General features: G+C 47.5%; 5 protein-coding genes and 1 pseudogene across 5 annotated transcripts; 3 read left to right on the top strand and 3 right to left on the bottom strand.

Moving 5' to 3' along the window:
* Positions 1-3,692: 3,692 nt before the first annotated feature.
* LOC141126796 (heat shock 70 kDa protein-like) lies at positions 3,693-6,169 on the bottom strand. The gene has a single exon (XM_073612783.1). The coding sequence runs from the start codon at positions 5,950-5,952 to the stop codon at positions 4,021-4,023; it is 1,932 nt and encodes a 643-aa protein (XP_073468884.1). The 5' UTR covers positions 5,953-6,169; the 3' UTR covers positions 3,693-4,020.
* Positions 6,170-9,192: 3,023 nt separating this feature from the next.
* On the top strand, positions 9,193-12,171 carry LOC141126516 (heat shock 70 kDa protein-like; annotated as a pseudogene).
* A 22,052-nt stretch (positions 12,172-34,223) lies between these two features.
* On the bottom strand, positions 34,224-36,831 carry LOC141126795 (heat shock 70 kDa protein-like). The gene has a single exon (XM_073612782.1). It carries the CDS (start codon positions 36,465-36,467, stop codon positions 34,536-34,538), a length of 1,932 nt encoding a protein of 643 aa, XP_073468883.1. The 5' UTR covers positions 36,468-36,831; the 3' UTR covers positions 34,224-34,535.
* Positions 36,832-45,829: 8,998 nt separating this feature from the next.
* On the top strand, positions 45,830-48,433 carry LOC141126794 (heat shock 70 kDa protein-like). Its single transcript, XM_073612781.1, has one exon. It carries the CDS (start codon positions 46,281-46,283, stop codon positions 48,210-48,212), a length of 1,932 nt encoding a protein of 643 aa, XP_073468882.1. The 5' UTR covers positions 45,830-46,280; the 3' UTR covers positions 48,213-48,433.
* Positions 48,434-57,586: 9,153 nt separating this feature from the next.
* On the bottom strand, positions 57,587-60,092 carry LOC141126793 (heat shock 70 kDa protein-like). The gene has a single exon (XM_073612780.1). The coding sequence runs from the start codon at positions 59,832-59,834 to the stop codon at positions 57,903-57,905; it is 1,932 nt and encodes a 643-aa protein (XP_073468881.1). The 5' UTR covers positions 59,835-60,092; the 3' UTR covers positions 57,587-57,902.
* A 3,513-nt stretch (positions 60,093-63,605) lies between these two features.
* On the top strand, positions 63,606-65,403 carry LOC141126515 (heat shock 70 kDa protein-like). Its single transcript, XM_073612453.1, has 2 exons — positions 63,606-64,238; positions 65,305-65,403. Exons 1-2 carry the CDS (start codon positions 63,606-63,608, stop codon positions 65,401-65,403), a joined length of 732 nt encoding a protein of 243 aa, XP_073468554.1.
* Positions 65,404-71,490: the final 6,087 nt, after the last annotated feature.

Here is a 71,490-nt window from a genome sequence, read left to right as displayed (position 1 = left end):
GATTCCCATCATAGATGTGCAGCCAACAAATCTGCAGCAACTGCGTGATGCTATCATGTCACTATGGAATGTTTCCAACACCTTGTTGTATCTATGCCACCAAGAAAGAAGGTGAAAGGGGGTCCAACCCAGGACTAGCGAGGTGTACCTAATAAAGTGGCCGGTGAGTGTATATGGTATATATAATGTATGAAAGAACAATATAAACAAAGGTTTCTGTAAAGTGTATGCAAAACTGGATTTATAAGTAGACTCTAATAAATAATGTATATATATATATATATATATATAGTATATCCGCTTCAACTCCATAATCTGATGAATATATAATGTATGAATCCATTGAAGTTGCCGGTCGGGGAAAAATTTTAGGGGTTTTGAACAGATTTGAACTTGGGAGTCCACTGAGCTCATCTCTAACCCAAACTATGTTTTTTATCTTTTTGTACTCAAATCACCTGAAGACCGGGTCATTATCGTGATCTGCAGTGTGGGGAATGACCCGTTCCTCTCTAGTCTTAAATGATATTAGTGGACTCAACGGTTTTTCAGAATTGTGTGCAAACATCTAAACGTAAATCTAACCATGTATGGCTAACTTAAGGGTCGGTGCACACTGGGGCGACTTGGGATCCGACTTGTACGCCCTCAAGTCGCCCCAAGTCGCCCCAGAAATAGATTCAATGGGAGTGAACGCTAGCGTCTTTATAGACACTACTGAAGTCGCTCCGACTTCAGAGCGTACTCTCTGTACTACTTTGATCCGACTTGGTAGGCGACCTGTACCATATAAATCAATGGAAATCGCCTCCAAGTCGGATCTCTCTGTAAAGTCAAGCGACTTTGCAGGGAAAACCCCTCCCTCCCCCCCTCCCTCCCAGAGAGCTGATTGCCCTGTGATTGGCCACAGCCGAAGTCGCCTGTCATGGAGGCGACTTCAAGTCACCTTGTAATTTGCTGAAGTCGCGCTGAAGTCGCGCTGAAGTCGCGCTGAAGCCGCGGTACAAAGTCGCGCTGAAGTCGTGTTGCCCCTGTGTGAATCGAGCCTAAAGAAGAACTGCAATCTGCTCACATAACTTATAATAAAAACATTGTTGCCATTCTGAAGCTTCCCTCCAACCACTTTGTATATTATTTTATATATACTGTGATTCTGTACTTGCCAAATATGCTGCAGAAATCTCCCTCCACTGAGTCTGGCTGCAACCATTTTAACTGTGGGCAGCTGAAGCTGCTGGCTGTTCACTTCCTGGATTTATACAGACACACAGACACACGCCTCCAGCTCTGCAGCTCTCATTGGCCTTTTATGACTCATCCCCCTCCCCTCCCTTCCTGGCAAACTCACACGAGAGTGAGAGACAGAGCTGTGCATGATGTCATAAGCCTAGGCTTTTTACCAGAAAAGAAAGAGGAAGTGGGCTGTATAAGGTATTTACTGGAAGAAAAAAAAAATTACTATCCAAAGGTAAAACAACAACAAGGGCTGAAGATTTGATAGATGGAAAGATGAAAAAAATGACTGAAGTTCCGCTTTAAGGAAACTTTCAAAACCAATTTTATGACAGCTTTGTCGCCCTTTTTCCTCCGCCCACTGAGCTCATCTAACTCCACCTCCCCAAGTCTACTAAAGGTGGCCATGGATGGATCAAAATTTGGCCGGTTCAGTAGGGACCGGCTGAATTTGATCCATGTGTGAGTAGACTGGTTGTACAGAAGTCCATCTACCAATCAACCTCTGAACAACCAGCCTGTCAGGTTTTTCTGAACAGTCGGTGCTGCCGGCTCTAGCCTGCAATACTGATCGATGTATTCTGACAGTGGGAGACTCTGCCATCAGAACACAATAACACCGAGGGAGAGATTCCTCCATCCACCATGAGTGTGTGGATGGGGGAATTGGGTCATTTTTTTTTGTTCAACCCAGGGGCATACCTACAGGGGTCACAATTACCCCCCCCCCCATGCTCCAGGGGGCCTGTATGGATAGGAGGGGCGGTGACATATAGAGCAACCAGAGCTTCAGACGTTAAATATCCGCGTCTGCTCCTCTCCCTCCTGCAGGCAGTTAGCAGCTACAGGAGGGAGGGCCTCAGTTCCTCTATATGCTGCCACCCCTGTCGCTTCTCCTATCTAGTTTGTTAATGCCCCCCAGGCCTATGTCCTCTCTCCCGGCCACCCCCCCCCCCATCCCCCACAGCTCTGCCAGGTTTCCCCCTCCCATATGCCGCCGGCTGTGGCGGGGGATGCTGTCAGGATGGAGAGCAGGGAGGGAGACAGTAAATGATCATTTTACTGGCCCCCTCCTTCTCTGAATAATTAGTTAGTAATCGGTACCGATCTCTGACTCTGTCCATTCATAACTGAAACATAGAAACATGTGTTTATTATGTTTCAGATTGTGAATCATTTTTTACAGCTGAGGCTGGAGATTGAGGGCTGTGTCCTCAACCTCCTTTCTCTGTCTCAAAGGTGAAACATCAGAGGTATGTTTAGACCCCTGATATCTGACCAAAGCCCTCCAACTGGGCGATAAAAAAATTGTAAAAAAAAAAATAAGATTGCAAAAAAAAAAATAAATAAATAAAATAAAAAATAACAAAAATAAAAAAAACTACTGACACCAGTGGTGGAACTACCAGGGTCATAAAGGTCGCACTTGCAACCGGGCCCTGGCGCCTGGCGTTCCACCACCGGGCTCGGAGGGAAGGGCCCCGGCCGAGAGTCAGCGGGAGCCCTTCATGGTTTCTTGAACTGGGGCCCTGAAGGTTTTAGTTACCCCCTGGTTGAACAAAAAATAAACAATGGTAGGCAAAAAGGATAACAAAACTTTCACAGAACTTTGCTGTGAATTGTGTGAAATGCATATTTCTGCACAGACACCTTGAGACATGTTGGCTAGAGCTTGTTATTTTGTGAACAGGATTTTCATTTTAGTGTGGACGCCTTTCTCTGTACCCATCAATCTGGTCTTATCAGGACATAAAACAGCCAGAATCAGTAAAGATGTAGATGATGTTTAGCACAGATGCCGCAAACTATCTGCACAGAAAGACCTACTCCTTGCATAGCCTAATAGTACAAAATGTGTTCTTAATTCAGTTGGCCGTTCTTATAATGCCCCATGCTATTAGGATTCTAATGCAATTTCCATGAATAATGCCGCGTACACACGAGCGGACTTTACGGCAGACTTTGCCCGGCGGACGAGATTTGGTCGGACAATTCGATCGTGTGTGGGCTCCAGCGGACTTTGTTTTCTCAAAAGTTGGACGGACTTAGATTTGAAACATGTTTTAAATTAATCCGTTGAAATCGAGTCCGGTCGAAAAGTCCGGCGTCTGTATGCTAGTTCGACGGACAAAAAGCCACGCTAGGGCAGCTATTGGCTACTGGCTATGAACTTCCTTGTTTTAGTCCGGTCGTACGTCATCACGTACGAATTCGACGGACTTTGGTGGATTGTGTGTAGGCAAGTCCGTTCATTCAGAAAGTCCGTCGTAAAGTACGTCGAAAAGTCCGCCGGGCAAAGTCTGCCGTAAAGTCCGCTCGTGTGTACGCGGCATAATAAAAAAAATGGAAGAAGTTTTTTTTTTTATCTCCTATGAAGATAATAACTAATATTATACTGAAGACATTGTAAAATATATTTAGATTTAACATTAAAACAAAAAAACAAATAAATTAAAAAAGAAAATTATTTATTAGAAAAAATATCAATTGCCATATGTACAACAAACATCAAAAGTAGAAAAAACTTTTTCCTAAAATAGTAAAATGTAGTTTTCTTGACGTGTTTGATGACCTGCAAAAAACACTGTACACTCTCCCTCATTATTCACTGTTTATGTCTTTTTAAAGTACTGTATTTAGTCCTTTTCTTCAGTGCTGCTCAGTCCAATATGATCACATGCAAGTCCTTATATTTTTAATGTTATACTGTCCTTACCCTAACTTTGCAATGATGACCATTCTGAAAATTCACATACAAGTCCCTCTGTAGTTAACACTGTGCAGTCTTTAATCCACTTCTTCAATGGTAGGTCCGGGGTTGCAGCCCTGTCTAGCCTGAGTACTGCAGCTGGCTCCTGGCATCCCTCCTCCTGCTGCCCCTTGGTACAATCTGGAGATGATAGGGTTACATACCCGCTCCAGCTCCTTCTGCTGGTGGACATACTCCTCTTTCTCACCCAGCTGGTTCTTGTCCAGCCATGACAGGACCTCATTACACTTATCCATAATGACCTTCTTATCTGATGCACTCATTTTGTCCTTGATATTGTCATTCTCCACTGTGCTCTTCAGATTGAAGACATAGGCCTCCAGAGAGTTCTTAGCAGCAACCCTCTCCCTCTGGACATCATCATCCGCCTTGTACCTTTCTGCCTCCTGCACCATGTTCTCTATTTCCTCTTTGCTCAGCCTGCCCTTGTCATTGGTGATGGTGATTTTGTTCTGCTTTCCTGAGCTTTTGTCCACAGCAGACACATTGAGGATTCCGTTGGCATCAATGTCAAAGGTGACTTCAATTTGTGGTACTCCGCGTGGAGCTGGAGGAATGCCACTCAGTTCAAACTTGCCCAGGAGGTTGTTGTCCTTTGTCATTGCTCTCTCACCCTCAAAGACCTGGATGAGTACACCTGGCTGGTTGTCGGAGTAGGTGCTGAAGATCTGTGTCTGTTTGGTGGGGATGGTGGTGTTACGTTTGATGAGTACAGTCATAACTCCTCCTGCTGTTTCTAGACCAAGAGAGAGCGGGGCCACATCCAGCAGGAGCAGATCTTGGACCTTCTCAGACTTATCACCTGTCAGGATGGCAGCTTGTACAGCAGCTCCATAGGCGACAGCTTCATCAGGGTTAATGCTCTTGTTTAGCTCCTTCCCATTGAAGAAGTCTTGAAGGAGTTTCTGCACCTTGGGAATACGTGTAGAGCCTCCGACCAGAACAATGTCATGAATCTGAGACTTATCCAACTTGGCATCTCTCAGGGCCTTTTCAACAGGGTCAAGGGTTCCCCTGAAGAGGTCTGAACAGAGTTCCTCAAAACGAGCCCTGGTGATGGAAGTGTAGAAGTCAATGCCCTCATACAGAGAGTCAATCTCAATGCTGGCCTGAGTGCTGGAGGACAGGGTGCGCTTGGCTCTCTCACAGGCTGTTCTGAGCCTCCTCAGAGCTCTCTTATTCTGGCTGATGTCTTTCTTGTGCTTGCGCTTGAATTCCTCCACAAAGTGGTTCACCATCCGGTTGTCAAAGTCTTCTCCACCCAGATGTGTGTCACCTGCTGTAGCCTTCACCTCAAAGACCCCATCATCAATTGTGAGGATGGAGATGTCAAATGTGCCACCTCCCAGGTCAAAAATCAGGATGTTGCGTTCACCTCGGCTTCCTTTATCCAAGCCATAAGCAATGGCAGCAGCTGTGGGCTCATTAATGATTCTCAGTACATTTAAACCAGCGATGACCCCGGCATCTTTAGTGGCTTGGCGCTGGGAGTCATTGAAATAGGCTGGCACAGTGACCACAGCATTTCTCACAGGATGACCCAGGTACGCCTCAGCTGTTTCCTTCATCTTCAACAAGACCATGGAAGAAATTTCCTCAGGTGCAAAGGTCTTCTCTTCTCCTTTGTATTCCACCTTTACTTTGGGCTTCCCACAGTCACTCACCACCTGGAATGGCCAGTGCTTCATGTCAGACTGCACCACGGGGTCATCAAACTTCCTGCCAATCAGTCTCTTGGCATCAAAGACCGTGTTCTGCGGGTTCATGGCCACCTGGTTCTTGGCAGCATCTCCGATCAGTCTCTCTGTGTCGGTGAAGGCCACATAGCTCGGGGTGGTGCGGTTGCCCTGGTCATTGGCGATGATCTCCACCTTGCCATGCTGAAAGACGCCAACGCAGGAATAGGTTGTGCCTAGATCAATGCCAATTGCAACGTTTTTGAGAGCCATCTTCTTGCTGGTGGATGTGTAGATCTCTATAGAATGTCTTCTCGGGGGTCAGTAGATGAAGTTGGTTCTCCTCTGCTGTGTCAGAAGATACGTCTCCTCTGTGCTGTATCAGGAACGGAGTTGTGATCTCCTCTATGAGCTGAGCTCTGTCTTCTCTCTGGGAGTTTTACTATCTGCCTCTCTCTGTGCAGCTCAGCTCTATTTATACTCGCTGGCTGAGCTGTGAGAAAGTTCCTGACCAATCACGCACAGTCCTTAGGAAGCAGCTGGAACCTTCCAGACACTTCCTGGAAGCATTAGCCAATCAGCACTGACCTGAGACAAACGTCATCAACTTTAGATGATTTCTGAATGTACAGGAATGTTGGGGGCAGATCTCTGCTGTCTGAGCTGAGTTAACCCTTTCATGACTTGCAGGTCCCCGGTGGTTGGGATTAACCCTTTCCATTTATAACTGCTGCCTAGTGGCTGAATACAATTAACCATTTCTTGGCTAATTGCTCCCTGGTGGCCAGATAACATTAACACTCACATGACCAGCAGCTCTATTAAACATAATACAGTTAACCTTTTCATGACTTGTGGTTATCTGGTGGCTAGACAAGATTAACCTGACTAACAGCTCTATGGTGGCTGCATATGATTAACCCTTTATAATCAGCATCTCCTTAGTGGCTGAACACGGGTCCACCAATTTATGACAAATGTCTCCTCAGTGGCTGGATAAGATTAACCCTTCCATGACTATCAACTCCCTAGAGGCTGAAAACCATTAACCCTTTTATGTCTGATGTCCTTCCAGGTGGATTTTATTAACCCTTTCATGACTAACCGCTCCCTAATGGCTGGATGTGATTAACCCTTTCATTTCCTGTGGGTCTGTGTTGGCTGGATAGGACTTACCTATTTATATGGAGATGTTTCCTGATGGCTGGGAACTATTAACCCTATAATGACTGATGGCTTCCAATGTCTGTATATGTTTGACCCTTTCACGGCTAGCAGCAGCTCATTGCTGGATGTTCGTATTATCCTTGTCCACCCTGGTGGCAGCATTCAGGCACCCAGATATATTACCCCTTTCCTCACTATTGGCTTCCTCCCAATGTCTGTGTTTTTAACCATTTTATAAAGACAGTTTCTTCTACCCTTCCTAAGAGCCAGCTGCAATGGCTCCCAATGGGCTGCAAAGTACCGTTTGCAAACCCACCAACATTCCAGCTGCTTTCCCCCACTAAGGGAGTCAATTTCCCATAGTGGTTACTAATTGTGAGGCCAGATTTAAAGTTCCTACAACCCTTCCAAACTATGTGCCACCCCCAAACATTCAAAAAATACATGCAATGCTGCCTACAATCCCTCCTTCTCATATATCTTTACAGCCCTGTATGCAGATATCTATAAGCCCTGGTAAGAGCCTTTCTACAAGACAGCCCAGTATAGCATTTTATAAGTGCCTCCTGCTCTCCCAAACTAAGTGCAGGCTCCCAGGCACCCAGCGGTAATGTCTATAATGTCCATCAGTTGTACATGTATAAAACAAGTTTTTGGCCTTCAGTTTGGATGTTTTTTAGTCTTCAATTTGGATTTGGTTTCTTCTATGGGAAAGGATTCTTATTGGATGTGGGATGTCTGGCTAAACTGTAATGACATGATGGGATTGGGGGGTTGTAGGTAGCACTGTGGTATGCAGGGATGTCTAGATGATGACACATAATTTGTCAGGGCAGCAGTCACTTTTAAAGCACTAATCCTGGACATGAAAGTCAGCATAGGGCAGTACAGTGGACAGTGGTCTAGTGGTTAGCACTTTCACCTAGCAGCAAAAAAAAGTTTGCTGATTCGAATCCCGACCACAACACCATCTGCATGGAGTTTGCATGTTCTCCCTGTGCCTGTGTGGGTTTCCTCCGGGTACTCTATTTTCCTCCCGCACTCTAAAGACATGCTGGTAGATTAATCGGATCCTGTCTAAAGTGTCCCTAGTATGTATGAATGTGAGTTAGGGACCTTAGGTTGTAAGCTCCTTGAGGGCAGCGGCTGATGTGAATGTACAATGTATATGTAAAGCGCTGCGTAAACTGACGGCGCTATATAAGTACCTGAAATAAATAAATAAAATCTACAAGGTGTTATGATTCCCACTTTGGGGTGCAGGAGGATCCAAACAAGTTGTTTGCAGGCAGCACTGTGTGCTGTTAGGGAAGTGGGAGACGCTTTAGTAGTGGAAGGGTTAATATTGGGACTCCGTATTCGACAGGAAGGAAGAATTCACACAATTAAAGTCATTAAAGGGTTTGTAATTTCCCGCTTGTAGTGATCCCAGTGATTGGGCTTATCATATCCAGTCACCTTCCAGTCCTGAAATGGTTAAACACCCATATACACCAGAAAAGTACCGTATAGGAAATGGTGTAATATACAGATATAGGGGGTGGGGGGGGGTGCATGTGTTACTTTGTATCAATAACATTGATTTGTAATTCATTCCATCCATGCATACACATGCACACTGCTGGGAGGGGACACAGTGTTCTTCCATGCTGAGTTCTGTCCATAATAATTTTATTATTTGCACAGTTATATAGAAAGACACAGCGGTGCTCTTCCATGTAACACCGGCATTCTGGAACCTTCGCGATACCACCCGGCATTCTGGAACCTTCATGATACCAACTGGCATTCTGGAACCTTCATGATACCACCCAGCATTCTGGAACCTTCATGATACCACCTGGCATTCTGGAACCTTCATGATACCACCCGGCATTCTGGAACCTTCATGATACCACCTGGCATTCTGGAACCTTCATGATACCACCCGGCATTCTGGAACCTTTGTGATACCACCCGGCATTCTGGAACCTTCATGATACCACCTGGCATTCTGGAACCTTCGTGATACCACCCGGCATTCTGGAACCTTCATGATGCCACCCGGCATTTTGAGGTCACCAAACCCAACTCTAATTGGCGAGAGCCTAAGGAGTCCCTGAATATTCCTGAATCACACAGCTGACCCAGCGAGTATAAATAGTGCTGAGCTGCACAGAGAGAGGCAGATACTGTAGTTAAACTCCCAGAGAGAAGACAGAGCTCTGCTCATAGAGGAGAATACAACTCCGTTCCTGATACAGCACAGAGGAGACGTATCTTCTGACACAGCAGAGGAGAACCGGCTTCATCTACTGACCCCAGAGAAGACATTCTATAGAGATCTACACATCCACCAGCAAGAAGATGGCTCCCAAAGACGTTGCAATTGGCATTGATCTAGGCACGACCTATTCCTGCGTTGGCGTCTTCCAGCATGGTAAGGTGGAGATCATCGTCAATGACCAGGGCAACCGCACAACTCCGAGCTATGTGGCCTTCACCGACACAGAGAGACTGATCGGAGATGCTGCCAAGAACCAGGTGGCCATGAACCCGCAGAACACCGTCTTTGATGCCAAGAGACTGATTGGCAGGAAGTTTGATGACCCTGTTGGTGCAGTCTGACATGAAGCACTGGCCATTCCAGGTGGTGAGTGACTGTGGGAAGCCCAAAGTGAAAGTGGAATACAAAGGAGAAGAGAAGACCTTTTCACCTGAGGAAATTTCCTCTATGATCTTGTTGAAGATGAAGGAAACAGCTGAGGCATACCTGGGTCATCCTGTGAGAAATGCTGTGATCGCCGTGCCAGCCTATTTTAATGACTCCCAGCGTCAAGCCACTAAAGATGCCGGAGTCATCACTGGTTTAAATGTGCTGAGAAACGTTAATGAGCCCACAGCTGCTGCCATTGCTTATGGCTTGGATAAAGGAAGCCGAGGTGAATACAACGTCCTCATCTTTGACCTGGGAGGTGGCACAATACAGACCCCCCTTACAGTAAAGACCCCCCCTACAGCGCAGACCCCCCTCGTACAGTACAGACCCCCTCCTACAATAAAGACCCCCCCTACACTGCAGACCACCCCTTCAGACCCATAATGTACCTCGGCTCAGATGATCAGCGCGGGACATGCACAGTCAGCACGTGTAGACATAACGGAGGAGGGGGAGGCCGCTTCACTCTGCTCGGCTGTGTGAGACAGCCGAGACTTATCAGAGCCACGGCGTGGCCACAAGAGATGGGAATCCTTGCAGCCGGGTCCCAGGTGTTCCGACAGGTGGCACCCAGGATGGCCCGCCCCCACTTAGTACGCCACTGGGCCAGCCCACTAGCCCGGCAGCAAGCAGCATTGCTCGGCGCCGCCAGCCCACCGCTGCCGTGCCTGTGCTGAAGTGAAGAACACTGGCAATTGGCGACCCCCCTCGGCCTGCGCCCCTGGTGGGCGCCGATCTCGCCAACCGCTTGGTACTCCCCTTCCCCCATATCTACCATTGGGATGCCCCGTGTAAAGATGTACAACCCCCTTTGGATTGTACACCTATGAAATGTAAAAGTCTGATCTGATTGGATCTTAATTGAGCGTTTGGTAAAATTACATTTAAATGTAGTTTGCAGTGATCAAACAACATATTTTTCCAATTTCTTTATGGGTTATGGGATTTGTATGATTTTACTAGACAGCCCACCCTCCTGAGTGCTCCTGTCTGTGTCATCTTTGGGCAGATTTCCTTTCATGTCCTATGCCTGTTGGCTCCACTTCCAAGGATAGGAAATGAGGGGAAATCTCCCTCAAAAGGAGCACATGAAGAAACTAAAAATGTTAAATTGTTTTAGTGCTTAAAGTGATTGTAAAGCTTTGTTTATTGTTTTTTTTTTTAAATAATAAACATGTCATACTTACCTCCACTGTGCAGTTCATTTTGCACAGAGTGGCCCCGATCCTCGACTTCTGGGGTCCCCCGGCGGTGCTGGTAGCTCCTCCCCGCATCGCATAACCCCCCTAGGAGAAGCAAACAAAAGGGTGAACCGCTCCAGGTGGTGTACTGAAGAAAACGCCCTCCTCAAAGTGGAAGCCAGGTGCAGGCTCAGCACGAGGAATATTGAAGAAATGGATTCTGGACAGCCGCACTCCGATAAAAGCCTTTATTGTAATGAATAGTCAACGTTCATGTGAGAACAGAAGCAGGACAAACAGCTGACACGTTTCACAACATCATTGTTGCTTAGTCGTAGCTTTGACTAAGCAACAATGATGTTGTGAAACGCATCAGCTGTTTGTCCTGCTTCTGTTGTCACATGAACGTTGACCATTCATTACAATAAAGCCTTTTATCGGAATGCGGCTGTCCAGAATCCATTTCTTCAATACCCCTAGGAAAAGCGCTCTCCGGGGGGGTTACTTGCAGGCATGCTTCCGAGTCCAGCATTTGCGTACATAGAGACAGAATGCCCGACTCGGCCCCGCCCCTTGGCGCCCATGTCTTTGGATTTGATTGACACCAGCGGGAGCCAATGGCTGCGCTGCTATTAATCTATCCAATCAAGAGCCGAGACAATGGGTAGAGGGGAAGAGCACGTCTCCGGCGTGGGAATTACGGAGCTCCGGTAAGTAAAGTGGGGGGGCTGGAGGGCCAGTTAGTGACAGAAGTTTTTTCACCTTAATGCATAGAATGCATTAAGGTGAAAAAACATGAGGGTTTACAACCCCTTTAAGCCGACCATACATAGATCGAAATTTAGCCAGTCATGGACAGGCTGGTTGTACAGAAGTCGGAAGGATTCACATCGGGGGGGGTGTAGATGGGGAATTGGATTTTTTTTTTTTTCATTGAATCCAGTGGTTGAACGAAAAAAAAAAGATTAATGAATGGGCTTCCTTACCCACTGTAAAAAAATGTAGAACTGTCTGGTGGCCCCTTTAAGCAATCAACAGCACATTCCTTTCTGGCTGCATGGGTCTCTATAGTGTATAAAGCATGAATTAATTTTGTGTAGCACTGGTGCAAAAATAAAAGGAGTACAATATGTTCTTTCTTTAAATGTCTTTATTTATTTATATTCAAAATGTCAATTGAATGCAAACTTTATCTTTTTTTTTTTTTTTCCTTATTATTAGGAGGATAAAAACCCAGATTTGCACAAAGCACTACAGAAGCACGTCTTGCCTTGGTCACATGCTGGCCACGTCCCCGTGAAGTTTATCTTTAGCAGGGAGCGTGTCTTTCAAGCTGGCTTTCGAGGCACCGGTGTTGGGATGATAGATTCTCATGCCTTGAATGGAGATTTGGATGGATCTCTCCCTCTCCCTTTCTGTGGTAAATTATTTCAGTCCAGTAAGTAAAAGTAGTTGGAGGGTTTTGCAGCAGGGCAGGTGATGTTCTTATGGTGCTCTCCTCATACGGAGTTGTTTAGCCGCAGGCACTGAACACAGAAGAGCTGCGGTTAGGTTTTAATGGCTCTCATGCGAGAGTTGAGATCAACCAACTTTAAAAGACAAGTGGAGATTTCATCTCGAATGACACATCTGTACTTCCTTCTCTTCACCAGGTTCCCCAGCCAGTTGAAGTAATCTGCAATTTGCAATTTCAGAAGGTGCTTGCCATCTCCTTGCGCGCAACGTTTGAGAGACTGATATCGGTCATGCAGAAGTCCCATCATCTTCCTCCAGTCCTCCTGTTTATTGCGGGGCTGTTGGTGGTACAGGTGAAGATACTTGTGGTATCGGTGAAGAAATGTATGGACTTGCTTGGCGATTTCAAATGCAGCAACAGCCAACTTGGACTCGTTCAGATGCTCAATGTCAGGAAGCTGTGGTAGGTGATAGTCCTTGCTGGGCAGACAGGTGTTCTTAGGTCTAATGCTGTCATATATCAGGCGGGGCTCTCTACTGCTCTCTAGTGTTGTTGTGTAGTCATCGCGGCTCACACACGGACTGATCAGCAACGTTGAGCACACTACGAGGAGGATCCAAGAGGGGCGGAGTTTGTTCATATCTCAGCGTAATGTAGTAGCAGCTCATACTCAGCCTAAACACATCCACGTTAATAGTCCTTTTTAGTTCGGTGATAACCACGGAGAAGAAGGGATCCATACTGCAGAAGTTCCTGGTAAAGTTTTGCACCATCGGTGGCATCGCAGAGAGTTGAACTCGCAACTTCACACGTCGTAGCTTTTTAATCATTTTTTATTATTTTGTATTTTTTTTTTCTCCCTTTTGTTGTTAATATCTGTGTACCTGACCTGCAAACATACTGTTAATGGGAGAGGAGTTTTTTTTTTAAGAAAAACATTTGTTTTTGTTTTTTGTCTTTTATTTTTTTTATTATTTTTTTCAACCGATGTATTCGTTTTTTTATATACAGATTCAAGGCTCTTTAACAGTCTTGGTTGGAGCAGCGTTCAATCTGTAGTTTTTTTTTTCATTATTATTCCCACTATTTTTCCTGTTCATTTTCATTACTCACCTCTCTTCCGTTCCTTTTTCTTCTTTAATATTATGCTCTCTAAGTTTTTCCTTTGGTTTCTATCATCTATCTTCTCAAGATAATGTAACTAAGACATCAGTCATATCATTTTTGTTTAAAAAAGACTTTGCTTGCCTGCAGGCACCATATTTTAACTAAAGTATCCCTGGACATCCAGTTTCTATGTCTTAGGCTATGTTTCCACTAGTGCGTCCCCAAAGTCGCGCGATTGTGCCGCGATTTTTTACCGCGATTTTACCGCGACTTTTTACCGCGATTTGAAGCAATGCCTGTATCTATGGACCTCAAGTCGCATCAAAGTGGGACCAAAGTAGTGCAGGGACTACTTTGAAGTCGCTGCGACTTGAAGTCGCACAGATATGAACGGTACTCATTGGAAATCATGGGAAACAATTTGTCATGCGACTTTTCAGTCCCAAGTCGCATGAAAAGTCGCACTAGTGGAAACAGAGCCTTAATGTAATTCTACCTCCCCTAGTCTACCTACTGCTTTAATCTGAGCCACGTGAGCAGGTGTGGTGAACCCAGGGACCTGGCAATAACAAGCAGTGTTTACTATCCCTACCATCAAGGGCCATGGATGATACTGACTGTTGCTCAGACTCTGTACCCTGTGGGGATCCCACTCTACCCATCCACATTACACCCCTTATAAGTATTTAGTCTTAATGGCCAACACTCTGCTCCTGTCCGGCATTCCTACAATATCTGTACACTAACGTTCTCCTCTCTCTTTTTGTATTCATGCACGACTGTCTGGAGGCCCGCCCGACCCCCCACCTGAAGAAGCAACAACAACCAAGTTATTTCTTGAGATAAATGTGTCACGAATAAGACTTTCCTGAACTTTCCTTCACCATGCTGAAAAGTGCTGTCTCGCAGTCCGATCCAATCGGTGCAACCATTACATGATCTTACAAAGTTACAGGACTAGATATGCCAGGATCCCGCCATCAATGTTGGAGTTCCGCTCTTCCAAAGCAGAGGGGCGATGAAACATTGCAGTACAGACACTTGTGGTTTGGATGTGAAGTCTCAAAGGCACCAGGATTTCTTTACTGTCTTAAGCCTACCTTGAGGAGTTCCGGCATGTTCAAGAAAGCAAGAGGAGGCCGCAGTGGTGGTGGGGAAGGGTCGGGGCTTCTGGGCTGTTGTGGGTGGGTGCAAGATCATTGAAGGAGGACATAAGTTCAAGAATGAACTTCAGGGGGAAATGTGATGGAGATATTGAATTCCATATTTATATCAATGAGATTCAAGCAGACCATTGCAAGGACTCCAATTAAACTGCCTTGCCCCATAGGATATATGTATGTATGTGTATATATGTATATGTGTATCTAAGTGTATGTTATGTATCTACGTGTATATATGGGTATCTATGTGTAGATATATATATATATATATATATATATATATATATATATATAGGTATATGTTTTAATATCATGATAGGACACAGCTATTGTAATGCTTCCAGTACACTGGTGGGAATCAGGAAAGGTCCCCAGGTGTTAATTGAATCAACTCACCAGGGGGGCATTAACAGGCTACTGTCGGGACTGTTTGGGCTGGGAGATCAAAGGAGATTGTTCATTAATTCATAGACTGTGAGGCATCGGAGGTTTTAATGTTCCAGCAAAATCTTGCCATGAACTTTTGGACAGCTTCAGATGCGACCAATCAGAATTGAAGGCAACTGTAAACCAATGAGCTACCAGGCTTCAAATGTAGCCAACCAGACTTTGAGGCAACTCTGAAACCAATGGATGTGGGGCATCTGTTGATTGGTGGAGAATGCATACAAAAGAGGGAGAGCTAAAAGTTCAGTCTCTCTCTGTGTACCCAGCCCCAGACCATCGAGGGGATATGCTGTCTGAGTAATGTATACTGGTATCTCTGTTTCTTTCTAACCTTTTTGTATCCTAGGATTTGTCTTATGATATTGTATATCCTGTGTATGTCCGTTGTAACCATTTCTGAGTTCGGCCTAGATTATCCTTGCAGCATATAGCAACACTGTACTTGTGGCATCACTTGAAATATATGATAAATTCTAATTATTCTAACTTTCTTTTCTGTGTAAATAAATGTAATTGTTTATCTTTTTTCCCTGTTATCGCTTGTTTTTATTCTCATATAGACAAAGGTTTAATTACTTATATTTGTATCGTTAATCGTTTAAGTGAGGTATAAACATTTCCGACACAAGCTTGCAGCTTTAACCATTGTGCTATGGAGGCTGGAGGGAGACGGGCCAAATCTACTCAGAGTTCATCCACAGCAGATAAAACTGAACACTACAACTGCACTCCATTCACACCAAGGCCTGCACCCCTCTCCTTCAATGAAGGTAAAGGGGAACTCTAGACTTTTCTCCTGGGAGAGATTTTGTCACTGAATTTGGACACATTTTTTAACTTTCCTGCAAAAACAGCTTTTACAATTTTGTTATTTTTGCTTTTTAATTTTTATGTATTTTTTTCATTTTTAAAAATTGTCATCCAGTTGTATCAGAAATATTATTTTAGTGCCATGATGAAGTACAGCCCATGGGCTACATCTGGTCTGTAAGACCCTTTTTTTGTGGCCCGCAGCCAATGTCCCCAGACTCACTTCAGGCACGGTCTCTGTTTAGACTTTGTCAGGTTACGGGACCTGCGCTACAAACTCACCCCCGGGAGTGTGCAGTGAAGGTCTCACATCCCGATAATGTCTGCCTCTCCTGGCTCTTCACTGTGTTATTGGTTGCTAGGACCGCCGACGTCCTAAGCAACCAATGAATTACTTCATATTACTTTATTGCGCACCAGCCGCAAATCCCGGCTTCCACCCCGCAGTGTTGATGTAAGAGCCGAGCAGGAGCTGGGAAGCACAGCCAATCAAACCACCATTACAGTCACACTGCACAGGTAAAGAACACTGATGTAAATGGGAAATTTGAGGTGGACACAAATATTCAGGGAGACTGATAGGCATAGAAAGGGCTAGGGAGGGGGGCAGAGGTCTGATGGGGACACATGGGAAGTTGGGGCTGTGATGGAGACACATTTGTGCGGGGGCTCTAATGGGGACACGTGTGGGGGCCTGATGGGGATACATGTGTGGGGGACTTTGGGACAAATGTGTGGGGGGCCTTAATGGGAACACATGTGGGGGGGCCCTGATGGGGACACATGCGGGGGGCTCTGATGGGGACACGTGTGTGGGGGCCCCCATTGGAGACAAGTGTGGGGGACCTGATAGGGACACATGTAGGCACCCTGATGGGGACAGCTGTGTGTGGGGGCCCTGATGGGGATACGTGTGGTGGGACCCTGATGAGGACACATGTAGGGGGGGCCCTAATGGGAACCTGTGTGGGGGAAATCTGATGGAGACATGTGAGTTGGGCCCTGATGGGGACATGTGTGGGGGGGGCACTGATGGAGACATGTGTGTTGGGCCCTGATGGGGACATGTGTGGGGGACATCTGATGGAGACATGTGAGTTGGGCCCTGATGGAGACAGATGTGTGGAGGGCCATCATGGGGGACACATGTGGGAGCCCTGATGGGGACCTGTTTGGGGTGACTCTGATGGGTTACGTGTGTGGGGGCCTTAATGGTGTTAGGGGCAACTCTTAAACAAGTTGCTTATAGTTTATATTGCTTTGTCTAATTATTGCTTCATATAGGAATTAAGACACAGAGTCAGGTATGTCTGTATCAAAGTTCTGAGCATCCCAAAAAGGACTGCTCCCTTTACTTCTTTTATAGGCAGTTCCAAAAGCAGTAATCTTATCGGCATTACCAAATGAGGTTAAGGTACAAAGAGTTTCTCATTAGCGAACATGTAATGATTATTCAGCAGTTCCAAATTCCATCTAGATACAGACTGATAGAACAATTGATACGTACACAGGTAAGAAAGGAGCACAAACAATTTCAATAGAACAATTGATACGTACACAGGTAAGAAAGGAGCACAAACAATTTAAATAGAACAATTGATACGTACACAGGTAAGAAAAAAACAGAAACAATTAAAGTGGAACTCTAAGTCATTATTTCAACCCTCTCAATTTCCCCCTTTGACATCATCCTCTCCTTCCCCCTGGGTCCTCATGAATAAGTTCTAGTCAGTTTTTCCCCAGAGTCCTTTCCCTGACCGCGAGTTGTCAGAGGGGTAGAACCCATCCCCCTAGGTATTACCAACATCTTAAAATTCAAGAAGAGGAGTTTTATAGGAGTAGGGTGATGTCAATACACATTTATCAGTATACCCTGTCTATTTTCCTAATTTTCCTATTTATTTTCCTGTATACACATATATTCGTGATTGTAAGTGATATTAATATTAGAATAATAATTACCATTGGACTTAACAACCAGTGAAAGGTATTGGTTGCTGTAGAAGACATTCCACTAAATATATCCCACCAATGTGGTGCAGTATCCTGTTGTATCTGTGAGGAAAGATGTACTAGTCTACCTTTGTCAATAATAATTTGCTACTTTAGGATCATCTATAGCCCATTCGAAAGTTGTTGTTTCCTCTACTTCAAGTACATTAATACCAGGAGTCCATGCATATATTTGTAAAACAACAATCTTCAACAAAAAATCTGTAAGTAGATATTTCATCATGTTGTTTTCTCGGGTTGTTTCTTGCAATGTGATGCGTGTATCCAGGTAGGTTTTCCTTCCAGCTTTACTGAGGTGGCTGTGGTCAAGAGTACTTGGTAAGGACCTTCAAACCTGGGTTCCAATGTCTTTCTGGTGTGTTTCTTCACATATACATAATCCCCTGGTAGCAGAGTATGTGTACCTGTTATTGAATTAGGGTCTGGAAGAGAAGAATACACACTTTTGTGGATCTTAGTTAGACGTTGTTGTAATTGTATCACATATGCAGTCAAACTATCACATTGCAATTGCATACTCTGTGGAAAGTATAAACCCAATCTAGGTGCATTCCCAAAAAGTATCTCATATGGGGATAATCCTGTCTTTCCTGTTGGAGTGTACCTTATAGAGAACAAAGCCAAAGGCAGGCATTCTGGCCAAGGCTTGTTTAACTCTTGCATGGCTTTTTGTATTTTTAACTTTATTGTCCCATTTACTCTCTCCACTGATCCTGAACTCTGTGGGTGGTAAGGGGTGTGAAAACTTTGTTGAACCCCTAACATGGTCATCACATTCTGCATGATTTCTCCTGTAAAGTGTGTCCCCCTATCTGATTCTATGGTTTCAGGAAGACCAAACCTAGGTATTAACTCAGTGATCAGTTTCTTAGCTGTGGCTTTAGCTGTAGCCGATTTTACTGGATAACTTTCGGGCCAACCTGAGAATAAATCGATACACACGAGGACAAATTCAAAAGGGCCGCTCTTAGGCATTTGTATGTAATCAATTTGCAGTCTCTGGAAGGGGTATTGGGCCCGGACCTGGTGTTTTCGTGGGGTTTTTACTCTCTGTCCTGGGTTATTCAGGAGACAGATTTGGCAGGCTGCACAGTAGTTTCTTGCAGTGCTACTGAATCCAGGGGCGAGCCATCCTTGGTTCACAATCCTATACATGGAATTGGAACTGACGTGTGTGGGTAGGTGAACTGCCGCTGCCATTTCTGGGTACAGAGAGGCAGGCAGGCATATTTTGCCTCCTTCCCTCCATACATTGTCAAGGTCTGGTGCTGCTCCCATCCTGACCCACTTATCTTTCTCGCTCTCCCCTGCTTGCTCCTGTAATTTACTCAGCTGCTGCCATGTTGGTTCTGGGATACTCACCTCTACCGCTGCTAAGGTCTCAGGGCTTCCTTCCCCTAGAGCTGCCTGTTTTGCAGTCAAATCTGCAAATGCATTTCCTTTTGCCTCAATTGTTTTTGCGCTCGTGTGTGCCGCTATCTTCATAATGGCTACTCGTTTAACCTTTTGAAGATTGTTCAGGACTCTCTTAATCCCTTCTCCATGTTTTACAGGTGTACCTGCTGCTGTCAGATAACCTCTAGCCCTCCATATGTGGCCATAATCGTGCGCTACACCATAAGCGTAGGCAGAGTCAGTGTAAATATTCCCTTCTCGTTCTTTTAAGTATTCTAGGGCTTGTTCTAAAGCTTTTAATTCTGCTTCCTGTGCTGACATGTGGGCTGGTAAGGCCTGTGCTTCAATTACCTGCGTATCAGTCACTACAGCATACCCTGTGTGATATTTACCCTTGTCATCAGCAAACCTACTACCATCTATATACAAGGTGTGCTCAGCATTTAAAATCGGTGTATCTGTAACATGTGGGAATCCCATTGTCTCCTGTTCCATGAGCTGAAAACAATCGTGCTGATCTACTTCTTTAAACAAAAGAGTGTCAGTGTCCTCATTTCTTTTCTCACTAGTACTATTAGTACTATCATTCCCCCTTGCCAAATCTGGTGACTGAAGAGGCAAAAAGGTGGCCAAATTTAAGGTTGTACAGCGCTGAAAAGTAACATTTGGAGGTAAGAGTAAAGTACACTGTAATCTTAATTGCCTAGCCATTGAAATGTGTTTGGGCTGTACCTGAGACAAGATTGCATGTATGTCATGTGTGGTATGCACTACGACTGGATTGTCTAGAACAATCTCTGATGACTTATCTATGATAATTGACACTGCAGCTACCGCCCGTACACAAGACGGTGAACCTCTAGATACTGGATCTAATGCTGCTGAAAAGCAAGCGACTGGTCTTTGTTTTACATGTGCCTGTGTCAGAACACCTGTGGCGTGTCCAGTGATCTCAGCAATGTACAGATTAAATATCTTGGTGTAATCTTGTATACCAATAGCCGGGGCAGAAATCAACAACTTTTTCAAAGTGATAAACGACTCATAAGCTACTTCTGTAAGCACATACGGTACAATTTTCAAACAATCGTATAATGGCTGCATCAAAGCGCTAGCATGTGGTATCCACTGTCTACAATATGACACGATACCTAAAAACATACGCAATTGTTTGAAATTCCGTGGGGGTAACATTCCCTTTATCACTTGAACCCTCTCCTCAGTGAGATGTCTCGTACCCTGTGATATACAATGTCCCAAAAAGATAACTTTTTCCTGACACACTTGTAACTTTTTCTTATTAACCTTGCAACCTTTTTCTGCCAAAAATCGCAACAAATTAAGGGTGGTGGCCAAACAAGTTTCTTTGTCAGGGCAGCATAACAATAAATCATCCACATATTGTAACAATACACAGGAATCTGGTGGTACCCATTCTCCCAACACCGTTTGCAATGCTTGCGAATACAAGGTAGGTGAATGCGCCATACCCTGAGGTAGGCGTGTCCAGGTTAGTTGCCGATTTTTTATTGAAAATGCGAACCAAAGTTGGCATTCTTCAGCAAGCGGGACGGAAAAGAAAGCATTCGCTAAATCTATAACCGTAAAGTACATACTGGTTGATGGTATTTGTGACAGTAATGTATGTGGATTGGGTACTAAAGGTGTCATCGGGGCTAGTATTTTGTTGACCGCTCTAAGGTCTTGGACCATTCTATACTTAACCGGACTACCGGCTACTGATTTCTTTTTAACCGGGTACAAGGGAGTGTTTGCCGGTGATTTTACCTCTTTTAGAACTCCACTTTTTAAGAAGGATTGGACCTGCATTTCTATGGCCGTCTCTTGGGGTGCACTAAGTGGATACTGCTTTTGTTGGGGAAGCACTGCTCCTGGAATCAGCTGTAGGGTAACCGGAGGTATGGGCAAAAGTCCAACATCAGCTGGATGTTTTTCCCATAGTTCTCCTGGAAGGGACGACAAAATCTGATCTAAGTCTGAAGGAGGTGTGCCGGACAATTCCGATTCCTCCTCTAGGTATTGTATCAGGTTACACATCTCCATGTGTTCTTGATTATCCCCTATAGCTAAGGTGACAGTGCCATCTGGGTGATAGGTAATGTTAGCTCCTATTTTCTGCAAAATGTCAGCTCCTAACAAATTAGTGGGGGCTCCTCTGGATACCAGAAAGCGTGAAAGGAACATGTGGTTTCCTACTTTAACTTTCAGAGGTTTTGTAAGCGGGGCGTCGGCTAAAATGCCATCATATCCAGTTATTAGTAAAGTGTCAGGTGATTTTTGGCCAGGGAGTAGTTCAGAGTCAGAAAGTAACGAGCGTGAAGCTCCTGTATCGACTAAACAAGAGATTTTCTTATTACCAACCGTTATATTTGTCTTAAGCATTGTTGTTTTGGATTTTTCTAAAACCGGGGTGAGTCATGCTCGTGGACCATCTCCCTGCTGCCTGATATGACTATTTTTGTTGTCCCTGGGCTGGTTCCTTCTCTGATTAACTGGAGAATCAACACCTTCCTCTCCTTCATCCCTTATTCTTTTCTTACAGTTGCGTCTGATGTGACCAATCTTGTTACAGTAGTGACAGGTAAGGGGTTTGCGAAAGGAACCTCTACCTTGCTCTTGGGGACCCCCGAGTGCGTTGATAGCATGAGATTTCCTCCCTTTGGTTTCTGCTAAGTCCGCCTCTATGCCTTGCGCTTTTTGTAACAACGTCCCTCTATCTCTAGTTGCCCTCCACTCTGGTGTGCAGGCTTTCAGTCTCTCACTTATCTGTGGAATTAATCCCTCCATAAATTGTCTATTGAAGGCTCGGATTGTGACTGGCAGGGCCAAGTCCAATCCCTCATCTGCCATCATACTTTCCATAGATAAGTAAAATTCCGATACAGTCTGTCCTGGCATTTGCTTCATGGGTGATATGGACCCCCTCTCCTGTTGTTTTGCCTGACAAAAAGCTTCTAATCTAGCAATAAAAGGGGCCCTTGAGTCTATATGTCTGACATGTCCTGTCTCTAAATTGCCATCCCCATCAACTTGTCCTGCAGGTCTGTGTGGACCTATTTCTGTCATAAACTGGTTAAACAGGGTCAGAGTCATTTTGTGTCTGCATAGATCCTCCCCATCCTGCCAGGTCGCTTCATGTGTATTCATTAACTGTGTCACAAATCTACAAAAAGCAGCTGGCTTTGCTACCGGGTCTGGGGCGCTCTGTATTAATGCCATAAGGGTGTCTGCCGACCATGGTGCCCGAGTCCTTATTTGCATTCTACGAGTGACAGTAGGCGGGGCATTTGGATGGCCTGCTTGTCCAAATTCTGGATTGTTTACCTGAACAATGCGTGTATCAGTGCGTACGGGAGCTACAGTTTCTGGATGAGGTTTTTGTGCCCCACAATGCACACATTCTACTGCCCATTCTGGGTTTTGTGCTCCACAATCCTGACAAACCCATCCTCTCCCCTCAAGTACCGGATATATCTTGTGTGGTTTGCGTTCTACGTCAGTGTATGGGGGTGGGATGGCTGAGCTGGGAGCCTCGACATTTTTTGTTCTTCTATCTTTCATATCTCAACCATCACAATCTGGATTATACTTCCACCCCTCTTCTTTCGCTCTATTTGAGACCTTAATTAAGCATTGAACCTGACGCATCCATTGCTTCTCTAACACCTCTCCTTGTCTGTCCCTTTTTATTTCACTCCATACATCCGGGTCTAAGCCCGCTGCTCCTTTCACCTTAAATTTACGAAGGACATCCTTTAAGTCCTGTGCTTCGGTTTTCCCATAAATGTTCTTAATTATCTGTGGCACCGTATAGTGCGCCACAATTCCCTGACGGGGTTTTGTGTTCCTCTGGCCCATTCTAACAGTCCTGCCTAGGTAGCGTGTGGGACACTTAGTGTACAATATAATGCGGCTACAACATATACAAGAATGAATAATTACTTTATATGCTAGCCCAATAGCAAACCAGCTAAGTTACACTAGTTCCTCGTTGCCTTCCTCCTAGGGTGCTAGAATTCTAGAAACCTCTCCGGAATGAGATTTCTGAAACCGAATTACTTTATATGCTAGCCCAATAATAAATAATTACTTTATATGCTAGCCCAATAACAAACCAGAATGCGGCTACAACATATACAAAAATGCAGCTACAACATATACAAGCATTCCTTTAAGTGGCCAGGTATCCGACTAGATCTCGGGACTTTGTTGAGACCTTATTCCCTCCCCGTATCTGGGAATCCCTCTCATACACTCTTATCCCTGCTTTATGGAGCAGACAGGGCTTATACTCTCAACCCGTCTATGGTTTATGAGTTAGATGTGAGGTTAAGCATAAGCGTCAGACCCCCAAGCTCACAAGCCCTCAGGTTCCCAATCGTGTGAGGTAAGGCGCATTCCGTTGCTTAGTTCGGCAATCCCCTTCTAACTCATACCATCCTTGACAAGGCTCATTCACTTTCTCAACAAGACAGACAAGACAAACACAGATAACAAAACAAACAAATAATTCCAGCAATATAAACTAAAATATGCAGTAATTCTAGACTCACCACTACAGAGGCTGGTGTTTTAAAACCAGGAGAACCGTAACTGACAGAACGGATAGGCACAAATCAGGGGAGCACAGAATATAAGAAAAATAAAGCTTTTTCTTACCTGCGCAGGTTTTTTTTTGATCTGTGGTTCCCGGAATGGCTGTCTTTTTGTTCCGTCAGCCGCGTTCGTCCACCTCTTGTAGTATCATCGGTGAGTCCCTGTTTTGGCGCCAAAACGTTAGGGGCAACTCTTAAACAAGTTGCTTATAGTTTATATTGCTTTGTCTAATTATTGCTTCATATAGGAATTAAGACACAGAGTCAGGTATGTCTGTATCAAAGTTCTGAGCATCCCAAAAAGGACTGCTCCCTTTACTTCTTTTATAGGCAGTTCCAAAAGCAGTAATCTTATCGGCATTACCAAATGAGGTTAAGGTACAAAGAGTTTCTCATTAGCGAACATGTAATGATTATTCAGCAGTTCCAAATTCCATCTAGATACAGATTGATAGAACAATTGATACGTACACAGGTAAGAAAGGAGCACAAACAATTTCAATAGAACAATTGATATGTACACAGGTAAGAAAAAAACAGAAACAATTAAAGTGGAACTCTAAGTCATTATTTCAACCCTATCAATGGGGACACAAATGTAAGGGGCTCTGATGTAGACACCAATTTGTGGGAGACTCTGATAGGTTATGGAGATACAAATGTGCAGGGAGACTGATAGGGACAAAGATTTATGGGGAGACTCCGATGTGGACCAACTGTACTGCCTGCAAATTTCTATTCATTTCCACTGCTGTGGATTCATTTATGAATAACTGATTTTTATATTGATTTTTTTGGCTCGTGAATGTGTATAAAATATACAATGTGGCCCTTTAAGTGAAACATTTGGAGACCCCTGATCTAGATGGATGAACCCCGGACCCCCATATCTGCCAGTTGGATGACCTATGTAAGGATATACAGTACAATCGCCTTTAGATTCTACACCTATGAAGTGTGAGGTCTGATCTAACTGTATTTAAATGAAGCTGTTGATAAATATAAATTAGCAGGTAGTGCATCTTTATTGCTGTGCTTTTTCTCTGGACTTTTATTTCTTATTTGCACAAGTGGTTTTAGTTGTATCCATGTCTTTATGTACCTTGCGTTGTGCACTGGTTCATATCATTTGGTGGAGGGGGGATTATGGTGTGGGGTTGTTTTTCAGGGGCTGGGTTTGGCCCCTTAGTTCCAGTGAAGGGAACTCTTAAGGTGTCAGCATACCAAGACATTTTGGACGATTTCATGCTCCCAACTTTGTGGGAACAGTTTGGGGATGGTCCCTTCCTGTTCCAACATGACTGCCCACCAGTGCACAAAGCAAGGTCCATAAAGACATGGATGCAACCTAAACCTTGAGGCTAACCTTCCCAGAAGAGTTGAAGCTGTTATAAAGGGTGGACCAAATCAATATTGAACCCTACGGACTAAGACTGGGATGCCATTAAAGTTCATGTGCGTGTAAAGGCAGGTGTCCTAATACTTTTGGTAATATAGTGTATATTCACTGGCCACTTTATTAGGTACACCTGTTCAAGTGCTTGGTAACACAAATTGCTAATCAGCCAATCACATGGAAGCAACTCAATGCATTTAGGCATCTAGACGTGGGGTTTATTTACTGAATGCAAATCCACTTTGCACTGCAAGTGCACTTGGTAGTGCAGTCGCTGTAGAGCCGAGGGGGACATGTAAGGAAAATAAAAAATAGCGTTTTTGCTTGTACATGATTGGATGATAAAATCAGCAGAGCTTCCCCTGATTTCAGATCTTCCCCCCAGATTTACAGCGACTGCACTTCCAAGTGCACTTGTAGTGCAGAATGGATTTGCCTTTAGTAAACGGAGCATCAGAATGGGGAAGAAAAGAGATTTAAGTGACTTTGAACGTGTCATGGTTGTTGGTTCCAGACAGGCTGGTCTGAGTATTTCAAAATCTGCTGATCTACTGGGATTTTCACGCAAAGCCATCTCTCGGGTTTACAGAGAATGGTCCGAAAAAGAGAAAATATCCAGTGAGCGGCATTTGTGTGGAGGAAAATGCCTTGTTGATGTTAAAAGTCAGAGGAGAATGGGCAGACTGGTTCCAGATGATAGAAAGGCAACAGTAACTCAAATAACCACTCGTTACATCCAAGGTATGTAGAATATCATCTCTGAATGCACAACACATTGAATCTTGAAGCAGACGGGCTACAGCAGCAGAAGACCACACCGGGTGCCACTCCTGTCTGGTAAGAACAGGAAACTGAGGCTACAATTCACACAGGATCACCAAAATTGGACAATAGAGGATTGGAAAAACGTTGCCTGGTCTGATGAGTCTCGATTTCAGCTGTGACATTCGGATGGTGGGGTCAGAATTTGGTGTAAACAACATGAAATAATGGATCCATCCTGCCTTGTATTACCGGTTCAGGCTGGTGGTGTAATGGTGTGGGGGATATTTTCTTGGCACACTTTTCTGCCCCTTAGTAATAATTGAGCATCGTTTAAACCCCACGGCCTACCTGAGTATTGTTGCTGACCATGTCCATCCCTTTATGACTACAGTGTCCCCATCTTCTGATGGCTCCTTCCAGCAGGATAATGCACCATGTCACAAAGCTCCAATCATCTCACCACTGGACAATGAGGTCCCTGTACTCCAATGGCCTCCATAGTCACCACATCTCATCCAATAGAACACCTTTGGGATGTGGTGGAATGGGAGATTCGCATCATGGATGTGCAGCCGACAAATTTGCAGCAACTGTGTGATCCTATCATGTCACTATGGAGCAAAATCTCTGAGGAATGTTTCCAACACTTTGTTGAATCTATGCCACCAAGAATGAAGGCAAAAGAGGGTCCAACCCGGTACTAGCGAGGTGTACCTAATAAAGTGGCCGGTGAGTGTATATGGTATACAGTATCTCACAAAAGTGAGTACACCCCTCACATTTTTGTAAATATTTTCTTCTATCTTTTCATGTGACAACACTGAAGAAATGACACTTTGCTACAATGTAAAGTAGTGAGTGTACAGCTTGTATAACAGTGTAAATTTGTTGTCCCCTCAAAATAACTCAACACACAGCCATTAATGTCTAAACTGCTGGCAACAAAAGTGAGTACACCCCTAAGTGAAAATGTCCAAATTTTGCCCAATTAGCCATTTTCCCTCCCCCGGTGTCATGTGACTCATTTGTGTTACAAAGGTGTGAATGGGGAGCAGGTGTGCTAAATTTGGTGTTATCGCTCTCACTCTCTCATACTGGTCACTGGAAGTTCAACATGGCACCTCATGGCAAAGAACTCTCTGAGGATCTGAAAAAAAAGAATTGTTGCTCTACATAAAGATGGCCTAGGCTATAAGAAGATTGCCAAGACCCTGAAACTGAGCTGCAGCACAGTGACCAAGACCATACAGGGGTTTAACAGGACAGGTTCCACTCAGAACAGACCTCGCCATGGTCCTCCAAAGGAGTTGAGGTCATGTGCTCAGCGTCATATCCAGAGGTTGTCTTTGGGAAATAGATGTTTGAGTGCTGCCAGCATTGCTGCAGTATATATAGTATATCCACAACAACTCCATAATCTGATGAATATACCGTATATACTTTGAGTATAAGTCGAGTTTTTCAGCACATTTTTTTGTGCTTATAGTGCCCCTTATAGTGCCCCCCTCGACTTATACTCCAGTCAAGCACTTTTCTGCAGCAAAAAATTTCATTTTCCGAACCAACTTTGGGGCCCCATATTTCGGGGCCATTTGGTGCTAGGAACCCCAAATTTGGTGTGCAAACCCAGTGGAGTTCCTAGCACTAAGTGGCCCCGAGATATGGGGCCCCAAATTTGGTTCGGAAAATGTCATTCTCTGCTGCAGAAAAGTGCTTGACATTTTGTGAACCGATTTTGGGGCCCCGTATTTCAGGGCCACTTGGTGCTAGGAACCCCAAATGTGGTGTGCAAACCCAGTGGAACTAGCACCATAAAATATCCAAAGCAGGAGTTCCTAGCACTAAGTGGCCCCGAGATATGGGGCCCCAAAACCGGTTCGGAAAATGTCATTCTCTGCTGCAGAATAGTGCTTGACATTTTCTGAACCGATATTAGGGGCCCCGTATCTTGGGGCCACTTGGTGCTAGAAACCCCACATTTGGAAATTTTATGGTGCTAGTTCCACTGGGTTTGCACACCAAATTTGGGGTTCCTAGCACTAAGTAGCCCTGAGATACGGGGCCTCAAACTCGGTCAACTGTGTCCATCTGCAGCAATGTCATTTCGGGACCCTTTGGGTTCAGAGACCCCAAATTTTGGCTGCAGCTAGGGGGCATCTAGGAACCCTTAACTACCGAGTTTGAAGTTCAGGGGACCAATGACTGCAAATAGGCACAGTGAGGCTGCAAATGGGCATTGTTGACCCTCTTTTCCACTTACAGTAGCTGTGCATTTCTCACCCTCGTCTTATACTCGGGTCAATAAGTTTTTCCCATTTTTTTGTGGTCAATTAGGGCCTCAACTTATACTCGGAACGACTTATACTCGAGTATATATGGTATAATGTATGAATCCATTGAAGTTGCCGGTCGGGGAAAAATTTTAGGGGTTTTGAACAGATTTGAACTTGGGAGTCCACTGAGCTCATCTCTAACCCAAACTATGTTTTTTATCTTTTTGTACTCAAATCACCTGAAGACCGGGTCATTATCGTGATCTGCAGTGTGGGGAATGACCCGTTCCTCTCTAGTCTTAAATGACATTAGTGGACTCAACGGTTTTTCAGAATTGTGTGCAAACATCTAAACGTAAATCTAACCATGTATGGCTAACTTAAAGAGGAACTGCGGTCTGCTCACATAACTTGTAATAAAAACATCTTTGCTGTTCTGAAGCTTCCCTCCAACCACTTTGCATATTATTTTATATATACTGTGATTCTGTACTTGCCAAATATGGTGCAGGAATATCCCTCCACTGAGTCTGGCTGCAACCATTTTAACTGTGGGCAGCTGAAGCTGCTGCCCATTCACTTCCTGGATTTATACAGACATACAGAGGCACGCCTCCAGCTCTGCAGCTTTCATTGGCCCTTTTATGACTCATCCCCCTCCCCTCCCTTCCTGGCAAACTCTCACGAGAGTGAGAGAGCTGTGCATGATGTCATAAGCCTAGGCTAATGACAGGACAAGAAACAGGAAGTGGGGCTGTATAAGGGATTTACTGGCAGAAAAAAAATGTTTTACTATCCAAAGGTAAACACAACAACAAGAGCAGAAGATCTCATAGATGGAAAGATGAAAAAATGACTGAAGTTCTGCTTTAAACTCAAAACCAATTTTATGACAGCTTTGTTGCCCTTTTTCCTCCGCCCACTGAGCTCATCTAACTCCCCCTCCCCAAGTATACTAAAGGCGGCCATGGATGGATCAAAATTTGGCCAGTTTAGTAGGGGCCGGCCGAATTTTGATCCAAGTGTGAATAGGCTGGTTGTACAGAAGTCCATCTACTACTGAACAACCAGCCTGTCAGGTTTTTCTGAACAATCAGTGCTGCCGGCTGTAGCCTGCAATACTGATCGATGTGTTCTGAGAGAGATTCCCCCATCCACACATTCAAGGTGGATGGGGGAATTGGGTAATTTTTTTTTGTTTAACCCAGGGGCATACCTACAGGGGTCACAATTACCCCCCCCCCATGCTCCAGGGGGCCTGTGTGGATAGGAGGGGCGGTGACATATAGAGCAACCAGAGCTTCAGACGTTAAATATCCGCGTCTCCTCCTCTCCCTCCTGCAGGCATTTAGCAGCTACAGGAGGGAGGGCATCAGTTCCTCTATATGCTGCCACCCCTGTCGCCTCTCCTATCCAGATTGTTAATGCCCCCCCAGGCCTATGTCCCCCCCCCCACCCCTTCTCCCCTCACAGCTCTGCCAGGTTTCCCCCTCCCATATGCCACCGGCTGTAGCGGGGGATGCTGTCAGGATGGAAAGCGGGGAGGGGGGCCAGTAAATGATCATTTACTGGCCCCCTCCTTCTCTGAATAATTAGTCAGTGATCGGTACCGATCTCTGACTCTGTCCATTCATAACTCTGTTTATTATGTTTCAGTTTGTGAATCAATTTTTACAGCTGAGGCTGGAGATTGAGGGCTGTGTTCTCAACCTCCTTTCTCTGTCTCAAAGGTGAAACATCAGAGGCATGTTTAGACCCCTGATATCTCACCAAAGCCCTCCAACTGGGCGATAAAAAAATTGTAAAAAAAAAATAAGAAAAAAATAAATAAAATAAAAAATAACAAAAATAAAAAAAACTACTGACACCAGTGGTGGAACTACCAGGGTCATAAAGGTCGCACTTGCAACCGGGCCCTGGCTTTCCACCACCGGCTCGGAGGGAAGGGCCCCCGGCCGAAGGTCAGGGGGAGCCCTTCATGGTTTCTTGCACTGGGGCCCTGAAGGTTTTAGTTACCCCCCTGGTTGAACAAAAAATAAATAAAAAATGGGAGGCAAAAAGGATAACAAAACTTTCAGAGAACTTTGCTGTGAAGTGTGTGAAATGCATATTTCTGCACAGACACCTTGAGACATGTTCAGGCCCGGATTGGCCATAGGGCAAACCGGGCATTTGCCCGGTGGGCCGCGGCCGCTGGGGCCGCCAGGCTGCAAGTCCTTGCATGGCCCAAGGCTTGAGCTTGTGCCGCTCATCCAGCCTCTCCGCGGCCGCCCGGAGCTCAGCCATCGGCGCCGGGGGGAGGAGCTAAATGAGACGCCTTCGGCCTCACCACGGCTGAACGGCCGCACGTATAGGTCAGCCGTCAGTGCCGGGGGGAGGAGCCAGAGCAGACACCTTGGAGCCGGTGTTATGTCGAGAGGTGCCGGTGTTCTGCCATATACTGTCCTCGTATCAGATAGTGTCCGCCTCGTACTGCGCAGGCGCAGCGCCTGCACAGTACGGAGGAGCAGGAGATGCCGAAAATGCCCGAAGTTGATCAGCTGACCATCAGCTGTACACGGCGCTCGGGCACCTGTTAGCGATGGCAGTGTAAGAGGGCCCCTCGCGGGCTCGCTTCGCTCGCCACGCTTCGGGCACGGCCTCGCTGCGCTCGGCAAATATTTATTCTAACTCTATGTCCACTTGGATAGTAGGGAATGATCCTGGACATAGGGTAAGAATAAATGCGCAGGCGCCGTGTACAGCTGACGATCAGCTGTTGAACTTCGGAGACTTTCGGCGTCTCTTTTGTCCTCCGTACTGCGCCTGCGCAGTACAGGGAGGACACTATATGATAGGGGACTGAATTCGATAAGACACCGGAACAGAAAACGTAAGTTCAGCCTCCCCTGTGAACTAGATAGGAGGATCGGTGGGGGGTGGCTGCATATAGAACAATTATTTTCTCCATCTTCCTCCTGCAGTCTCGGAATGGCTGTGAGAGGTAGAGGAGAAGCAGGCATTCCGAGACTGCAGGAGGAAGATGGAGAAAATGATTCTTCTATATGCAGCCACCCCCACCGATCCTCCTATCCTGCTTCTGTCTGCTGCTCCCGCAGGGCTCTCCACCGCACCCATACTCTCTGCCAACCCCGTGCTCTCCACATCACCCCCATGCTCTCTGCCATCCCCCATACTCTCCACCCCCCCATACTCTCCACCTCCCCCCCATACTCTCTGCCTCCCCCCATGCTCTCTGCCACCCCCCATGCTGTCTGCCACCCCCCATGCTGTCTGCCACCCCCCATGCTGTCTGCCACCCCCCATGCTCTCCGCCTCCCCCATACTCTCCGCCTCCCCCCATGCCCTCTGCCACCCCCCATACTCTCCACCCCCCCCATGCTCTCTGCCACCCCCCATGCTCTCCGCCACCCCCCATGCTCTCCGCCACCCCCCATGCTCTCTGCCACCCCCATACTCTCCGCCTCCTCCCATGCTCTCTGCCACCCCCTCATACTCTCCACCTCCCCCCATGCTCTCCGCCACCCCCCATGCTCTCCACCTCCCCCCCATGCTCTCTGCCACCCCCCCTACTCTCTGCCACCCCCATGCTCTCCGCCTCCCCCATACTCTCTGCCTCCCCCATGCTCTCTGCCTCCCCCATGCTCTCCGCCTCCCCCATACTCTCTGCCTCCCCCATGCTCTCTGCCTCCCCCATGCTCTCTGCCTCCCCCATGCTCTCTGCCACCCCCCATGCTCTCCACCTCCCCCCCATGCTCTCTGCCACCCCCCATGCTCTCCGCCACCCCCCATGCTCTCTGCCACCCCCATACTCTCCGCCTCCCCCCATGCTCTCTGCCACCCCCTCATACTCTCCACCTCCCCCCATGCTCTCCGCCACCCCCCATGCTCTCCACCTCCCCCCATGCTCTCTGCCACCCCCCCTACTCTCTGCCACCCCCATACTCTCTGCCTCCCCCATGCTCTCTGCCTCCCCCATGCTCTCTGCCACCCCCCATGCTCTCCACCTCCCCCCCATGCTCTCCGCCACCCCCCATGCTCTCTGCCACCCCCCATGCTCTCTGCCACCCCCCATGCTCTCTGCCACCCTCATGCTCTCTGCCACCCTCATGCTCTCTGCCACCCCCCATGCTCTCTGCCACCCCCATACTCTCTGCCACCCCCATACTCTCTGCCACCCCCCATGCTCTCTGCCACCCCCTCATACTCTCCACCTCCCCCCCTCTCATAATCTCCACCTCCCCCCATGCTCTCTGCCACCCCCCATGCTCTCTGCCACCCCCCATGCTCTCTGCCACCCCCCATGCTCTCTGCCACCCCCCATGCTCTCTGCCACCCCCCATGCTCTCCACCTTCCCCCATACTCTCCACCTCCCCCCATACTCTCCACCTTCCCCCATACTCTCCACCTCCCCCCATACTCTCCACCTCCCCCCCATGCTCTCCGCCACCCCCTCATAGTCTCCACCTCCCCCCATGCTCTCTGCCACCCCCCCATACTCTCCACCTCCCCCCGATGCTCTCCACCTCCCTCCATGCTCTCTGCCACCCCCCCATACTCTCCACCTTCCCCCCATACGCTCCACCTCCCCCCCATGCTCTCTGCCACCCCCTCAAACTCTCCACCTCCCCCCATACTCTCCACCTCCCCCCATACTCTCCACCTCCCCCCCATACTCTCCACCCCCCCCATGCTCTCCACCTCCCCCCCATGCTCTCCACCTCCCCCCCATGCTGTCCACCTCCCCCCCATGCTGTCCACCTCCCCCTCAAACTCTCCACCTCCCCCCCATGCTGTCCACCTCCCCCCCATGCTGTCCACCTCCCCCCATGCTCTCCACCTCCCCAATGCTCTCTGCCACCCCCCCGTGCTCTCTGCCACCCCCCCCCGTGCTCTCCACATTACCCCCATGCTCTCCGCTTCCCCCTGTGCTCTCCACCTCCCCCCATGCTCTCCACCTCCCCCCATGCTCTCCACCTCCCCCTATGCTCTCCGCCACTCCCCCCTGTGCTCTTCCGGTCTTCCCATCACCCCATGCTCTCCGCCAGCCCTCCTGTGCTGTCCACATCCCCCATGCTCTCCGTTGTCCTCCCTGGGCTCTCCACCTCCCCCCATGCTCTCCGCTGCCCCCCTGTGCTCTCCTCTTCCTCCCTGTGTTCTCTGCCTCTCCCCTGTGCTCTCGCCCCACCCCTTGTTCTCAAGGTTCTTCCCTGTGCTCTCCAACCCCCATGCTCTTTCCTGGTCGCACCCCCCCTCCACACCTCTGCTGGGTTCCCCCCTTCCCTCTCTCAGGGGATCTGTCAGGGTGGAGAGTGGGGAAGGGGCCGGTTAACATGTCATGGGCTGCTCAATCCAAAATGCCCGGGCCTATTTTTTGTCCCAGTCCGGGCCTGGACATGTTGGCTAGAGCTTGTTATTTTGTGAACACGATTTTCATTTTAGTGTGGACATCTTTCTCTGTACCCATCTATCTGGTCTTATCAGGTCATAAAACAGCCAGAATCAGTAAAGATGTAGATGATGTTGAGCACAGATGCCACAAACTATCTGCACAGAATGACCTACTCCTTGCATAGCCTAATAGTACAAAATGGGGGTTATTTACGAAAGGCAAATCCACTTTGCACTACAAGTGCACTTTCAAGTGCAGTCACTATAGATCTGAGGGGGACATGCAAGGAAAATAAAAAACAGCATTTTAGCTTGCACATGATTGGGTGATAAAATCAGCAGAGATCTTCTCCTCAGATCTAGAGTGACTGCACTTCCAAATGCACTTACAAGTGCATTGCAGTGCACTTGTAGTGCAAAGTGAGTTTGCCTTTTGTAAATAACCTCCAATATGTTCCTAACTCAGTTGGCCATTCTTATAATGCCCCATGCTATTAGGATTCTAATGCAATTTCCATGCCTAATAAAAAAAAAAAAAAAAAAAGTTTTTTTTTTATCTCCTATGAAGATAATTACCAATATTATACTGAACACATTGCAAAATATATTTAGATTTAACATTAAAACAAAACACAAATAAATTAAAAAAGAAAAATATTTATTAGGAAAAATATCAATTACCATATGTACAACAAACATCGAAGTAGAAAAACAAAAATTCCTAAAATAGTAAAATGTAGTTTGCTTGACGTGTTTGATGACCTGCAAAAAACACTGTACACTCTCCCTCATTATCCACTGTTTATGTCTTTTTAAAGTACTGTATTTAGTCCTTTTCTTCAGTGCTGCTCAGTCCAATATAATCACATGCAAGTCCTTATATTTTTAATGTTATACTGTCCTTACCCTAACTCTGCAATGATGACCATTCCGAAAATTCACATACAAGTCCCTCTGTAGTTAACACTGTGAAGTCTTTAATCCACTTCTTCAATGGTAGGTCCAGGGTTGCAGCCCTGTCTGGCCTGAGTACTGCAGCTGGCTCCTGGCATCCCTCCTCCTGCTGCCCCTTGGTACAATCTGGAGATGATAGGGTTACATACCCTCTCCAGCTCCTTCTGCTGGTGGACATACTCCTCTTTCTCACCCAGCTGGTTCTTGTCCAGCCATGACAGGACCTCATTACACTTATCCATAATGACCTTCTTATCTGATGCACTCATTTTGTCCTTGATATTGTCATTCTCCACTGTGCTCTTCAGATTGAAGACATAGGCCTCCAGAGAGTTCTTAGCAGCAACCCTCTCTCTCTGGACATCATCGTCCGCCTTGTACCTTTCTGCCTCCTGCACCATGTTCTCTATTTCCTCTTTGCTCAGCCTGCCCTTGTCATTGGTGATGGTGATTTTGTTCTGCTTTCCTGAGCTTTTGTCCACAGCAGACACATTGAGGATTCCGTTGGCATCAATGTCAAAGGTGACTTCAATTTGTGGCACTCCGCGTGGAGCTGGAGGAATGCCACTCAGTTCAAACTTGCCCAGGAGGTTGTTGTCCTTTGTCATTGCTCTCTCACCCTCAAAGACCTGGATGAGTACACCTGGCTGGTTGTCGGAGTAGGTGCTGAAGATCTGTGTCTGCTTGGTGGGGATGGTGGTGTTACGTTTGATGAGTACAGTCATAACTCCTCCGGCTGTTTCTAGACCAAGAGAGAGTGGGGCCACATCCAGCAGGAGCAGATCCTGGACCTTCTCAGACTTGTCACCTGTCAAGATGGCAGCTTGTACAGCAGCTCCATAGGCGACAGCTTCATCAGGGTTAATGCTCTTGTTTAGCTCCTTCCCATTGAAGAAGTCTTGAAGGAGTTTCTGCACCTTGGGAATACGTGTAGAGCCTCCGACCAGAACAATGTCATGAATCTGAGACTTGTCCAGCTTGGCATCTCTCAGGGCCTTTTCAACAGGGTCAAGGGTTCCCCTGAAGAGGTCTGAACAGAGTTCCTCAAAACGAGCCCTGGTGATGGAAGTGTAGAAGTCAATGCCCTCATACAGAGAGTCAATCTCAATGCTGGCCTGAGTGCTGGAGGACAGGGTGCGCTTGGCTCTCTCACAGGCTGTTCTGAGCCTCCTCAGAGCTCTCTTATTCTGGCTGATATCTTTCTTGTGCTTGCGCTTGAATTCCTCCACAAAGTGGTTCACCATCCGGTTGTCAAAGTCTTCTCCACCCAGATGTGTGTCACCTGCTGTAGCCTTCACTTCAAAGACCCCGTCATCAATTGTGAGGATGGAGATGTCAAATGTGCCACCTCCCAGGTCAAAAATCAGGATGTTGCGTTCACCTCGGCTTCCTTTGTCCAAGCCATAAGCAATAGCAGCAGCTGTGGGCTCATTAATGATTCTCAGTACATTTAAACCAGCGATGACCCCGGCATCTTTAGTGGCTTGGCGCTGGGAGTCATTGAAATAGGCTGGCACGGTGACCACAGCATTTTTCACAGGATGACCCAGGTACGCCTCAGCTGTTTCCTTCATCTTCAACAAGACCATGGAGGAAATTTCCTCAGGTGCAAAGGTCTTCTCTTCTCCTTTGTATTCCACCTTCACTTTGGGCTTCCCACAGTCACTCACCACCTGGAATGGCCAGTGCTTCATGTCAGACTGCACCACGGGGTCATCAAACTTCCTGCCAATCAGTCTCTTGGCATCAAAGACCGTGTTCTGCGGGTTCATGGCCACCTGGTTCTTGGCAGCATCTCCGATCAGTCTCTCTGTGTCGGTGAAGGCCACATAGCTCGGGGTGGTGCGGTTGCCCTGGTCATTGGCGATGATCTCCACCTTGCCATGCTGGAAGACGCCAACGCAGGAATAGGTTGTGCCCAGATCAATGCCAATTGCAACGTCTTTGGGAGCCATCTTCGTGCTGGTGGATGTATAGATTTCTATAGAATATCTTCTCAGGGGTCAGTAGATGAAGTTGGTTCTCCTCTGCTGTGTCAGAAGATACGTCTCCTCTGTGCTGTATCAGGAACGGAGTTGTGTTCTCCTCTATGAGCTGAGCTCTGTCTTCTCTCTGGGAGTTTTACTATCTGCCTCTCTCTGTGCAGCTCAGCTCTATTTATACTCGCTAGCTCAGCTGTGAGAAAGTTCCTGACCAATCACGCACAGTCCTTAGGAAGCAGCTGGAACCTTCCAGACACTTCCTGGAAGCATTAGCCAATCAGCACTGACCTGAGACAAACGTCATCAACTTTAGATGATTCCTGAATGTACAGGAATGTTGGGGGCAGATCTCTGCTGTCTGGACAGAGTTAACCCTTTCATGACTTGCAGGTCCCCGGTGGTTGGGATTAACCCTTTCCATTTATAACCGCTACCTAGTGGCTGAATACAATTAACCATTTCTCGACTAATTGCTCCCTGGTGGCCAGATAACATTAACACTCACATGACCAGCAGCTCCATTAAGCATAATACAGTTAACCTTTTCATGACTTGTGGTTATCTGGTGGCTAGACAGGATTAACCTGACTAACAGCTCTATGGTGGCTGCATATAATTAACCCTTTATGATCAGCATCTCCTTAGTGGCTGAACACCAATTTATGACAAATGTCTCCTCAGTGGCTGGATAGGATTAACCCTTCCATGATTATCAACTCCCTAGAGGCTGAATACCATTAACCCTTTCATGACTGATGCCTTTCCAGGTGGATTTTATTAACCCTTTCATGACTAACCGCTCCCTAATGGCTGGATGTGATTAACCCTTTCATTTCCTGTGGGTCTGTGTTGACTGGATAGGATTTACCTATTTATATGGAGATGTTTCCTGATGGCTGGGAACTATTAACCCTATGATGACTGGTGGCTTCCAGTGTCTGTATATGTTTGACCCTTTCACGGCTAGCAGCAGCTCATTGCTGGATGTTCGTATTATCCTTGTCCACCCTGGTGGCAGCATTTAGGCACCCAGATATATTACCCCTTTCCTCACTATTGGCTTCCTCCCAATGTCTGTGTTTTTAACCATTTTATAAAGAAAGTTTCTTCTACCCTTCCTAATGAGCCAGCTGCAATGGCTCCCAATGGGCTGTAAAGTACCGTTTGCAAACCCACCAACATTCCAGCTGCTTTCCCCCACTAAGGGAGTCCATTTCCCGTAGTGGTTACTAATTGTGAGGCCAGATTTAAAGTTCCTACAACCCTTCCAAACTATGTGCCACGCCCCAAACATTAAAAAAAAAAAAAAAAAAAACATGCAATGCTGCCTGCAATCCCTCCTTCTCATATATCTTTACAGCCCTGTATGCAGATATCTATAAGCCCTGGTAAGAGCCTTTCTACAAGACAGCCCAGTATAGCATTTTATAAGTTCCTCCTGCTCTCCCAAACTAAGTGCATAAAACAAGTTTTTGGCCTTCAATTTGGATGTTTTTTAGTCTTCAATTTGGATTTGGTTTCTTATATGTGAAAGGATTCTTCTGGATGGGGGGGGGGGTCTAGCTAAATGGTAATGACGTGATAGGGGGGGATTGTAGGTAGCACTGTGGTATGCAGGAAAGTCTAGATGATGACCAGGGGCGGACTGATAACTCATGGGGCCCCCGGGCAATAGGAGATTATGGGGGCCCCAGCCAATCAGAGATTATGGGGCCACACAGTATACACAGACAGGTGTAAAAAAAAACACAGATTTATACATACTCTCCCTGGTTTTACTGAGGCTGGCAACCCTGATGGGGCCCCTTAGTGGCCCAGGGCACTCGGGCAGTGCCCGAGTGGCTCAATGGTCAGTCCACCCCTGATGATGACACATAATTTGTCAGGGCAGCAGTCACTTTTAAAGCACTAATCCTGGATATGAAAGTCAGCACAGGGCAGTACAGTGGACAGTGGTGTAGTGGTTAGCACTTTCACCTAGCAGCAAAAAAGTTTGCTGGTTCGAATCCTGACCATGACACCATCTGCATGGAGTTTGCATGTTCTCCCTGTGCCTGTGTGGGTACTCCGTTATCCTCCCGCACTCTAAAGACATGCTGGTAGGTTAATCGGATCCTGTCTAAAGTGTCCCTAGTATGTATGAATGTGAGTTAGGGACCTTAGGTTGTAAGCTCCTTGAGGGCAGCGACTGATGTGAATGTTCAATGTATATGTAAAGCGCTGCGTAAACTGACGGCGCTATATAAGTACCTGAAATAAATAAATCAAATCTACTAGGTGTTATGATTCCCACTTTGGGGTGCAGGAGGATCCAAACATGTTTGCAGGCAGCACTGTGTGCTGTTAGGGAAGTGGGAGACGCTTTAGTAGTGGAAGGGTTAATATTGGGACTCCGTATTCATCAGGAAGGAAGAATTCACACAATTAAAGTCATTCAAGGGTTTGTAATTTCCCGCTTGTAGTGATCCCAGTGATTGGGCTTATCATATCCAGTCACCTTCCAGTCCTGAAATGGTTAAACACCCATATACACCAGAAAAGTACCGTATAGGAAAGGGTGTAATATACAGATATAGGGGGTGGGGGGGTGCATGTGTTACTTTGTATCAATAACATTGATTTGTAATTCATTCCATCCATGCATACACATGCACACTGCTGGGAGGGGACACAGTGTTCTTCCATGCTGAGTTCTGTCCATGATAATTTTATTATTTGCACAGTTATATAGAAAGACACAGCAGTGCTCTTCCATGTAACACCGGCATTCTGGAACCTTCGTGAAACCACCCGGCATTCTGAGGTCACCAAACCCAACTCTAATTGGTGAGAGCCTAAGGAGTCCCTGAATATTCCTGTAGCTTCCTGAATCATCTGAGGATGACGTCGCCTTAGGTTAGTGCTGATTGGGTGATGCATCCAGGAAGTCTCCGGAAGGTTCCAGCTGGTTCCCTGGGAGACAACAAAGCTTGTGCCTAGATTGTCCGTGATTGGTCAGGAACTTGACTAGTGTAGTCCAGATGTACCCCAATTTTACCCATACTGTTAGCCACCATACTCCACCCTCTTACCAACTTAAATAACGAGACCACACCTTTCATCTGGAGTATAAATGGCCATAACAGCCTTTTATTAAACAACAGTATAAAATTACCTCCAATATTAACTTCAATATGAATAACATATAAACTCAGATAAAACAACATGTTTTAAACAATCTGTTGGTCAATGACGGAGCTACCCCAGTTTACCACATATCCACAAGAGGGCACTGCAGGAACATGTTTCAAAACTGATAAGGCCTCCAGCTGTACCGCTCGGAGACAACCCCCTCCCGCAGTGCAACATACCGGTATTCCTTTCAGGAATACACAGGAGGGGCCATACTATTGCTGACCCCCCACCCCTTTTAACCTTTTATTTACCGCTACCGTCACCGACCAACAACAACAAACCAGCCAACCATCCAGCTGTCATGACGACCAAATGCTTCCAAACCTGAAAAATAAACACACACATTAACAACACCAACAACACATTACACAGGGAGGGAGGGTGGGAAATTCTGCCTCCTCGTGTCTCCTTCCCAGCACACTGTTCCGTTTTTGCTCCTCCCCTCTTTTATAAGGCCACTCCTCCTTACTTTCCTGTTATCTCCTCCCACACTTTTCCTTGAAACATTAACCCTATGTGTGTCACTAGACACACTGTCATGCCCGGCCCTGCACTATTCCTCTTCTTTCCATCATTCCGGGCCTCACTTGACTAGTGTAGTCCAGATGTACCCCAATTTTACCCATACTGTTAGCCACCATACTCCACCCTCTTACCAACTTAAATAACGAGACCACACCTTTCATCTGGAGTATAAATGGCCATAACAGCCTTTTATTAAACAACTGTATAAAATTACCTCCAATATTAACTTCAATATGAATAACATATAAACTCAGATAAAACAACATGTTTTAAACAATCTGTTGGTCAATGACGGAGCTACCCCAGTTTACCACATATCCACAAGAGGGCACTGCAGGAACATGTTTCAAAACTGATAAGGCCTCCAGCTGTACCGCTCGGAGACAACCCCCTCCCGCAGTGCAACATACCGGTATTCCTTTCAGGAATACACAGGAGGGGCCATACTATTGCTGACCCCCCACCCCTTTTAACCTTTTATTTACCGCTACCGTCACCGACCAACAACAACAAACCAGCCACAGCCCGAAAGGATGAAACCTTATCCTTAAGGGCCCCTCCACACCCTCAAGGCCCGTTCTATTCCTTCCTGCAAACCCATGGTCCAAAGATCCGTCCCCACATCTGTGAGGTGGACCCCATCCCTCCTCAAATAGAGGCCTACATTTATCTCGAGCTCTCTGTGCCGAATCACCATGCCCCCTTGTTGAACCAAAAACCTCCCCACCACCCTGTTGACACGTATACGAGCCTTGTTAATCCTTACCACAGACCTAGCATTGCGCCACGAAGTTCGTGCCACAATATCAGACCATAGTAACAAAGTGTTCGGATAATTAGTGTGCAAGTGCAACAAATCTGCTTTTACATCCTCTATCAGGTCCCGGACCGTCCTCACCCCCAAATCGTTACCTCCAGCGTGTATGACCAACACATCCGGAGGTCTATCTAGCCAGGCAAATCGTTCCACCTCTGAAACCACTCTGCCCCACATCATTCCTGGTCTCCCCAGCCACTTGATAAAAGCCTCCCTTCTCGATATGCCTAACTGGCGCCCATCTGGTCTCGCATCACCTCTCCTTGCCCCCCAACAAACGTAGGAGTGTCCCAGTATCCAGACGAGGCGTGGAGACACTCCATCTGAAACGAAAAGACAACAAGGCAGGGTGATATCACCAACGCAACAGACCAAAAACACCCACTACCTATATGTGAAAACCCAACTTATACAACATACGGGTTTCATTTATTTTTCATTCATTTATTTATTTATTTATTTATATATAATATTTTATTTTTTTTTTATTTTTTTTTATTATTCCACTACTAATTGAGGGCGAATGTATGAACGGAATCTCTTTGATTCCCATCTACCGATCCTCCGCACCGCTGCTTCATCCAACCCGCATCTGGCAGCTTCTGTGGCCGCCCCAATGCGGAAGGAGTGTGAGGCGTATGCTTTCTCATCCAAACCTATCATCGATAAGCATTTTCGAAACACCGCCACAAATTGAAACTTTGAAAGGTAAGCACCATTCTCATGACATAAAAATGGACCCTCACCTACCGGTCTAATCTTCCCAAATTCATTAACCGTCCTCACCGGACATACTGGCGATCCCGGTAATGCATGCAGCCACACATCTATGCCCTTTCCCAATTGGTCTGTTTTCGACCTCCTCAGCCGTAAACACACACTTCCCGTGCGTGCCCGCACGTCTTGCACCAAAATACCCCCCGCTTCCTTTTTGGATGGGCTGACCAACTCCCCTACCCGAAACGCCCCAAAAAACGCCAGCGAAAAAGCCGCTGTAAAAAGTAAACATTCATAACTTGAGCTGCACACCAACCCTAGCTGATCACAAATTGCCAACAGGTTGGCAAAAGTGACCGGTCTACGGTTATCTTTTTTCTTGTGCCCTTTCCGGTACCCTTTTAATGCCTGCCGTACCCAAAATTCCTTCGTCCAATCCTCCATCCCCTGTAACTTAAACAGAAACGACAGCGCCGCCAATTTCTTACCAATAGACGATACCCCCACCCCATTTTCCATATTCCTGGACACAAAATAAATGACCAATAATCTCAACTCTCCCCCGTCATCCTTTGCTCCGGATTCCCGTACAAGTCTCAACCATTCACCCCATACCTTCACATAGGCCAACCATGTGGACTCACTCACAGACTGTTGTATCCATCCTGCGATGTCTCCAATGCCAGCTCCCAGATCCAACCCGGGCAAGGAATCCCTTCCTTCTCTGCAGCCGGAGCTAATTCCCTGAACTTGTCCCACTGAAAGCGAGACAGTGAATCAGCCAGCGTATTTTCAATCCCAGGTATATGCACAGCATATATAAAAATATTCAATTGCAAGCACCGTAATACCAACTGTCGCAATAGTCTTATGACAGGTTGAGAAGACGCTGACAAGCGATTGACTACCTGCACCACTCCCATATTATCACAGTTCAACCGCAACTTTAAATTCTGACAAGCCTTGCCCCATAATTCCATAGCCAGAACTACTGGAAACAATTCCAATAGTACCAAGTTACGAAGGAAACCTGCTTCAACCCAGGATTTTGGCCATGGTTCTGCACTCCATTGACCCTTAAAGAACGCCCCATATCCAGTAGATCCCGCCGCGTCAGTAACTAATTCTACATCGAAGTTGCTTACCGGACCAGACATCCACACTGACCTCCCGTTGTATTCCGACAAAAATTGATACCATACCTTTAAATCCTCACGATGATCCTTAGTAAGCCTAATGAAATGGGCCGGTGCTTTTACCCCAGCCGTAGCTGCAGACAGCCGTCGGCAAAAAACCCTACCCATGGGTATGATTCTACAAGCAAAGTTCAACTTACCAAGCAAAGATTGGAGATCCCTCAGCTGTATTTTTTTCATCCCATGGACCCGCCTTATTTCCGTCTGCAGATCCAGTAACTTTCCTTGCGGTAACCTACATTCCATTGCCACTGAATCAATAACAATGCCCAAAAAGCTAATCTCCGTGGTGGGGCCCTCAGTTTTGTCAGCAGCCAGGGGAACACCAAACCGTTCTGCAGTGTGTTGAAACGTTGACAATAAAATCGCACACACACTGGAAGACGGTGGGCCTATGCATAGGAAATCATCTAAATAGTGTATCATAGATTCAAGGCCGGACAAATCTCTTACCACCCACTCCAAAAAGGAACTGAAAACTTCAAACATGGCGCAGGAAATGGAGCAACCCATAGGCAAGCATTTGTCCACATAAAATTGTTCCTGCCACTTGCAACCCAGCAGCCAAAAACTGTCCGGGTGTACTGGCAGCAGCCTAAACGCTGCCTCAATATCAGCTTTTGCCATCAGTGCCCCTTTTCCATAGCGCCTGACCCATCGAACCGCCGCATCAAACGAAGTGTATGACACGGTGCAGACGTCCGGGTCAATGAAATCGTTAACCGAACCCCCTTTTGGAAATGATAAGTGGTGAATGAGCCGAAACTTATTCGGCTCTTTCTTGGGCACCACCCCCAGAGGGGACACCACCAAGTCATTCAATGGTTTTGCCTCAAATGGCCCCCCCATCCGTCCTAAAGCCACTTCCTTTTCCAATTTCTCCCCCACCACCCCCGGGTGTTGCAACGCAGATTTTAAATTCCGTGCTACTGGAGGAACCACCGCCAATGAACATGGAATTTTGAACCCCTCTCTAAAACCCTCAGTGATCAGTAACGCCGCTTTCCTATCCGGATACTTACTTAGGAAAGGTTGCATCCTTTCCACCTTCACCGGCGTCATCCCTCTTGTGAGCAAACTCCCCGGTACGTTTACCTTTTTTGAAACACCGAGACAGGGTGTGGGCTCCCCCACAGCCTGAACACTCGTGCTTGAATTTGCAGGACCCCCCAAATTTACAGGATCCTTCATTATACTGCCAGCATACCCCCCATTTTCTGCCGGCCGGTAGTCCTGAGGAGTTAGTACCCCCGGCCCCCCCTTGAAATAACTGAGGCGGGGTCCTAGCCGACGACATCAGCTTCATCCATAGGCTAATATCCTTATGGTCCCAACGCAGAGCCGGACGCACCGCTCTGCGTTGATGAAACTGCTCATCGTAACGTAACCACGCAGTTCCCCCGTACACTCTATGTGCCTCACCTATAGCATCCATATAACAAAACAACCCCGAACAATGTTCAGGGTTCTTTTCGCCAATGACACTAGCCATGATAGCGAACGCTTGCAACCAATTCACAAACGTCCGCGGTATCAATCTATATCTCCTCTTCTCCTCATCCTCCTTCTTGGAATCGTCGGGTTTAACCCTATCCAGGTTAAACTTTTCCAATGGCAACAAGGAGAAAATTTCCACGTACTCACCTTTATGAATTTTTTTTCTCACTTCAGGTTTCAAGTGTGCCCCTAACGGGCCTTCAAAACAAACATATATCTCACATTTTGCAGCATCTGCCAGGCTAACCACATCAGTCCTGCCTTTTGTTTCTGCAGCCCCCTTCTCACCTGCTGTTTCCTTGTCTGCCACCTTCTCTGGCATTGTGGTAGCTGGCACCTCTGTAACCGCAGCCCCTGTCGCCCTTTGTGCATCCCCTTGCGGAGCCTGCCCTGGTCCCTCTCCAAAGCGACCAACCAGGGCCCTTAAACCCTCCAATAGCTCCTGGAGCTGTCCCCCTGACCCCGAACTGGCGGGTGCAGTACTCGCCAGTTGTTGGTCAGTAACCTGACCCACCCCGCTCTGCAAAGGTGTCACCATCCCTCCTGCAGTTGTTGCTATCCCCCCCAGCAAGCCCTGCAAAGCATTGGTAAAGGAAAAGTTATCACTAGACTTACCGGGCTGACCAGGATTCCTCCCAACAGCCACTGTGCTGCTCTCTCTTGCTGGTTCCGGCTGCTGTAGCCCATCTTCCTCATCGGACACCTCGTCTTCGGACTGTTCCCCTTGCACTGGGACTGGCGTCAGAGGTAGCCCCCCAGGAGAAGCCCTCCTGGAGGCCGGAAGCCCACGCTGGTGTGAGGCCTGCACCGTGCGACGAGTCACTGCTGCTCCCTGCTGCCCTGAACTTCCAGCTACCGGGCCAGCCTGGGCACTGTTTCCATCGCCATCTTGGGACACATCCCCCTCGCCCGGTAAGCTCCGCCCACCCGCGGTGCCGCTCGATCCACGCGACCCGGACGCTGCTGCTCTCGGCGCCGTTCTCCCCCTTCTGTCCACCCGCTCACACTCGTGCAGAGGTACTGAGGGGCTGTTCGAAATCCTCCGTGCAGTGCCAGCGTGCGGGGAAGTGGCGCCATGTTGGCCCGTGGCCCCGCCCACCGCTCCGTGACCGCGGCGTGTAACCCGCCCGGGCCCCACCGAATCACCCGTGTGGCTCCTCTTAGCCGGCGGTGCCGATTGTTCCCCCCCCCCCCTTGGGCTCCGTGTCAGACGACCCTGTCCATGTCCTGGCCCAGGTGGATAGCGCGCCGGAGGCCGCGATCTCCGCGCACGCACAGACGGCTCACCTTCACCCCCTGCATGGCTTGCTTCTCCCCCGAGCATCGCTGTGACCTGGCTGCGAAGCCAGTCGGATCCATTCGCCGCCGCCGCCTGCCGCAACCGTGCCAAAATCGCCTCAACGTCCGCCATTGTGTCTGAGGAGCAGAGAAATTCTGCCTCCTCGTGTCTCCTTCCCAGCACACTGTTCCGTTTTTGCTCCTCCCCTCTTTTATAAGGCCACTCCTCCTTACTTTCCTGTTATCTCCTCCCACACTTTTCCTTGAAACATTAACCCTATGTGTGTCACTAGACACACTGTCATGCCCGGCCCTGCACTATTCCTCTTCTTTCCATCATTCCGGGCCTCACTTTCTCACAGCTGAGCCAGCGAGTATAAATAGAGCTGAGCTGCACAGAGAGAGGCAGATAGTAAAACTCCCAGAGAGAAGACAGAGCTCAGCTCATAGAGGAGAACACACCTTCGTTCCTGATACAGCACAGAGAAAACGTATCTTCTGACACAGCAGAGGAGAACCGGCTTCATCTACTGACCCCAGAGAAGACATTCTGTAGAAATCTACCCATCCACCAGCAAGAAGATGGCTCCCAAAGACGTTGCAATTGGCATTGATCTAGGCACGACCTATTCCTGCGTTGGCGTCTTCCAGCATGGCAAGGTGGAGATCATCGCCAATGACCAGGGCAACCGCACCACCCCGAGCTATGTGGCCTTCACCGACACAGAGAGACTGATCGGAGATGCAGCAAAGAACCAGGTGGCCATGAACCCACAGAACACGGTCTTTGATGCCAAGAGACTGATTGGCAGGAAGTTTGATGACCCTGTGGTGCAGTCTGACATGAAGCACTGGCCATTCCAGGTGGTGAGTGACTGTGGGAAGCCCAAAGTGAAAGTGGAATACAAAGGAGAAGAGAAGACCTTTTCACCTGAGGAAATTTCCTCTATGGTCTTGTTGAAGATGAAGGAAACAGCTGAGGCGTACCTGGGTCATCCTGTGAGAAACGCTGTGATCACCGTGCCAGCCTATTTTAACGATTCCCAGCGCCAAGCCACTAAAGATGCCGGAGTCATCGCTGGTTTAAATGTGATGAGAATCGTTAATGAGCCCACAGCTGCTGCCATTGCTTATGGCTTGGATAAAGGAAGCCGAGGTGAACACAACGTCCTGATCTTTGACCTGGGAGGTGGCACATTTGACGTCTCCATCCTCACAATTGATGACGGTGTCTTTGAGGTGAAGGCTACAGTAGGTGACACCCATCTGGGTGGAGAAGACTTTGACAACAGAATGGTGACCCACTTTGTGGAAGAATTCAAGCGCAAGCACAAGAAGGATATCAGCCAGAATAAGAGAGCTCTGAGGAGGCTCAGAACAGCTTGTGAGAGAGCCAAGCGCACCCTGTCCTCCAGCACCCAGGCCAGCATTGAGATTGACTCTCTGTATGAGGGCATTGACTTCTACACTTCCATCACCAGGGCTCGTTTTGAGGAACTCTGTTCAGACCTCTTCAGGGGAACCCTTGACCCTGTTGAAAAGTCCCTGAGAGATGCCAAGCTGGACAAGTCTCAGATTCATGACATTGTTCTAGTGGGAGGCTCTACATGTATTCCCAAGGTGCAGAAACTCCTTCAAGACTTCTTCAATGGGAAGGAGCTAAACAAGAGCATCAATCCTGATGAAGCTGTCGCCTATGGAGCCGCTGTACAAGCTGCCATCCTGACTGGTAACAAGTCTGAGAAAGTCCAGGATCTGCTCCTGCTGGATGTGGCCCCGCTCTCTCTTGGTCTAGAAACAGCTGGAGGGGTGATGACTGTACTCATCAAACGCAACACCACCATCCCCACCAAGCAGACACAGATCTTCAGCACCTACTCAGACAACCAGCCAGGTGTCCTCATCCAGGTCTTCGAGGGTGAGAGAGCAATGACAAAGGACAACAACCTCCTGGGCAAGTTTGAACTGAGTGGCATTCCTCCAGCTCCACGCGGAGTGCCACAAATTGAAGTAACCTTTGATATTGATGCCAACGGAATCCTCAATGTGTCTGCTGTGGACAAAAGCTCAGGAAAGCAGAACAAAATCACCATCACCAATGACAAGGGCAGACTGAGCAAAGAGGAAATCGAGAAAATGGTGCAGGAGGCAGAAAGGTACAAGGCGGATGATGATGTCCAGAGGGAGAGGGTTGCTGCTAAGAACTCTCTGGAGGCCTATGTCTTCAATCTGAAGAGCACAGTGGAGGATGACAATATCAAGGACAAAATGAGTGCATCAGATAAGAAGGCCATTGTGGATAAGTGTAATGAGGTCCTGTCATGGCTGGACAAGAACCAGCTGGCTGAGAAAGAGGAGTACATCCACCAGCAGAAGGAGCTGGAGAGGGTATGTAACCCTATCATCTCCAGACTGTACCAAGGGGCATCAGCTGGTGGGATGCCAGGAGGCAGTTTCAGTTCTCAGGCCAGACAGGGCTGCAACCCCGGACCTACCATTGAAGAGGTGGATTAAAGACTGCATGGTGTTTACTTCACAAGGACTTGTATTTGGACTTTGGGACTGAGCACCACTACAACATTTAAAATATAAGCTCCTTTCTAATGTCTGAGCAAGACTCGCTTAGGTGGGATTTATATTCCACACATTTTATTTTTGTGATGTGAACAATGCAAACAAATTGCTCCGTAAATACTGTATATTTATAATTGCAAGAAATTATTTTTATATGTTGTTGTACATAGGATTTTTTTTATTTCAATAAACATTTATTTTTTTATAAATAATGTCCCTCTGCAATGTGGTTTAATTTTTAATATCAGACAAATCTGTAATCCTGGGTAATAGCAGAATGCAGACACTGTGTACTTATTTGTTGTATAGTATATCTAAAGCCAACATTTTTTTTTTTTTCTTTTTTTACTTATGGATAGAATGTGGAAGGGATAGAACCACTCAGGTTTCTATTGTTGTCTATTTCCTCTCTGGTGACATTCATCCTTTCTATTAGTCTTGGTGTCCACTAAGTGCCGATACCAGTCATTTGAGCGAGTGTCGGTACTCACCCAAATACTCCCGATACCGATTTGCGTCTTACATAATGAATGGGCGCAAATCGCACTGCAATAAATCGCATGCAATTTGAATAGGAAGGTGGTGCGATTCCTGTCCGAATTACATGCGATTTCCCCCACTGCTCCTTTGTGTGTGTATGTACAGAAGCGCCATCTAGTGGGCAGTTTAGAACTCACCAAATTCAGCAGAGGTAGCACTGTTCCAGCAAGTAGGTAGCAGAGCCGGTACTAGGGGTGGGCGGCAGGGGCATCTGCCCTGGGCGGGATGATTTAATGTGAGAAGAGGGCGCAGTTTGCTGGGTACAACACTTCCCGTTCTGCAGCATATAACCAGGTCCGTCTTTAATATCGATTGGACCCTGGGCAAATGTTTTCTTGGGCCCCCCCCATACAATTTCGCTCTCCACCTGCTCTGAGACATACAATAAATAGCATCTAGACTTAAAATCAGTTTACTGTATTAGATCAGGCAGCGATTGGTTGCCAGAGGTTACAGTGTATCATTACCGCTTACTGACTGGTTCCTAGAGGTTACAGCCTACATTAAGGCTCAGTGATTAGTTGCTAGATGTTACAGAACATGATTTCTGTTTGTTGATTGGTTGCTAGAGATTACTGTATAGTAATACTGCTCACTGATTGATTGCTAGAGGTTACAGCACATCATCTCCTCACTGCAGGGGGGCATGATATACATATGAATGCCGCCTTTATTTACATATCTATGCCGCCGGATGCAGCTATTTACATATGAATGCTGCCGCTATTTACAAATGATTGCTGGTTATTTACATGTAAACACAGGGTCTGCAGGTGAGTAATTTGTACAAAACAATAGGGCAGAACTGGGCAGCATTAGTAGCAGCACTTCACACTGAGATATCAGGACACAGCACAGGACTAAAACTTCAAGGGGCAAGGGAGTTTAAACTGGGATAGTTGGCAAGTATGAGGCAGCTGCTTTGGGCCCAACAACAATGACAGGGCCCAGGGCAGCTGCCCCTTTCGCCCTGCCTTAAAAACGGCCCTGGATATAACGCAGGCAGAGAGCGGCTTTGTCCCTGCATGTAGATCATAGCATTACACCTGCCCCCCCTGCCTGGACAGCACACAGTACTAGTCTTTCAGCAACAGTAGAGTGGAGCAGGCGGGGCACGTGAGGTTGGGAAGGTATCAGCACTTTCCTGATTCAGTCTACATGCATACAACTTTCCCTCTCCTTCACAGTGGCTTCTCTCCCCCCTCTCCAGTAATTTTTTATCACTCCTGCTTTATCTCTCTCACTGTCTCATGTCTGTGGAAGATCACCACCCCCCCCCCACCCCCACCCCCAGCCTCCTGTTATTTCTCCCTGCTCTAGAGATCTCAGAGCCTATTCCTCCTCTGTATAGTGACCCCCTCCCCTCCTGCGCCCTTCTCTCTGACCCCCTCCCTCCCTGTGCCCTTCTCTCGTACCCCCTCCCCTCCTGTGCCCTTCTCTGAGACCCACTCCCCTCCTGTGCCCTTCTCTCGGACCCCCTCCCCTCCTGTGCCCTTCTCCCTTCTCTCGGACCCCCTCCCCTCCTGTGCCCTTCTCTCGGACCCCCTCCCCTCCTGTGCCCTTCTCTCAGACCCCCTCCCCTCCTGTGCCCTTCTCTCGGACCCCCTCCCCTCCTGTGCCCTTCTCTCGGACCCCCTCCCCTCCTGTGCCCTTCTCTCGGACCCCCCCTCTCTACCTGCACAGCCAAACTGAGTGCTGTTCTCTCCTGTGTCTCTGTGCTGCCTCTACTCAGCCAACAGGTAACAGTGACATACTTTCAGGCTTCATATCACTGCTAATTGTGAAGACAACTGTTATTTCAGATTCTATTTTTAGTAAGGGCCCATTCACAAGGGGTGCAAACATGCATCTCCCATACAGGGCTGGCGTTTATCAGCAAGGGGGTACATAGGTGTTGTGCGCATCCCAGTGTCAGCACCCCATTCATATCTACTGGGACATGAGTCTGCATGGACACAGCCTCTGTATCCTAATATGACATACAGGTGCGGGTCCCAATAGAAGTGAATGGGACGCTGGCACAGTGATATGCACACAATGCCCATACATCCCTATGCTGATAAAAGAGAGCCCTGCACAGGACACACATGTCTGCTCCCCATGTGAATGGGCCCTAAAGAACTCCTGTACATGGAGTCTTAGTGAGTTTCCCAGACATAAGAAAGCAACAGGAGCTACTAAACCTGGCCTTAGATGGATAGAAATGTAACTGGTCCAGCAAGGACCGGACAGGTTTCAATCCTTCTGTAGTCATTCTTGCTAAAGAGACATCAATTTAATGATCAACTTCTCTCAAACCAGCAGAAATGTTTCCTTAGATTTGCAGCGCCGACATCGATGTCTCAGCGGAAAGGATTCCCTCATCCACCTTAGTTGTGTGGATTGGGGGGGATCCATTCAATTTTTTTTGATCAGATGCTGATTGATAAAAAAATAAAAACGATCCATCTATGGCCAGCCTCCAGCTTACCTTTACGTTATACAATCTGATTGTACAATATCTTTTGGATCTACCACCAACTATGTAGTACAAAGGCCTGCTTGATTGGATACTACTTGAATTGTTTAGGTTGTCCATATATTACAAAGTTTTCATAAATCTAAAGGAGATTGTGCAGAGATTGTACAATCAGATTGTATAGTGTATGCTATACCTACAATATAAGTTCTTGTGCATAGGTACTAACAGTGACAAATGTTTTCCCGGTTATCCTTAATCTCACCTATGCAGATTTGTTTGCCCAGGAGCTTTGTCTTTGAGTTCATTAAACACCCAGACACATTGTCTAAAGCTGTTTACACACCAGGGTTGCACCAATACCTGTTTTGTACCAACAATAGCTCAAGTACTCGCTGATAACAGTTGTTTTAGATATTGGAGCATTTGCTAAAGTACAAGTTGCAAATGCTTAGTATCAGCAATAATACCGGTATCAGTGCCACCCTAGTACACGCTATTTTTTTTTTCCAGCAAGCTGAATAGATTCCTGCATCCACTCAAAACAAGGTGGATGGAGGAATCCCCTCTCTGTGCCATTGTACTCTGACAGCAGGACTCCTCCACTGTCAGAATACAGTGATCAGGGCTGCAGCCCGCAGGTCATAGTTCTAGAGCATCATTTACAATCTTCAGAAATCACCCCTGGGCAGCCAGGTTACTCATTATTGACCGCGAACCAAGCCGTCATCAAAGCAATCTAATTGGCTGTGTGCTTTGTGGTCATTGTGATGACCAACCAACCACAAATGTAAATAGTAATACTGGTGCACTCTTCAACCATCATGTGTTTTTGTGTGCTGCAAATGCTTCTACTAGCTCCGACCCCTGAGCTCTGCGATTGGGGGGGGGGGGGGGGGGTCTGGGCTCATTTTGGCATCTTCTCCCTGGGCACTGGAATACCTTGTCCCCAGAGAACCTCCTTTTACATCAGGGTCCCCAGAGAGCCCCTTCCTTACATCACGGTCCCCAGAGAGCCCCCTCCTTACATCAGGGTCCCCAGAGAGCCCCTGACCCCCCATTACATCAGGGTCACCAGAGAGCACCTCCCTTACATCAGGGTCCCCAGAGAGCCCCCCCATACATCAGGGTCCCCAGAGAGCCCCCCATACACCAGGGTCCCCAGAGAGCCCCCTCCATACATCAGGGTCCCCAGAGAGCCCCGCCTTACATCAAGGTCTGCAGAGAGCCCCCCATACATCAGGGTCCCCAGAGAGCCCCCCCATACATCAGGGTCCCCAGAGAGCCCCCCATACATCAGGGTCATCCAGAGCCCCCCCCCATACATCAGGGTCCCCAGAGAGCCCCCCCCATACATCAGGGTCCCAGAGAGCCCCCCTTACATCAGGGTCCCCAGAGAGCCCCCCATACATCAGGGTCCCCAGAGACCCCCAAATACATCAGGGTCCCCAGAGAGGCACCCCCATACATCAGGGTCCCCAGAGAGCCCCCCATACAACAGGGTCCCAGAGAGCCCCCCCATAGATCTGGGTCCCCAGAAAGCCCCCCCTTACATCAGGGTCCCCAGAGGGCCCCCCCATACATCAGGGTCCCCAGAGAGCCCCCCATACATCAGGGTCCACAGAGAGCCCCCCCATAGATCAGAGTCCCCAGAGAGCCCCCCAAACATCAGGGTCCCCAGAGAGCCCCCCATACATCAGGGTCCCCAGAGAGCCCCCCATATACATCAGGGTCCCCAGAGAGCCCCCCATACATCAGGGTCCCCAGAGAGCCCCCCCATACATCAGGGTCCCCAGAGAGCCCCCCATACATCAGGGTCCCCAGAGAGCCCCCCATACATCCCCAGAGAGCCCCCCATACATCAGGGTCCCCAGAGAGCCCCCCATACATCAGGGTCCCCAGAGAGCCCCCCATACATCAGGGTCCCCAGAGAGCCCACCCATACATCAGGGTCCCCAGAGAGCCCCCCCATAGATCAGAGTCCCCAGAGAGCCCCCCAAACATCAGGGTCCCCAGAGAGCCCCCCATACATCAGGGTCCCCAGAGAGCCCCCCATATACATCAGGGTCCCCAGAGAGCCCCCCATACATCAGGGTCCCCAGAGAGCCCCCCCATACATCAGGGTCCCCAGAGAGCCCCCCATACATCAGGGTCCCCAGAGAGCCCCCCATACATCAGGGTCCCCAGGGAACCTCCCCCATACATCAGGGTTCCCAGACTTAACCCCCCCCCAGAGGTTCCCCTGTACCTGGCTGTGCACCTCCAACCCCCAGCACAGGGGGAGGTGGGAGGCGGCGATTGGCAGCTCTATGGTACCTGTGGACCGAGGGATCTCACTGGGGCTTGTAGTTCTCTTCCTGATTCTGTACAGTGGAGAGGGGAGGGGCCTCTGACCCAGGCAGCAGTCGGCAACAGTGTACAAGCAGAGCAACTCACTTGTACACTGAAGAGTGAAACTTGTAGCTGCCCAGGTCAGAGGCCCCTCCCCTCTCCACTGTATATACTCTGAAGGAGAAGTACAAGCCCCAGGGAGATGCCGTGAGCACTATAGAGCTGCCGATCGCCGCCTCCCACTCCCCCCACAGCGGCATAACGGCTCAGCTGCAGCACTGCCAGCAGCATACCCCTAGATCCGACGAGCATCTCTTAGGAGCTTCTCACGGGCCCCCTACTGGCCGCGGGCCCTCGGTTGACGCCCGAATGGTCAGTCCTCCCCTGAGTGCTTTAACTCCTGGTGTGTGTCAAAAAGATACTCTCCACAGGAGGACATTTCCGTTCTCGAATTTCTCCATGACGGAATGGAGAAGGGTCGCACTTGCAACCGGGCATTGGCATTCCACCACCGGGCTCGGAGTGAAGGGCCCCCGGCTGAGGGTCAGGGGGAGCCCTTCATGGTTTCTTGCACTGGGGCCCTGAAGGTTTTAGTTACCCCCCTGGTTGAACAAAAAATAAATAAAACATGGGAGGCAAAAAGGATAACAAAACTTTCAGAGAACTTTCCTGTGAAGTGTGTGAAATTCATATTTCTGCACAGACACCTTGAGACATGTTGGCTAGAGCTTGTTATTTTGTTCTCTGTAACCATCTATCTGGTCTTATCAGGACATAAAACAGCCAGTATCAGTAAAGATTTAGATGATATTTAGCACAGATGCCGCAAACTATCTGCACAGAATGACCTACTCCTTGCATAGCCTAATAGTACAAAATGTGTTCTTAACTCAGTTGGCCGTTCTTATAATGACCCATACCAGAGGCGTTGTCAGGGGGTGGCTATTGGGGCTACAGCCCCGAGTCTGGGGCTAATAGCCCCGAGTCTCTTGTCCTGGTCCTAGAATGCAGGGGACAGGGGCGGACTGAGCCGTGGTAGCGCTGGCTCCGGCTCTGCCCCCGCCTGACTCTACTCTTGGTCACTGGTTGCTATAGCCGCCTAGCAGCTAGCAACCAGTGACGTCGCTGCCCACTGTGCCCACACTGCCCAGCATTCAAAGCGGAGGAGGATTGCATTTCCTCCTCCTCCGCGCTAGTGCTTATGGGGCTAGTGCTCATGGGCAGGGCCGGCCCTACCATGGGTCCCGCGCGGCAGATTCTGAGGGGCGGTACATTGATGCCTAAGAAGACGGTGGCGGAACTCCCGCCGATTGCTCCGCTTCTTATCCCACCGTGAGGGTGGCCTGGGCGGCGCCGCTGCTTTTAGAGGTGATGGCAGAGCACTCGCTGCTATACCCGCACAGCGGACCATCCTTTCCGCGGCTCCCCCCTATTGCTGCTGACATGTCGGGACGACAAGAGAAAGTCAGCTGATGGCTGACAGCGTGAAGGGGAGGAGCTTCCTGCTGTTCACTGAGACCCCATGATAAAAGAGGGATCGCTGGAGGCGCGGCTGACACTGAGAGAAAGTAAGTGTCAGCGCCATTGATCTTATCTCCACCACCCCTGCCTGTGTCTAACCCCCCTCACCACCCCTGCCTGTGTCTGTCTAACCCTCCTCCTCTACCCTTGCCTGTGTCCAACCCCCCCACCACCCCTGCCTGTGTCCAACCCCCCCCACCACCCCTGCCTGTGTCTAAACCAACCACCACCACCACATCTGCCTTTGTCTGAACCCCACCCCCACCACCCCTGCCTCTGACTGAACCCCACCACCACTGTTGCATGAATATCTGACTTCCTGATAAATTTAATTTTAGTTTTAATTGTCATGATATAAAATAATGGATGTGTGGGCCTTTTGGTGGGCGTGCTGTTTTTTTGTTTTGTTTTGTTTGTGGAGGAGGGGGGGGCAGCATTTTATTCCTGGTCCCAGTCAGCACAATGTCTTGGGCCAGCCCTGCTCATGGGGCTAGTGCTCATGGGACTTCTGGACTGGAGCGTCCCTCCGGTGGCGCCGTGGAGTGCAAAGCAGCAGGGATGGGGATACCTGGGGAGCCGGGAAGAGCCCAGGAGGGAGAGAAGACACCGCCACCCTGAGCAGCATCCCCAGCACCTCCCAGAGCCGGCACTCCACCTATCAGTCCTCTCCCAGCGCGCTGTGACTGGAAGAGGAAGAAGGCGGGAATTACAATTTGGCCGCCGTGCGACATCGATCGGCGCTCGGGCGGGCGGCTCTCCTCCTCTCCTCTGGCTGCCTCACACACCAGCACCACGGCTGAGCTACTGCTGCAGGACCTGGACACATGAAGTCTGTCTCCTTCTGGTCAGGTAGGTCAGTCAGTGTGTGTATGTCAGGTACCAGGTCAGTGTATGTAGGTCAGTGTGGGTCAGGCAGGTCAGTGTGTATCAGGTAGGTCAGTGTGGGTCAGGTAGGTCAGTGTATGTCAGGTAGGTCAGTGTATGTAGGTCAGTGTATGTCAGGTAGGTCAGTGTATGTAGGTCAGTGTATGTCAGGTAGGTCAGTGTGGGTCAGGTAGCTCAGTGTGGGTCAGGTAGATCAGTGTGAGTCAGGTAGGTCAGTGTGGGTCAGGTAGGTCAGTGTGTGTGGGTCAGTGTATGTAGGTCAGCGTGGGTCAGTGTGGGTGGGTCAGTGTATGTAGGTCAGTGTGGGTCAGGTAGGTCAGTGTATGTAGGTCAGTGTGGGTCAGGTAGGTCAGTGTATGTAGGTCAGTGTGGGTCAGGTAGGTCAGTGTATGTAGGTCAGTGTAGGTCAGTGCATGTCAGGTAGGTCAGTGTGGGTCAGGTAGGTCAGTGTGTATCAGGTAGGTCAGTGTATGTAGGTCACTGTATGTCAGGTAGGTCAGTGTATGTAGGTCAGTGTGTGTCAGGTAGGTCAGTGTAGGTCAGTGTGGGTCAGGTAGGTCAGTGTGTATTAGGTAGGTCAGTGTATGTAGGTCAGTGTGGGTCAGGTAGGTCAGTGTATGTCAGGTAGGTTAGTGTGGGTCAGGTAGGTCAGTGTATGTAGGTCAGTGAATGTCAGGTAGGTCAGTGCATGTCAGGTAGGTCAGTGTATGTGGGTCAGGAAGGTCAGTGTGGGTCAGGTAGGTCAGTGTATGTAGGTCAGTGTATGTCAGGTAGGTCAGTGTATATAGGTCAGTGTATGTCAGGTAGGTCAGTGTATGTAGGTCAGTGCATGTCAGATAGGTCAGTGTATGTGGGTCAGGTAGGTCAGTGTGGGTCAGGTAGGTCAGTGTATGTCAGGTAGGTCAATGCATGTCAGGTAGGTCAGTGTATGTGGGTCAGGAAGGTCAGTGTGGGTCAGGTAGGTCAGTGTATGTAGGTCAGTGTATGTCAGGTAGGTCAGTGTATATAGGTCAGTGTATGTCAGGTAGGTCAGTGTATGTAAGTCAGTGCATGTCAGATAGGTCAGTGTATGTGGGTCAGGTAGGTCAGTGTATGTCAGGTAGGTAGGTCAGTGTGTGTATGTCAGGTAGGTCAGTGTGTTTGTCAGGTAGGTCAGTGTATGTCAGGTAGGTAGGTCAGTTTAGTGGTCAGCATTGATGGGCACTGGTAAGCCAGGCAGCAACCAGCAAGTCAGCGTACCCGTACCCCCCCCAGCCCACCACCACCACACAACCACACAAACCCTCTGCCCAACCAAAAAAACCCAGCACCACTAGAAGCCCCCCCCCCCCCCCCCCCCCCCGTGCTGGTCTTGGACTTCGGGCTGAAGCCCCTGGTCTTTTTGCCACCTAGCAACGCCCCTGCCCCATACTATTAAGATTCTAATGCAATTTCCATGCCTAATAAAAAAAAGTTTTTTTGTTTTTTTTTTAATCTCCTATGAAGATAATTACCAATATTATACTGAAGACATTGCAAAATATATTTAGATTTAACATTAAAACAAAAACACAAATAAATTAAAAAAGAAAAATATTTATTAGGAAAAAATATCAATTGCCATATGTACAACAAACATCGAAGTAGAAAAAACTTTTTCCTAAAATAGTAAAATGTAGTTTGCTTGACGTGTTTGATGACCTGCAAAAAACACTGTACACTCTCCCTCATTATCCACTGTTTATGTCTTTTTAAAGTACTGTATTTAGTCCTTTTCTTCAGTGCTGCTCAGTCCAATATGATCACATGCAAGTCCTTATATTTTTAATGTTATACTGTCCTTACCCTAACTCTGCAATGATGACCATTCCGAAAATTCACATACAAGTCCCTCTGTAGTTAACACTGTGAAGTCTTTAATCCACTTCTTCAATGGTGGGTCCGGGGTTGCAGCCCTGTCTGGCCTGAGTACTGCAGCTGGCTCCTGGCATCCCTCCTCCTGCTGCCCCTTGGTACAATCTGGAGATGATAGGGTTACATACCCTCTCCAGCTCCTTCTGCTGGTGGAAATACTCCTCTTTCTCACCCAGCTGGTTCTTGTCCAGCCATGACAGGACCTCATTACACTTATCCACAATGGCCTTCTTATCTGATGCACTCATTTTGTCCTTGATATTGTCATTCTCCACTGTGCTCTTCAGATTGAAGACATAGGCCTCCAGAGAGTTTTTAGCAGCAACCCTCTCCCTCTGGACATCATCGTCCGCCTTGTACCTTTCTGCCTCCTGCACCATGTTCTCTATTTCCTTTTTGCTCAACCTGCCCTTGTCATTGGTGATGGTGATTTTGTTCTGCTTTCCTGAGCTTTTGTCCACAGCAGACACATTGAGGATTCCGTTGGCATCAATGTCAAAGGTGACTTCAATTTGTGGCACTCCGCGTGGAGCTGGAGGAATGCCACTCAGTTCAAACTTGCCCAGGAGGTTGTTGTCCTTTGTCATTGCTCTCTCACCCTCAAAGACCTGGATGAGTACACCTGGCTGGTTGTCGGAGTAGGTGCTGAAGATCTGTGTCTGCTTGGTGGGGATGGTGGTGTTACGTTTGATGAGTACAGTCATAACTCCTCCGGCTGTTTCTAGACCAAGAGAGAGCGGGGCCACATCCAGCAGGAGCAGATCCTGGACCTTCTCAGACTTGTCACCTGTCAGGATGGCAGCCTGTACAGCAGCTCCATAGGCAACAGCTTCATCAGGGTTAATGCTCTTGTTTAGCTCCTTCCCATTGAAGAAGTCTTGAAGGAGTTTCTGCACCTTGGGAATACGTGTAGAGCCTCCGACCAGAACAATGTCATGAATCTGAGACTTGTCCAGCTTGGCATCTCTCAGGGCCTTTTCAACAGGGTCAAGGGTTCCCCTGAAGAGGTCTGAACAGAGTTCCTCAAAACGAGCCCTGGTGATGGAAGTGTAGAAGTCAATGCCCTCATACAGAGAGTCAATCTCAATGCTGGCCTGAGTGCTGGAGGACAGGGTGCGCTTGGCTCTCTCACAGGCTGTTCTGAGCCTCCTCAGAGCTCTCTTATTCTGGCTGATATCTTTCTTGTGCTTGCGCTTGAATTCTTCCACAAAGTGGTTCACCATCCGGTTGTCAAAGTCTTCTCCACCCAGATGTGTATCACCTGCTGTAGCCTTCACTTCAAAGACCCCATCATCAATTGTGAGGATGGAGATGTCAAATGTGCCACCTCCCAGGTCAAAAATCAGGATGTTGCGTTCACCTCGGCTTCCTTTGTCCAAGCCATAAGCAATGGCAGCAGCTGTGGGCTCATTAATGATTCTCAGTACATTTAAACCAGCGATGACCCCGGCATCTTTAGTGGCTTGGCGCTGGGAGTCATTGAAATAGGCTGGCACGGTGACCACAGCATTTCTCACAGGATGACCCAGGTACGCCTCAGCTGTTTCCTTCATCTTCAACAAGACCATGGAAGAAATTTCCTCAGGTGCAAAGGTCTTCTCTTCTCCTTTGTATTCCACCTTTACTTTGGGCTTCCCACAGTCACTCACCACCTGGAATGGCCAGTGCTTCATGTCAGACTGCACCACAGGGTCATCAAACTTCCTGCCAATCAGTCTCTTGGCATCAAAGACCGTGTTCTGCGGGTTCATGGCCACCTGGTTCTTGGCAGCATCTCCGATCAGTCTCTCTGTGTCGGTGAAGGCCACATAGCTCGGGGTGGTGCGGTTGCCCTGGTCATTGGCGATGATCTCCACCTTGCCATGCTGGAAGACGCCAACGCAGGAATAGGTTGTGCCCAGATCAATGCCAATTGCAACGTCTTTGGGAGCCATCTTCTTGCTGGTGGATGTGTAGATTTCTATAGAATGTCTTCTCTGGGGTCAGTAGATGAAGTTGGTTCTCCTCTGCTGTGTCAGAAGATACGTCTTCTCTGTGCTGTATCAGGAACGGAGTTGTGTTCTCCTCTATGAGCTGAGCTCTGTCTTCTCTCTGGGAGTTTTACTATCTGCCTCTCTCTGTGCAGTTCAGCTCTATTTATACTCGCTGGCTCAGCTGTGAGAAAGTTCCTGACCAATCACGCACAGTCCTTAGGAAGCAGCTGGAACCTTCCAGACACTTCCTGGAAGCATTAGCCAATCAGCACTGACCTGAGACAAACGTCATCAACTTTAGATGATTCCTGAATGTACAGGAATGTTGGGGACAGATCTCTGCTGTCTGGACTGAGTTAACCCTTTCATGACTTGCAGGTCCCCGGTGGTAGGGATTAACCCTTTCCATTTATAACCGCTACCTAGTGGCTGAATACAATTAACCATTTCTTGACTAATTGCTCCCTGGTGGCCAGATAACATTAACACTCACATGACCAGCAGCTCCATTAAGCATAATACAGTTAACCTTTTCATGACTTGTGGTTATCTGGTGGCTAGACAGGATTAACCTAACAGCTCTATGGTGTCTGCATATGATTAACCCTTTATGATCAGCATCTCCTTATTGGCTGAACACGGGTCCACCAATTTATGACAAATGTCTCCTTAGTGGCTGTATAGGATTAACCCTTCCATGTCTATCAACTCCTTAGAGGCTGAATACCATTAACCCTTTCATGACTGATGTCCTTCCAGGTGGATTTTATTAACCCTTTCATGGCTAACCGCTCCCTAATGGCTGGATGTGATTAACCCTTTCATTTCCTGTGGGTCTGTGTTGGCTGGATAGGATTTACCTATTTATTTATTTATTTTATTTATTTATTTCAGGTACTTATATAGCGCCGTCAATTTACGCAGCGCTTTACATATACATTGTACATTCCCATCAGTCCCTACCCTCAAGGGGCTTACAATCTAAGGTCCCTAACTCACATTCATACATACTAGGGACAATTTAGACAGGATCCAATTAACCTACCAGCATGTCTTTGGAGTGTGGGAGGAAACCGGAGTACCCGGAGGAAACCCACGCAGGCACAGGGAGAACATGCAAACTCCAAGCAGGTATATGGAGATGTTTCCTGATGGCTGGGAACTATTAACCCTATAATGACTGGTGGCTTCCAATGTCTGTATATGTTTGACCCTTTCATGGCTAGCAGCAGCTCATTGCTGGATGTTCGTATTATCCTTGTCCACCCTGGTGGCAGCATTTAGGCACCCAGATATATTACCCCTTTCCTCACTATTGGTTTTCTCCCAATGTCTGTGTTTTTAACCATTTTATAAAGAAAGTTTCTTCTACCCTTCCTAATGTGCCAGCTGCAATGGCTCCCAATGGGCTGCAAAGTACCGTCTGCAAACCCACCAACATTCCAGCTGCTTTAAGCCAATAATGGAGTCCATTTCCCGTAGTGGTTACTAATTGTGAGGCCAGATTTAAAGTTCCTACAACCCTTCCAAACTATGTGCCATGCCCAAACATTACAAAAAAACATCCAATGCTGCCTGAAATCCCTCCTTCTTATATATCTTTACAGCCCTGTATGCAGATATCTATAAGACCCGGTAAGAGCCTTTCTACAAGACAGCCCAGTATAGCATTTTATAAGTGCCTCCTGCTCTCCCAAACTAAGTGCAGGCTCCCAGGCACCCAGCGGTAATGTCTATAATGTCCATCAGTTGTACATGCATAAAACAAATTTTTAGTCTTCAATTTGGATGGTTTTTAGTCTGCAGTTTAGATTTGGTTTCTTCTATGGGAAAGGATTCTTCTGGATGGGGGAGGTCTGGCTAAACTGTAATGACATGATAGGGTTGGGGGGCTATAGGTAGCACTGTGGTATGCAGGGATGTCTAGATGATGACACATAATTTATCAGGGCAGCAGTCACTTTTGAAGCACTAATCCTGGATATGAAAGTCAGCACAGGTCAGCACAGTGGACAGTGGTGTAGTGGTTAGCACTTTCACCTAGCAGCAAAAAAAAAAGTTTGCTGATTCGAATCCCGACCACAACACCATCTGCATGGAGTTTGCATGTTCTCCCTGTGCCTGTGTGGGTTTCCTCCGGGTACTCTGTTTTCCTCCCGCACTATAAAGACATGCTGGTAGGTGAATCGGATACTGTCAAAAGTGTCCCTAGTATGTATGAATGTGTGTGTTAGGAACCTTAGATTGTAAGCTCCTTGAGGGCAGCGACTGATGTGAATGTTCAATGTATATGTAAAGCGCTGCGTAAACTGACGGCGCTATATAAGTACCTGAAATAAATAAATCAAATCTACTAGGTGTTATGATTCCCACTTTGGGGTGCAGGAGGATCCAAACATGTTTGCAGGCAGCACTGTGTGCTGTTAGGGAAGTGGGAGACGCTTTAGTAGTGGAAGGGTTAATATTGGGACTCCGTATTCATCAGGAAGGAAGAATTCACACAATTAAAGTCATTCAATGGTTTGTAATTTCCCACTTGTAGTGATCCCAGTGATTGGGCTTATCATATCCAGTCACCTTCCAGTCCTGAAATGGTTAAACACCCATATACACCAGAAAAGTACAGTATAGGAAAGGGTGTAATATACAGATATAAGGGGTGGAGGGTTAATGTGTTACTTTGTATAAATAACATTGATTCATTCATTCCATCCATGCATACACATGCACACTGCTCGGAGGGGACACAGTGTTCTTCCATGTTGAGTTCTGTCCATCATAATTTTATTATTTGCACAGTTATATAGAAAGACACAGCGATGCTCTTCCATGTAACACCGGCATTCTGGAACCTTCGTAATACCACCCGGTATTCTGGAACCTTCGCGATACCACCCGGTATTCTGGAACCTTTGTGATACCACCTGGCATTCTGGAACCTTCACGATACCACCCGGTATTCTGGAACCTTCGTGATACCACCTGGCATTCTGGAACCTTCACGATACCACCTGGCATTCTGGAACCTTCACGATACCACCCGGTATTCTGGAACCTTCGTGATACCACCCGGCATTCTGGAACCTTCATGATACCACCCGGCATTCTGGAACCTTCGCGATACCACCCGGCATTCTGGAACCTTTGTGATACCACCTGGTATTCTGGAACCTTCACGATACCACCCAGTATTCTGGAACCTTCGTGAAACTACCCAGCATTCTGGAACCTTCATGATACCACCCAGTATTCTGGAACCTTCGTGATACCACCCGGCATTCTGGAACCTTCATGATGCCACCCGGCATTTTGAGGTCACCATACCCAACTCTAATTGGTGAGAGCCTAAGGAGTCCCTGAATATTCCTGAATCATCTGAGTATGACGTTGTCCCAGGTCAGTGCTGATTGGCTGATGCATCCAGGAAGTCTCCGGAAGGTTCCAGCTGGTTCCCTGGGAGACAAAAAGCGTGTGCCTAGATTGTCTGTGATTGGTCAGGAACTTTCTCACAGCTGACCCAGCGAGTATAAATAGAGCTGAGCTGCACAGAGAGAGGCAGATAGTAAAACTCCCAGACAGAAGACAGAGCTCAGCTCATAGAGGAGAATACAACTCCATTCCTGATACAGCACACAGAAGACGTATCTTCTGACACAGCAAAGGAGAACCGGTTTCATCTACTGACCCCAGAGAAGACATTCTGTAGAGATCTACCCATCCACCAGCAAGAAGATGGCTCCCAAAGACATTGCAATTGGCATTAATCTAGGCACGACCTATTCCTGTGTTGTTGTCTTCCAGCATGGCAAGGTGGAGATCATCGTCAATGACCAGGGCAACCGCACCACCCCGAGCTATGTGGCCTTCACCGACACAGAGAGACTGATCGGAGATGCTGCCAAGAACCAGGTGGCCATGAATCCGCAGAACGCGGTCTTTGATGCCAAGAGACTGATAGGCAGGAAGTTTGATGACCCCATGGTGCAGTCTGATATGAAGCACTGGCCATTCCAGGTGGTGAGTGACTGTGGGAAGCCCAATGTGAAAGTTGAATACAAAGGAGAAGAGAAGACCTTTGCACCTGTGGAAATCTCCTCTATGGTCTTGTTGAAGATGAAGGAAACCGCTAAGGTATACCTGGGTCATCCTGTGAGAAATGCTGTGATCACCGTGCCAGCCTATTTCAATGACTCCCGGCGCCAAGCCACTAAAGATGCCAGAGTCATCGCTGGTTTAAATGTGCTGAGAATAGTTAATGAGCCCACAGCTGCTGCCATTGCTTATGGTTTGGATAAAGGAAGCCGAGGTGAACGCAACGTCCTGATCTTTGACCTGGGAGGTGGCACAATACAGACCTCCCCTACAGTAAAGACCCCCCCCTACAGCACAGACACCCCCTCCTACAGTACAGACCCTCTCCTACAATACAGACCCCCCCTACACTGCAGACCCCCCCTTTAGACCCATAATGTACCTCGGCTCAGATGATCAGCGTGGGACATGCACAGTCAGCACGTGTAGACATAACGGAGGAGGGGGAGGCGGCTTCACTCTGCTTGGCTGTGTGAGACAGCCGACACTTATCAGAGCCGTGGCACGGCCACGAGAGATGGGGATCATTGCGGTCGGGTCCCGGGTGTGCCGACGGGTGTCACTCGGGTGCGGCTGTGTGTGTTAGCTGCCGCTGCCTGTCACCGTGTCTGCACTCCGTGCCGCTGCTCAAAACTGCCTCTTCAGTAGCGGAGGGGGGGCGCTGGCCTGACACCCCCTAGTTTGTGGCACCCAGGGTGGCCCGCCTCCCCACTTAGTATGCCACTGGGCCAGCCCACTAGCCCAGCAGCAAGCAGCAGTGCTCGGAGCCACCAGCCCACCGCTGCTGTGCCTGTGCTGAAGTGAAGAACACTGCCAATTGGCGCCCCCCCCTTTGGCCTGCGCCCCTGGCGGGCACCGGTCTCGCCAACCGCTTGGTACGCCCCTGCCCCCATATCTACAGTTGGGATGCCCCGTGTAAAGATGTACAACCCCCTTTGGATTTTTCACCTATGAAATGTAAAAGTCTGATCTGATTGGATTTTAATTGAGCGTTTGGTAAAATTAAATGTAGTTTGCAGTGATCAAACAACATATTTTTCCAATTTCTTTATGGGTTATGGGATTTGTATGATTTTACAGGAGTTCTCATTGTTTTTGACTGTTTTCACAGTGAAGGTCAGCAGATATTATTCCAATGATATAATAAATGATTATAGGAAGTGAGATTCATTTATAAAACACAATATATCCATTCTACCATTTTCCAACCTGGGAATGTCAGTGTTGTTCACTGGAAGACATTGGCCACTGGGGACGTAATAGGTGCACCCTGCAAGACTTCCACTCAGCCTGGAGAGAGTACCAAGTACAGTACATCCTATCATATTCCCCCTACTAGACAGCCCACCCTCCTGAGTGCTCCTGTCTGTGTCATCTTTGGGCAGATTTCCTTTCATGTTCTATGCCTGTTGGCTCTACTTCCAAGGATAGGAAGTGAGGGGAAATCTCCCCCAAAAGGAACACATGAAGAAACTGAAAACATAAAATTGTTCTAGTCCTTAACCACTTCAGGCCCGGAAGGATTTACCCCCTTCCTGACCAGAGCACTTTTTACAATTTGGCACTGCGTCGTTTTAACTGCTAATTGCGTGGTCATGCAATGCTGTACCCAAACGAAATTTGCGTCCTTTTCTTCCCACAAATAGAGCTTTCTTTTGATGGTATTTGATCACCTCTGCCGTTTTTATTTTTTGCGCTATACACGGAAAAAGACCGAAAATTTTGAAAAAAAATGATATTTTCTACTTTTTGTTCTAAAAAAAATCCAATAAACTCAATTTTAGTCATACATTTAGGCCAAAATGTATTCGGCCACATGTCTTTGGTAAAAAAAATGTCAATAAGTGTATATTTATTGATTTGCGCAAAAGTTATAGCGCCTACAAACTAGGGTACATTTTCTGGAATTTACACAGCCTTTAATTTATGACTGCCTATGTCGTTTCTTGAGGTGCTAAAATGGCAGGGCAGTACAAAACCCCCACAAGTGACCCCATTTTGGAAAGTAGACACCCCAAGAAAATTGCTGAGAGGCATGTTGAGCCCATTGAATATTCATTTTTTTTGTCCCAAGTGATTGAATAATGACAAAAAAAAAAAAAATTACAAAAAGTTGTCACTAAATGATATATTGCTCACACAGGCCATGGGCCTATGTGGAATTGCACCCCAAAATACATTCAGCTGCTTCTCCTGAGTACGGGGATACCACATGTGTGGGACTTTTTAGGAGCCTAGCCGCGTATGGGGCCCCGAAAACCAATCACTGCCTTCAGGATTTCTAAGGGCGTAAATTTTTGATTTTAGTCCTCACTACCTATCACAGTTTTGAAGGCCATAAAATGCCCAGATGGCATAACCCCCCCCCCCCCCAAATGACCCCATTTTGGAAAGTAGACACCCCAAGCTATTTGCTTAGAGGCATGTTGAGTCCATGGAATATTTTATATTTTGACACAAGTTGCGGGAAAGTGACAAATTTATTTATTTATTTTTTTTTGCACAAAGTTGTCACTAAATGATATATTGCTCACACAGGCCATGGGCATATGTGGAATTGCACCCCAAAATACATTTAGCTGCTTCTCCTGAGTATGGGGATACCACATGTTTGGGACTTTTTAGGAGCCTAGCCGCGTACGGGGCCCCGAAAACCAATCACCGCCTTCAGGATTTCTAAGGGTGTAAATTTTTGATTTCACTCTTCACTGCCTATCACAGTTTCGGAGGCCATGGAATGCCCAGGTGGCACAACCCCCCCCCCCCCCAAATGACCCAATTTTGGAAAGTAGACACCCCAAGCTATTTGCTGAGAGGCATGGTGAGTATTTTGCAGCTCTCATTTGTTTTTGAAAATGAAGAAAGACAAGAAAAAACATTTTTTTTTTTCTTTTTTCAATTTTCAAATCTTTGTGACAAAAAGTGAGGTCTGCAAAATACTCACTATACCGCTCAGCAAATAGCTTGGGGTGTCTACTTTCCAAAATGGGGTCATTTGGGGGGGTTTTTTGCCACCTGGGCATTCCATGGCCTCTGAAACTGTGATAGGCAGTGAAGAGTGAAATCAAAAATTTACGCCCTTAGAAAGCCTGAAGGCGGTGCTTGGTTTTCGGGGTCCCGTACGCAGCTAGGCTCCCAAAAAGTCTCACACATGTGGTATCCCCGAACTCAGGAGAAGCAACAGAATGTATTTTGGGGTGTAATTTCACATATTCCCATGGCATGTTTGAGCAATATATCATTTAGTGACAACTTTGTGCAAAAAAAAAATTGTCTCTTTCCCGCAACGTGTGTCACAATATAAAATGTTCCATGGACTCGACATGCCTCTCAGCAAATAGCTTGGGGTGTCTACTTTCCAAAATGGGGTCATTTGGGGGAGGTTTGAACTGTCCTGGCATTTTATGCACAACATTTAGAAGCTTATGTCACACATCACCCACTCTTCTAACCACTTGAAGACAAAGCCCTTTCTGACACTTTTTGATTACATGAAAAAAATATTTTTTTTTGCAAGAAAATTACTTTGAACCCCCACACATTATATATTTTTTTAAAGCAAATGCCCTACAGATTAAAATGGTGTGTGTTTCATTTTTTTTTTTCACACAGTATTTGCGCAGCGATTTTTCAAACGCATTTTTTGGGGAAAAAACACACTTTTTTAAATTTTAATGCACTAAAACACACTATATTGCCCAAATGTTTGATGAAATAAAAAAGATGATCTTAGGCCGAGTACATGGATACCAAACATGACATGCTTTAAACGTGCAGTGGCGACAAACTAAATACATTTTTAAAAGCCTTTAAAAGCCTTTACAGGTTACCACTTTAGATTTACAGAGGAGGTCTACTGCTAAATTACTGCCCTCGATCTGACCTTCGCGGTGATACCTCACATGCATGGTGCAATTGCTGTTTACATTTGACGCCAGACCGACGCTTGCGTTCGCCTTAGCGCGAGAGTAGGGGGGACAGGGGTGCTTTTTTTTTTTTTTATTATTTTTTTTTGCTTTTTTATTTTATTTTTAAACTGTTCCTTTCATTTTTTTTAAATCATTTTTATTGTTATCTCAGGGAATGTAAATATCCCCTATGATAGCAATAGGTAGTGACAGGCACTCTTTTTTGAAAAAATTGGGGTCTATTAGACCCTAGATTTTTCCTCTGCCCTCAAAGCATCTGACCACACCAAGATCGGTGTCATAAAATGCTTGTAGCTTCCAGTTTCTTAGGCCATAGAGATGTTTGGAGCCACTCTGGTCTCTGATCAGCTCTATGGTCAGCTGGCTGAATCACCGGCTGCATTCTCAGGTTCCCTGTTGAGGAGAGCCAGAGAAAAACACGGAAGACGGTGGGGGGGCATTCCCTCCCACTGCTTGTAAAAGCAGTCTAGAGGCTAATTAGCCACTAGGATTGCTTTTACATGAAAGCCGACCGCTGGCTGAAAAGAATGATACCAAGATGATACCTAAACCTGCAGGCATCATTCTGGTATAACCGCTCAAAGTCGTGAATGGCGTACCTGAAGACAAATAAAAAATTGCATACCTGAAAAGCAAACAAGATAAAACATAATAACAATAAAACATTGCAGAATAGAATACAGTAAAAAAGAGCAGAACAATAGAGAGAGAATAGAGAGAGAGAGAACAATAAAACGACAACTATTTTTTTTTATTTTATATTTTTGTTTGTGTTTTTTTTTTTTTTTACACTTTTTTTTGTAACTGTAACTTTTATAACTGTAACCGGTTCCAGGTTTGGGTCTCTCAAAATGCGATGGCATCTTGGGAGACCCTGTGAAAGTGTGCATAGTCTGTGGAATGCTGTACCCTACGCTAATACTCAACTAGTGAATGGTAGCGTTCAAAACATTCACCAATGCAAAGACCAGGATTGTCAGGACAGGAGGGACAATAATAGCGGGTGTCACGCTTATATCCGCGCTTGCTGCAGACACGACATCTTTTTTGGGGGGGTTCGTTGGGTAGGGGTACTCGGGAGGACATAAAGAAAATGCCTCTCATGCAGCCGACTGCATTTGGTTGGGGATGTGAATGGGGGAAGTACGGGCGCTGCAGAGGTGGTGGGTTCCCAATTAGGATTGGCGAATGCAGCAGGAAGGGCACTATGGGCACGACGGGCCTGTGTTTGTCTTCTTGGTGGCAGCGGGACACTACTTGTGCTTGCCACCTCACCAGCTTGAACTGCACTTATGGGACTCGCCACGTCACCAAGTGTTACTGCAGTGCTGGTTTGACTACGACCGGGGTGTACTAGGGCGCTGGTGCTTGCCAGTTCACCAAAACGCTACCAAAAAAACTGTTACTGATCGCAGGGATCAGGCCTGACTCTGCGAACGCTGCAGTTATGCGTTTAGTGTTTTGTAAGTGACAGTGATTGATCGATACTGCACTTGGGTGGGCTGGGCTGGGCCGGGTGGAGGGGCAAAACGCAGGTGCTAGCAGGTATCTGGGCTGATCCCGCTAACACTGCGTTTTTGGGAACCCTAAACTGCTGGGGATGCTAGTATAGATCTGATCGGATCAGATATTGATCCGTTCAGATACTATACCACTAAGGGAGGTGTATGCTGCGTGCATGGGTGTTAGCGGTACTGGCACTAACCAGACGCTGCCTGGGGCTGGTGCTTGCCAGTTCACCAAAACGCTACCAAAAAAACTGTTAGCGATCGCAGGGATCAGGCCTGACTCTGTGAATGCTGCAGTTATGCGTTTAGTGTTTTGTAAGTGACAGTGATCGATCGATACTGCACTTGGGTGGGCTGGGCTGGGCCGGGCGGAGGGACAAAACGCAGGTGCTAGCAGGTATCTGGGCTGATCCCGCTAACACTGCGTTTTTGGGAACCCTAAACTGCTGGGGACGCTAGTATAGATCTGATCGGATCAGATATTGATCCGTTCAGATACTATACCACTAAGGGAGGTGTACGGTGCGTGCGTGGGTGTTAGCGGTACTGGCGCTAATCTGACGCTGCCTCACCGCCGGGCGATCAGGGGGCTAAACCTTTATTCGGTAATAAACGGCGGGTGCCCTGACACTATAAAAAATAAACGAACTAACCAGCGTCAACTGTAACGGTTATACAGGGATCAGTGGTGAAAGGGTTAACCAGGGGGCAATTAAGGGGTTAAAACATTTATTAGGTAGTATATGGGGGTCCCTGTCGCTATAAAACGCTGACGGCGAACCTAAATATTTACGTCCCTAACTAGCGTCACCAGTGACACTAATACAGCGATCAGAAAAATGATCGCTTAGACCCCATTCACACAGGGGCAACACGACTTGCAGGTCGCCTCAGCGAGGCAACCTGCAAACGACTGCCCAGACGACTTGCAAAACGACTTCTGTATAGAAGTCTATGCAAGTCGCCCCAAGTCGCCCCCGAAGTCGTACAGGAACCTTTTTCTAAGTCGGAGTGACTTGCGTCGCTCCCCTTAGAACGGTTCCATAGCACAGAACGGGAGGCGACTTGTCAGGCGACTAGGTCGCCTGACAAGTTGTCCCTGTGTGAATGGGCTCTTAGTGACACTGGCGACAGGGGGTGATCAAGGGGTTAAAACTTTATTAGGGGGGGTTACGGGAGTACCCTAGACCTAAAGGGGGCTAACCCTAACTGCCCTACCACTTCTAACTGTCACAAACTGACACCATGCAGTAATCAGAAAAAAAAAAAAAAAAAAAAAACACTGCTTGGTGTCAGTGTGACAGGGAGGGGAAGGGGTGATTGGGGGGGATCGGGGGTGTAAAGTATGCCTGGCATGTTCTACTGTGTGTGTGTGTGTGTTGTTGTGCACTCACATGTCTTCTCTCCTCGGCGCCGGAACGGAAACTGCCGAGCCAAGGAGAGATGACATCACATCCTCTGCCTCTGTGTACTATCCAGAGGCAGGGGATGTTTCTCATTGGCTGGGAGCGATCGCGAGGGGGGGCCACGATCGGATGGCCTCCCCCTCATCTCTAAACGCTCCCTATCGGACCCCCCGCCCGCGGGAAGGCAATCACGTACCAGGTACGTGATTTTGCCTGCCCGTGCCATTCTGTTCACGTATATAGGCGTGAGGCGGTCGGCAAGTGGTTAAAGTGATTGTAAAGCTTTGGGTTTTTTTTTTTTTTTAAATAACAAACATGTCATACTTCCCCCCACTGTGCAGTTCGTTTTGCGCAGAGTGGCCCCGACTTCTGGGGTCCCCCGGCGGTGCTGGTAGCTCCTCCCCAGCTCGTATAACCCCCCTAGGAGAAGCGAACAAAAGGATGAACCGCTCCAGGTTGTGTACTGAAGAACACTCCCTCCTCAAAGTGGAAGCCAGGTGCAGGCTCAGCACGAGGAATATTGAAGAAATGGATTCTGGACAGCCGCACTCTGATAAAAGCCTTTATTGTAATGAATAGTCAACGTTCATGTGACAACAGAAGCAGGACAAACAGCTGACGCGTTTCACAACATCATTGTTCAGTGGCGGAATTACCGGGGTCGCAACAGTTACAGTTGCGA

The sequence above is a fragment of the Aquarana catesbeiana genome, linkage group LG02 (assembly GCF_042186555.1).
Source record: "Aquarana catesbeiana isolate 2022-GZ linkage group LG02, ASM4218655v1, whole genome shotgun sequence".
Lineage (NCBI taxonomy): Eukaryota > Metazoa > Chordata > Amphibia > Anura > Ranidae > Aquarana > Aquarana catesbeiana.
The sequence above is the reverse complement of the archived record's forward strand: the minus strand, read 5'-3'. Positions and strand labels throughout refer to the sequence as shown.

What these genes read in the sequence shown, in the direction of transcription:
- LOC141126515 (XM_073612453.1), top strand. Translation starts at nt 63,606, where the DNA reads ATGGCTCCCAAAGACATTGCAATTGGCATTAATCTAGGCACGACCTAT. An exon ending in CAATACAGACCTCCCCTACA is followed by an intron (nt 64,239 to 65,304) that starts GTAAAGACCCCC and finishes TCCCCCTACTAG; the next exon opens with ACAGCCCACCCTCCTGAGTG.
- LOC141126794 (XM_073612781.1), top strand. Translation starts at nt 46,281, where the DNA reads ATGGCTCCCAAAGACGTTGCAATTGGCATTGATCTAGGCACGACCTAT.
- LOC141126795 (XM_073612782.1), bottom strand. Translation starts at nt 36,467, where the DNA reads ATGGCTCCCAAAGACGTTGCAATTGGCATTGATCTGGGCACAACCTAT.
- LOC141126793 (XM_073612780.1), bottom strand. Translation starts at nt 59,834, where the DNA reads ATGGCTCCCAAAGACGTTGCAATTGGCATTGATCTGGGCACAACCTAT.
- LOC141126796 (XM_073612783.1), bottom strand. Translation starts at nt 5,952, where the DNA reads ATGGCTCTCAAAAACGTTGCAATTGGCATTGATCTAGGCACAACCTAT.